Genomic DNA, 60,948 nt, shown 5'->3' with positions numbered 1-60,948 from the left:
CCACCCCTCCTCCCCCAGAGCCCACCCAGGGGCAGGGGAGGTTGGCCAGACTCCTAGGGCTGTGCTGGGGGGCTCCACCTGGATTCATGACTTCCTCCGCCCCATCCATCTCCTTTCTGTTATGAACCTAAGGCTGGCCTGCCCAGCTTGCCCACGCAGTCGGGGCAAAGCTGGAGGGAAGGAAGCTGGCAAGCCTCAGAACCTCTTTTGGACCGGGGGCGGGGGAGCAAAGACTCAGGCAAAAGACACACAAGCTTTATTTTTCCTTCCTTTAATCTTAAGCAAAAGAGACACAGGGGTTCAAAAATAAAAATTTCTTTTTTTCCCTCTCCCAAACATTTACCCCAGCTCCGCCACTGCAACCATCCCCTTCCTGCCCAGCAGGGCCTCGAGCAGGGAGGGTGCAGGCATCTCCAGCTGGGGAGGGGGAAGGTGGGGGTGGGGTGGGGTGTGCCGAGCTCGGTGCCGGTCTCTTTCCAAATATAAATACACATGTCAGAACTCCTGGAAGCTCCGCCCCGCCACCCATCACGCATGCGCTCTGCATGCTGGGCCCGCTCCGGAGAGGGGTGGAGGTGGGGGGTGCCGGGCACCGGCTGGCTGTGGCTTACTGCATCCGCTGGGTGTGCACCCCTCGAGCCCCCTGCTGCTCGTTGTAGAAGAGATGACACTCGGGGTCCCCCCGGATGGTGGGGGCTCCCTGGATCAGCTTCCCGGTGTTGGGGTTCACACACCAGCACTCCCCACGCTGCCCGTTCAGAGACATCTTGCACTGAGGAGAGAGGACATAAAGGACATCCCGATAAAAACGAGGGGGTCTCACTGACATGCAGACTCCTGTTCCAAGGTCTGGGTGTGCCTGCCAATCCCGCACGGTCATTCAAGCTCCAGTGTGGCGCGTGATGCTGGCCCAGGAACTGCGCTCTGGTTATTAGCAAGGCTGCTGGGGGCGGGGGGGGCTTCAATAGAATGGCTTGGCCCCCACACGTGCGGAGGTCCCATCCAGCAGACGACCCAGTGTACAGGATGGATGGATGTACACTTGTAAGGGGAGGTCAGCGGTAAAAGGTCCCGCTCTATGCTGGGTGTGGTGTAAGCAATCTCTATGCTGCTTGCTTACAGTTCCTATCTAACATACATTCATTTAATCCCCACAATCACCTTGCAGATTAGGTACCAATGTTTTACCACTTCACTTTATAGATGGTCAGAAGGCCAGTGTCACAGAGCTAGTGAGAGCCACAGCTGGAGCACCAACCAAGGCATTCCCCTCCCAGGGTGCCTGCTCTTACCCATGAGCCAATTCGTCTGGAAAATCCCGTTTATCCATAAGATTTGGAAGAAAAGATTGCTATTGCTTCTTTGGCGCTCCAAAGTAGCTGGCTTACATTTAGAGGGCAGGTGTACAAACTAATAGCTTTTAATGGCAGACTGATATTTCAAGGGACAAGATGCCTCGGCTAAGAAGATGGGGAAGTGAGATCCCCTAGGGGGTCAGCAGAGCCCCATACCCCACCTTCTGGCTCCACACACCCACCTTTCCCTTCAGTGTTTTTATTTGGTTGTGCCAGGTCTCAGGTGCAGCCTGTGAGATCTAGTTCGCTGATCAGGGATTGAACCTGGGCCCCCTGCACTGGGAGCACGGTCTTAGCCACTGAACCACCAGGCGAGTTCCCACACAGCCGGCTTTTAAGTCAGCTCCGATACCCACTAGGATCCCCAGGGGAGCCTTTGAAAAGCCAGTGCCCAGAAAGCACCCCAGACTCACAGAATATGGATGTCTGGGGGTGGGGCCCAGGCATTCATACTGTTTAAAGCTCCCTAGAGAAGCCCATTGTACACTTGGGCTCAGATCCTCCACTGGAAAACAGAATGGCTGGTGGAGCCCACCCTCTCTCAATCCTGCCTTACGTGAAATGCACATGGCCCTTTTCTCCCTACACAAGGGATGAGCTTGAGGAAGTGGGCAGTGGGGTAGGTTAAAAGGACAACCCACCAAGATTAAACAACTGGTAACAATCACCACTATAAACTCTATGTGGTTAGGTAAATACACATAGATCATTAAAAGGCATATGAACAGAGTGGAAGCGGGGAGGAAAAAGGGTTCTTTTCTTTTAAAAACTTAAACTTTCTTAATTTTCTCTACTGTACTCATGTTGTTGTTAACTGTTTAATCACTAAGTCATGTCTCACCCTTTTGACCCCATAGGACTCTACACCATCAGGCTTCTCTGTCCATGGGATTTCCCAGGCAAGAATACCGGAGTGGGTTGCCATTTCCTTCTCCCGGGGACTTTCCCAACCCAAGAATCGAATCTGAGTGTCCTGCGCTGGCAGGCAGATTCTTCACTGCTGAGCCTCTGATGGAAACCCTCTCCTATTACCTTTTTTAGTACTATTTCAAGTGGTGTTTCTCCATTCCTTGAGATACTGGAAAACCAGAGAGGCTACCTGGTTTTGAATGGTTCAAGTCAGTGATTCTGGAAGTGAGGTCCAGGGACCATCAGCATCCCTGAGAGCTGGTTAGACATGCAAACTCTCGGACCCCACTTAACCTTCTGAATGGCAATCTCTTACAGCCGGGTCCCCAGAATCACCAGCACGTGATTCTAATGCTCAGTAAAAGTCAAGAGGCACTGTTATGAGGCCCTATCTCTTCTCTAAGAGGCTCCCTCTCATGCTAACCACTGCTGGCAGGTAGCGGGGGAATCGAAGTCAGCCTTGGAAGGGACTGAAGCCAACAAGCCCCGCCCCACCCTCCCTGGCCTGGCAGCTGGCATCCCCATCCCCCTCGGCTGGCATCCCTGCCCTCCTCCTCGCAGAAGACTGGTCTTGGACTCAGCGCTGAGACCTCAGGGGCTTACTGGCGGCATGCGGGGCAGCAACAAGGCACACGCAGGCCAGGGACACCCTCACTCACCTGTTTGAGGTTGTACAGGCCATGCTTGTCACAGTTGGGGATGTGTAGGGAATAGAGGTGCTCCAGGGGACCCCGCTCATCCGGAAGGCGCATGGTGGAGATCCGTTCCAGGACCTGGTCCAGTTCCTGCTGGCAGGGGGTCTGCAGACATAGGCACACGGAGAGGACACTTAGAGAACGGGTTCATGCAACACCAGCCCCAGCACAGCTTCAGAAAGAAGCGCGTGTGCGGAATGCCACTCTCCCACGGCCACACAGCAAGCTGGTGGAACCGGGAACTTCTGACACCCAGCCCAGCAAGTTCATTGCCTTACCACCAGGCCCCGCCCCACTCCAAGAGAAAGTCACCCTGCAGGTGAGTCTTCCCTCCTCTCCTCCATTCCTTTCAGGGATCAAAATGGGATCTACTTGCAAACACTGAATTCAAGGATCTCTACCCCATCCAGTGGCCCAACCATCATTCCCTTTCATAAACCCATCCAAGGGCCAAGACAGCAGAGCTGAGCTGGAAAGAGGAAGAGGGGTGGCTCAGTGAGGGTAGTGTATTGCAGCAAGAGTGGGCAAGTTCAAGCGGTAGTGGTGGTGATGTAGTCGCTAAGTTGCGTCTGACTCTTTCGATTCCATGGACTGTAGCCTTTTCTGGGGGGGGCCTGTATCTCAAAGCCAGGCAGTGCTTCCGCAGTAGCTCAGCAGTAAAGAATCTGCCTGCCAATGCAGGAGATGCAGGTCACTTCCTGGTCAGGGAAGATCCCCTGGAGGAGGAAATGGCAACCCACTCCAGTATTCTTGCCTGGAGAACCCCATGGACAGAGCAGCGTGGCGGGCTACAGTCCATGGGGTCACAAAAGAGTCAGACACATCTTAGCAACTAAACAACAGCAATGAAGCCGAGCAGAAATGTGGAGGCTTTAGAAGGGAGGGACCTCAAGAGTCCCTATGTCCAGCCCATTTCACAACCAAAGATGCTGAGGCCCTCGAAAAAATACTGATGTGCTTGAAAAAACACTGAATGTTAGCAACGGAATCAGAAAGTACTTTGCCTGCAGGCACACAGGACATGGATCTCACAGCAGTGCTCCTGACCCCTCCTGCTGGGACACTCCCTTTGACCGTCCTCCCACCCCTCCAGCCAGACCCGACCCTCTCTGACCCTGGCAGGTGGCGGCCGCAGCTTCTTGGGCTCCTCCAGGCCAAGGTGATGTTTGCCACCCTTGCCCATCTGCCGGTGCTGCTCTGTGACCTTCTCCCGGAACACGGCCAGCTCCTTCATGCCGGACTTGAGGGGCTTCCGACCGGCACCACCTCCACCTCCCATCAAGTTCACGTTCCCGTCCACGTGGTTCTCGACCTGGCCTCCCTCAGAGTGCTCCTCGCCATTGTCTGTAGAGAGAGAGGATGAGACTGAGGGCTGCAGGTCTGGTTTCCCCAGATGCGGGCCCTCCAGGGACTGGCTGAACCCCTGACAGTGACAAGAAAGGGGATGACCAACGTCTAAGTAACAGCGCTAAGCAAGATGCGTAGATGATCAATTTCAGTTTCACAGCCACTAGGAGTACCAACATCCCCCAACTTCTACAGACGGAGAAGCTGAGGCTCACGGAGGTCAGCTTCTTGATCAAGATCACAATCCAGGATGTGAACGCAGACTCTGACTCCCGAAAGGAGCCTGGGCCACCTACTCTGCTCTGTCCATATCCCAGGAGGCCAGGCAGGGTTGGAGAATTGAGTGGGCAAGGCCCTCACAGGGAACGGGATTAAAGCCATCAACTCTTCCCTAGAAACACCTCTCAGATTCACCCACCACTAACCTCCCCTGTTTAAAGTCTTCATCATTTATGGTCTGAAAAGGCGCGGATTGGATGAGTTTTTGAAATTCAAGCCACAGGGAGCAATGGGCTGTGCAGTGTCTGGTGGTTAGTGCAATGGAGAGTCAGGTCGCCAGCAGAACTCAGCGTCCAACCCCGCCTCCGCCGTCATTCTTCATCAGCCCGCCTGCCCTCCTCTGTGCTGCCCGCACGGACACTCCGCTCCTTCAGCGCGACCCAGGGTCCCTGACTTGTCTCTCGGTCTGTCTATGCCTGCTGGCCCGCTCCCCCCAACAGGGCTTCCCTGGTGGCTCAGATGGTAAAGAATCTGGCTGCAATGCAGGGGACCCGGGGTTCAATCCCTGGGTGGGGAAGATCCCCTGGAAAAGGGAATGGCAGTATTCTTGCCTGGAGAAGCCCATGGACAGAGGAGTTTGGCAGGCTATAGTCCATGGGGTCACAAAGGGTCGGACACAACTGAGCGACTACCACTTTAACCCATGACATCGAGAGCTCCCAGACAGGAACAAGGACCACGCTGTAGTTTCATCTTATTGCAGGGCGTGTAGCCTCATATCCAAATGATTCTCCAAGGTCCACCCATTAAGTTTTTGAACTTTCTTAGACCCCCAGCCAGTCAGCCACAGGGAACAGCTCCTGCCACGTGCACAGCTCACGTGGCATGCCCCACACCCCCACCGTCTCACGTAGGCTTAGGTGTGTCCAGCCAGGGAACAGTGAATGGTCTGGAAGGGTCCTGACCAGGAGACCATTTCCGGAGAGCTCTAGGCAGGCCAGGTTGCACACAGCCCCTAACAGACACAGCAGGGGCCTCAGGGCCTCCGACAGCACTGCAGCCCCCTGCAGGCCCAGGGAACACTCAGGGCTATCTCCAAACAAACCATGCACATTTTCTCTTCCCCTTTAGTGCACCTCCAAAAACCTACAGTCTGGATAACAAACCCAAATGTCTTTTACGATAAATACTTCTACGCAAGGATTTCAAGCAAGGCGCTTAGTACGCGGTTAACTCAGGCACAGCGTGGTGGGCTGAGGGTCGCTGTCCCAGGTAGTGCTGTATGGAGAAAGAAGCTGACCCTTACCTGTAAAAGGAGGGCCGCGATAACCTCTCTGAGTTGTTGTGAGCTTTGGTGTTCACTCCCTCATCAGCTAAGGGGTGGGACCCTCCTCCGTGCCTTGGGGAGCCAGTATCTACATCCTCAGAGCATCTCCTTCCAGCAGACTCCAGGGGAGCAGGCACCAGCAGGGTCCCCACAAACAGAGGAGTTCAACAAAGGTTGGGTTCCATCCTTTCCCTTCACACTGGACCTGTTGCCTGTGTGTCAGCTCTCACTAGCCAGAGGAGAGGATTCCTTTAGAACCTGATACATTATTTCCAGACTGGTGAGCACTGGTTAGGAGGGCAGACTCGGGCTATATCCCAGCTCTACCATTTTTTATACCAGCCTGTATTTCTCCTGCATATATACTCACTCTGTGCCTCTGTTTCCTTAACTGCAAATTGTTGGATAATAATAGTTCCTACTTCGCAGAACAGTTGAGTGTATGTTAAAGGGAAAGCTGTTCTACAGGCGGGCGCAGAAACTACGTCCTGTTAGTGATGATTACTTTGATGATGACGAAAATGGTAATAGTGATGATGGGATGCTGATGACATCTGCCTCAGTGATCCGCTACGCTGGCCATGCAGAACTTGACCCAGAAACAGGAAGCAGAGGAAGATAAGTTTCACAAGCCTCAGAACAGCAGTCACCACGTCCAAGCATTGTAAAGCTGTGATGCTTTCCCAACAAGACAGGGAAAGTCAATGCATGAAGAACCCTGATGGTTCACAGGAGCACTGCTCGAGTAAGCCTGGTTTCTGCATGTTTGGTTTCCAAGGCCAGCACAGAATAAAATCAACAAAATTAAAAGGAATAAGAAGGCAGGCATGTTGTCGGTACAAGAAGTACCAAATGGCAGAGAGGATAGAAGACAGTTTAAAAAAACAGACAGAAGAACTCTGGGGATGTTCAGTGCCCCACAAACAACTCCACAGCCATTGATGACCCCTGAAAAAGTCCATGTTGTGTGGCCCAAAATAAGACTCATGTTGATAATATGACCTTGAGTGTGTTTTAGTTGCTCAGTCGAGTCTGACTCTCTGTGACCCCATGGACTGTAGCCTGCCAGACTCCTCTGTCCGTGGAGTTCTCCAGGCAAGAATACTGGAGCAGGTTGTCATGCCCTCGGGGCATGCAAAAAGGGAAGGGGTAAACATGTCAAGTATTCAGTATTTAAAAAAAAAAAAGTTCTATTCAAAATTGTTAAATTTAGGAAAATAAAAATTGAAGTCTTTAAATGAGGAAGCCTTCTGAAACCCAGAAAATGTTTCTCCAGAATGGCTATTTCCCCAGAGGCTCCGGGTAGCCCAAATTTTATCATAAATAGCCAAATGCAGGTGACTTCCTATTCCAGAAACCCCAGCACCACCCGCAGAGGAACTCGGGCCTGAAGCATCTGACACCAAGTCAGGTGGGTGTCCAGATCCACCATGGTCTACATCAACCTGCCCCAGACGCTCCTCACCCTGCGCCCCTCCCCTTTCTGTCCTTGAAGCCCAAACAGCAGAAACCCAGAGACCCTAAGAGAAGGCGCTCCTGGTTCCCCAGCTCAGCTACCAGCCACGTTCCCCTGAGTGGGGGGCTGGCTACAGCTTTCCTCTGGGAGTGTTCAGGCAGCTGAGGCCAACCACAAAGAAGATCCCCCCACTCCCTCCTCAGATATCAGAGGTGGAGGGCAGCAGGTTGCAGGGAAAGCTTGAGAAAGTCTGAGATAAACCCAGCAAAAAAACAGGATGGTCTGACAGGTAACCCTCCATCTCCTTCACGTTAACCTCGACGCATGCGGCAGATGTTGGCACAAGTGGAGGAGAAGACTCAACCCCAGCCTCACCGCCAGTTCTGCCATTTCCGTTTCTACAGGCTTCTTTGCCCCTGGACCTGTGGGGCAATTTCAGGCTCTCTGCCCCCATCCCTGCTGGCACGGCCCAGGGAACACAGGAGGAAAACAGCAAGATGATTACAAAAGTCCTGCTTCCACGCAGGAACCACGCAGGACCCCATGGGAAAGACAATGCAGGAACCTGCGGATTGCCCTCGCCTAGCCCCGGTTCACCCTGGGCACGACCCCGACCTCACCATGCCCTGCCCAGCCAGCTTCCTGCCCCAGCGTGGCAGAATTTCTGGAGACCTCAACACCACTTCCAGCACTCCAGACCATGCACTCTGCTGATCAGGGAACTAGACAAGGGCTCTGGGAATCTCCCACCATTTCTGGACCCATCCGCTCTGCTGTCTGAAGCTGTGACTCTCAGAAGCTCACTTGGCTCCTCTCTTTTCATGGGAAGCCACCCCAAGGCTTAGATGAACACAGCCTGTCTCCCCTGTGGCCGTAACCACACCACCTTGGGTTGGAAGAGGGCAGGTCGGCCTGCGTGTGTAGTCATCTCGAGGAGCTTCTGGAAAGGGCCTACTCACAGGAACCACTGTCTGGAACATTCTTGAGGTCAGGGTCTCCTGACCCCAGCACTACTGGCCTTGGCACCAGAAGATTCTTTGTTGGGAGCTGTCCTGTGTGAAGCGCCCAGCACCATCCCAGACTTCCACTCACCAAATGCCAGCAAATGCCCGCCCCAAGTTGTAATAATCAAAAATGCCTTTGAACATTACCCAATGGCCCCTGGGAGGTGAAAATGCCCCCAGGTGAAAGCCACTGTTCGGGAGTTAGGCTTTATCCAGAGGCCTGATGCTCTCCGTGGCTCAGTGCTCAAGACCCACAGCCCCTCACAAAGCAGATCTGAGCTACACTGTACCCCCCTCCCAGCCTCAGCTACGACCCCCTCCACCACGGCTCCATCCCCAGGCATGCCTCTGGTCTCCGAGCCCACCTTCTTGGCAATGGTGGTGGGGACCTCACACAACTGGCAGCCTGCTGACCCCTCTTCCCCAGCTCTCCCGGGCACTCGTACCACTGTGCCTAGAGGTGAGCCCACAGTTGACGCTCAGAACCAGGCCCTTGGAAAGCTCTGGAAACGGTGGGCAGAGGCGAAGGGTACAGAGAAGAATGCTGGGTCAGGGCCTCCAGCTCCTGGCAGGGCTGGCCTGCTCATCACGCACCGCGGTGGGCACGGTACCCAGAGCCCCGGGAAATGTTTTCATTTCTTTTTAAAATGAGAAGAAAAAAACAATAAACTTTTAGGTCACAGCAGACATCGTCATATAACACTGATCCGTGTGCAGTTATAAAAATAATGACTTTAAGACATTTTTGTGGGGGAAGGGGCCCATGGAGGCAAATATGTCTAGGGGCCCCAAGTCATATACAATAGCCCTACACTGGGTTCCGGAGGACAGGGCTCCAGGGAACAGTCTTATCCCAGGGGGACAGAGGCGGTTTCCTGTCCCGAGATGTCCCTGACCGGTCTGAGCTGAAGGTCAGTTTGTCTACCCTCATGGAGGCCGCCTGGGTTCCAGGGTATGTTCCTGGAACCCACTCCTTTATTGATTTCATCATTGCCGATGAAAGCGCTAATAAGATGAGGAAATCCACGGGCCTGGTTCGCTGACGCAGGTGCTGACCGCCCCCTACCCCCACCTTGAAGTGGAAGCCCAGAGCCAGGGAAATGCAATCGTTTCCCGGGATGGAGATGAGAAAAGCCGGTAGGCTGAGAGGAGCCTTGATTCCTTGACTGCTTCTATTACCAGCCAAAGAGGTTCAAGCACTCAGCCTGCAGAGCCTAATCGCTTGGCTGAATCCCAGCTTCACCACCGAGCTGTGCAGCCCTGGACAAGTTACCTAAACTTGCTGTGCCTTCACTTCTCATCTGTAAAATGGGCACAAACAGGATCCACCTCTCATGGGCGGCAGGCAGGATCCCAAGGGCTGCGTGTGTACACAGTGCCGAGCACACAGGGCTGGCCCTCCCTCGGGGACGAACCCGCATGGCACCCCCACCTCTGCAGGACAAGGACACCATCACATGTCACCAAGCTTTGCCCATCTGTTCTCTTATAGGTGACAGGGCAGTCCGCAGGAAAACATTCCACAGGAAGAACTCCAGCTAGAGATGGAATTTGCCCTCAGGAACAAAAATACCAAGTTGGATTTTTTTTTTTTTTTCCTGCCTAGGAGTTTGGTTCAGAATAATATTTATTAAGCAACCACTTATGTATGCAGCTCCATGGGCTGCAGCGCAAAGGTCACTCTAAGAAACGGTTCTTAGCAACCCGAATCACTGAACTGGAAAAGCCTGAAGGCTTGGAGATGACTGACAGGGAACTCCAAGACCCCTGACGAGACACTGCCTAAGGATTAGCAAGCAGCAACTGTTCTCCTCTCCCTAGTGACCCAGGAAATGGGTCAATGCTGTAGCAGGCAGTTTCCTAATGATATATAGAAGGTCAAGCTTTTCCAAGTGGGGAAGTGGGGAAGATGATTGGAGTAGAGTGCACCTGTGGGAGACTTGTAGGGCAGGGAGAAGGCTGGTCACGCAGTAGGGACACGGTCCCAACTTCACCCCTTACACACCTGGAGGAAAGCTGAGTGAGAAAGGCAGAAGAGAGGAAATGGATGAGGTGTCCCATTTTACAGACAGCAAACTAGAGGCCCCAAAGAACCAGTACCTGGGTCTCCAGGAGCAAACACAACCTCTCTGCTATTGTCAGAAGTGTTCCATAATTGGCCTCCACACTGCTCTGGGACCCAGCCTTCCTAACCTACCCAAGGAGGGTGACATTCCAGCTGCCTACTTCTATGCATAAATACTAAAACTTAATTTTGGGCACAGCCCTTTCCCCCTCAGTGTCTTCTTGTCTGATTGCAGCACTAACAACCTTATTTAACGAAGACCTTTGTGTCCAACAGACCTTTCCTCTCATGAAATGTTACCTTCTCATACTGGGATGCTCTGACTTCTGCTCCATTTGACAGTTGGCAGATTTGATTTTCTTGGGCTCCAAAATCACTGTGGACAGTGACTGCAGCCATGCAATTAAAAGACGCTTGCTCCTTTTTGGAAGAAAAGCTATGACAAACCTAGACAGCGTATTAAAAAGCAGAGACATCATGTCTGTATAGTCAAAGCTATGGTTTTTCCAGTAGTCATGTAGAGATGTGAGAGTCCGACCCAAAAAGCAGCTGGGTGCTGAAGAATTGATGTTTTTGAACTGTGGTATTGGAGAAGACTCCTGAGAGTCCCTTGGACAGCAAGGAGATTAAATCAATCAATCTTAAAGGAAATCAACCCTGAATATTCATTGGAAGGACTGATGTTGAAACTAAAGCTCCAATACTTTGGCCACCTGATGTGAAGAACCAGCTCATTGGAAAAGACCTTGATGCCGGGAAAGATTGAGAGCAGCAGGGGACGGGGGCAATAGAGGACGAGATGGTTGGATGTCATCATCAACTCAATGGACATGAGTTTGAGCAAACTGCAGGAAATAGTGAAGGACAGGCAAGCCTAGCATGCTGCAGTCCATGAGATCGCAAAGAGTTGGACACGACTTCGAGACTGAACAACAATTTCTGATTTAGAAAAAATCTTGGTACACTCTGAGGAAAACAAGCCTTAAGACTCTAACAGCAACCCCTTACCCCTTCCTGCTTATGCAGGACAGATGAGAAAAGAAGACCTTTTCCAAAAACCATCACACATCTTCATCATAGGTCAATACATCTCCTTTTTGATTCTAAAGAAATCCTAGCCATTTTCCAACCTTCTGTCTCACAGTTATTCGGAAATCTGAGGGCTGAGGGCACCATAGAGATGATCTAACCCAACCCTAAATCCATCACTCACTCTCTCGGTGAACTCACTTCCTTCAACAGGTACTAGCATCCCCAGGCCCTTCGAGACTACACCGCAAGTAACAGGCCAGGGGAATGTTGGCTCCTTCCCTGGTTCCATCCCGCTGGGTACAGAAGTCACATGGCTCTTTGTTGATTTTCCCCAAAATGCACTTAACCTTGACATATATGTTGCGCAAAAACTAAATACTAACTACAATCTTTCTCCTCCCTCCCAGATAACTTCTCCACTAATATCCATGGCCGCGGACAATTCATTCACAAACTCGAATGGGCAGGAGTCAAGAGCCCTGAATTCCAGTTCTGGCTTTGCCACTGACAGGTCACCTGTGATTTGGGCCAAACCCTTTAACCTTTCCGAGCTCTAATTTCTCAAAGCTGAAAAAAAAAAAAGAATAATCATTATACTTAAGTGAAGGCTGAAGCTGAAGCTCCAATACTTTGGCCACTTGATGTGAAGAGTCGACTCACTGGAAAAGACTCTGATGCTGGGAAAGACTGAAGGCAAAAGAACAGGGTGGCAGAGTATGAGATGGTTAGATGGCATCACCGGCTCAATGAATGTGAATTTGAGCAGACTCTGGGAGATGGTGGAGGACAGAGGAGCCTGGTGTGCTGCAGTCCGTGGGGTCACAGAGTCAGATATAATTTAGCAACTTAACAACAACAAAAGTGAAGGCTGCTACTTAAACAGTCTACAGCATTAGCAGACTCCCAGTGTGGGCAACCAGGCCTTGGAAGAAACACGCACATCATCTGGTTCTGGAATGAGTAAATGAAAGGTGCATTTGTCAGGCAGAGGGGAATGGTGGGTGATATCTGATCTGCAGAATGGCCAAATGCATGGAATTGGAGGTGGGGGTGGGGTGGGGACTAGCGAAAAGAGTATTGTGCAGAACCATCTATTCAAATATTTCTTCTGAAACAATTCTGTTGATAATATATATACTATGTTGCAAACATCAAAGCTCTCTGCCATCTGATGAAATCCTTGGGCAAGGGTGGATTTGCCAAAATTACTTTAACTCTGCTTACAGAAACTAAGGGAAGGAAGGATGGGAGGATGAGGGGAAGAAAGAAGGCAGAAAGGGAGAGAGGAAACACAAGAGTCTCATGCCTGCTGTGGATGCTCCCAGGTAAAGTTGCCAGCAAGCTTTCCGCTTTTGTTGGAGAGAATCTGAAGCCAGTCCCTCCCTTTGTATGGCTGACTGTGCTCACCAGACACGCCTAGCCTGTGGCCACTGTGTTCAGTAACACATGCCGCCCAGAGGCTGGGGTGGGTAATTCAAACCATGCTGGGAGGTGGGGGAGGTGGGGGCAGAAGTCAGAAATGAGTGGGGTAGAAAGGGGCTTCCCTGGTGGTAAAGAATAGATGGTAAAGAATCTATCATCAATGCAGAAGACCTGGGTTCAATCCCTGAGTGGGGAAGATCCCCTCAAGAAGGACATGGCAACCCACTCTAGTATTCTTGCCTGGGAGAATCCCATGGACAGAGAAGCCTGGCGGGCTACATACAGTTCATGGGGTCACATAAGAGTCAGACACAACTGAGCAACTAACATACACACAGGGTACAAAGGGGGCCTATTTGTTAGTCTTCAGCTAAAGTTAAACCTGAGGTCCATAGTCTCTCTGGGTGAGAGACATCACATGTCATCCTCTACTTTTTTTTAGATGGTCACGGGCGGCTGGCAACAGTGACCTCTCACATGGGAATCCTGAGTAGTGCACGCATGCATGGATGTCAGCAGTGGTGACATTCCAGCTCAGTTAATGACTCTCCTGATCAGGCCATCTACCCCCTGCTCATACCCAGATTCAATGCAAACACCCTTCCCGTTCTTTCTCCCACTCTGAGCCCCTGCTCCCCGCAAGGGCGACCACTAAGCAATCTGACATCTCTCAGCTGCCACCAGACCAGTAGCTCCTCTGCATGGTTTGCAAACCAAGCAAGTTGCAAACAAAAGAGGTTTCTGACCACCCTCTACGTAAGGAAACGGCTGCAAATAAGCAGCCTCTTCTGATGTTCTAGACTCACAGAAAGGAGGGAAAGCTAGCAGGGCTGTTGACCATCTGATATCAATTTCTCTGGCTCTTCAAGGACAGCCTGGCTCGCAGAGCCCCAGAGAACCGTGCTGAACTCGACCCATCATACTGGTGCAGGTACTGCCCTTTCTCACCTGAGGACCGTGGCCCTGCACCCCTACAGCTACCAGGGCCCGCCACCCAGCTAAGGGCTATAGAGCTGGGTGAAGTCTGTGGAGGGGGATGGCCAATGGGCACCCAGTGCCATCCTCAGGCTGGGAAGGAACCACTACCGGAGACAGCGACCGTGGACAACAGGAGGGCAGAGGGCAACCACCTGGCAAGCCTTTCTGAGCCCTTTTAGGATTTCCTTTGGAACAAGGGCTCTTGGGCTCAAAGCCTTGGCTAACCGGTTCCAGTGTGGTGGAAAGGGCAGTGCTGGCTGTGAAGTTAAAGTCCCCAGGTTCTAATCCTGACATGCCCTCCAGGCCTGGGATTCTGGCTGATGCCAGCTGGGTGTCTCAGATGTGCAGGCCCCTGTGTGCTCAGCTGTAAATTCAGGGAGTGAGACCAGGCGAATGGTTCCTAATCATAGCTGTTCATCAGACAGCATCTGAAGAGCTTGTGGAAAACCAAAGGCCTACACTCCAGCCCCAGGGGTCCCCCGGTGGCTCAGTGGTGAAGAACCTGCCTGCCAACACAGGACACACAGGTCCAATCCCTGGGTCAGGAAGACTCCCTAGGGAAAGAGATGGCAGCCCACTCCAGCATTATTGTCTGGAAAATCCCATGGACAGAGGAGCTTGGCAGGCAATAGCCCATGGAGTCACAAGAGTCAGACATGGCAACTAAACAGCAACACTCCAGCCCCAGAGCTTCAGTTCAGTTCAGTTCAGTTCAGTCGCTCAGTCGTGTCCGACTCTTTGCGACCCCATGAATCGCAGCACGCCAGGCCTCCCTGTCCATCACCAACTCCTGGAGTTCACTCAGACTCACGTCCATCGAGTCCGTGATGCCATCCAGCCATCTCATCCTCAGTCGTCCCCTTCTCCTCCTGCCCCCAATCCCTCCCACCATCAGGGTCTTTTCCAATGAGTCAACTCTTCACATGAGGTGGCCAAAGTACTGGAGCTTCAGCTTTAGCATCATTCCTTCCAAAGAAATCCCCAGGGTTGATCTCCTTCAGAATGGACTGGTTGGATCTCCTTGCAGTCCAAGGGACTCTCAAGAGTCTTCTCCAACACCACAGTTCAAAAGCATCAATTCTTCGGCGCTCAGCCTTCTTCACAGTCCAACTCTCACATCCATACATGACCACAGGAAAAACCATAGCCTTGACTAGATGGACCTTAGTCGGCAAAGTAATGTCTCTGCTTTTGAATATACTATCTAGGTTGGTCATAACTTTTCTTCCAAGGAGTAAGCGTCTTTTAATTTCATGGCTGCAGTCGGGAGACAGCAAGACCCGGGTGGGCGTCAGAGACTCTATACTTTTAATAACCCCCTTCTAGTCCAGGGCCCCATTCCTGCCTCGGTCTCCTGAAGAACTTCTTGGTGGTGGGAGAAGAGGCTTCTGCTCAAGAGATACGGCTTCACGTGTACACCTTGCAAAGACAAAGACTCATAAGCTCTTTGCACCTGCTGGCAGGCGGGTTCGTAAACGTGTCTACACTTGGATGCACACAGAGGGGCCGTCCTTGGCCAGGCACCATGGAGGTTTCCAGAGCAGCTCTCATCTCACCCCCTCCCCGCCAACCTGAGTGAGCAGAAACACAGCACAGGGCCTCTCTGCCTCTCCGATCTCCAAAGGGCTGCTACATAAACACCAGGGTCATTCCTGGAATCGCCAAGGCCTGGGGAGGGTCAGGGCGGAGGCAGACAGTTTGAGAAAACAAAAACACGCTGAAATTCAACACGGTCCTCTGGGGCTCTGCAAGCCAGGCTGTCCTTGAAGAGCCAGAGAAATTGATATCAAGAGTGTCAACAGCCCTACCAGCTTTCCCTCTTTTCCGGGGGTCCCAAGCGTTTCTCATCTGGTTCAACGCAAGTCATCTGAGAACCTGGCCAGGGGACCCACCTGCTGAAGGCCCAGGTGAGCAGAGAATGTGCTTTGGAGCAAACCTGGAACAGAGGCTAATAGGAAAGAGAAGAATGTGCATGACCCAGTAATTCTGCTTCTCTCTGATTTGTGCACAAAAACTTTCATTACAGCATCAATGTACTTGTGAAAACTATTTAGCAACTGGATCCAAAAGCCTTTCAACAGATGAATGGATAGATAAATCAATAAAGTAATACAATGAAATAATCAGAGCAGTTAAAAAGAATAGCTCTGACCTGTGTCTATCAACATGGGTAGATCTCAAAAACCTAAAGTGGATGGGAGAAAAAGTTGCCGAAAGAAACCTTTTATGTACGTTTTCCCGTTTATTCTCAGAGAACAACTCTGAAATGTTGGTCATCCAACTAGCAAATCTGTTTAGTTAAGGAAGAGACGCAGTGAATAACGCTAAGTGGTTGTCTAGAGAGCAGGGACAGAGAACGGGGGTGGCTGGTAGAGAGGGGAAGCTTTTTTAAAAAAAAAAGACTTGAAGTAAATATCCCAACAAATATCAACCATTCCCAGCTATGGGTGGTAGACTGGCATTATTACGTCATTTTTAGTACTTCTCCGCATTTTTAAAGTTTTCTTTTAAAAGAAACTCACTCCATCCACTCCTCAACCTCCTTGTCAAGCAGGGGCATCAGTAATTACAATGTGCTCCGTGAACCCCAATGGCTGAAAGAGGACAGCACCAGTGGCGTGGCCAGCTTCACCTACACTCTCAGAGGGCAGTGTCACCAGAGCTACCTGGTGCCAGCAGGGGCGAGACTGACGCCGGGCTCCTGGCGAGGTCTCTGCAGCATGAAGAACCGGGAAATGAATCAGGAAAGGCTTGAAGAGAGTAGAAGAGGGCCACAGGGTCAAGGAGGGGAAGATGCAGGAATCGCCACTCAAGGGCCACTCACGCCCAGTGAAGGGAGATGACTGTTCTGGCTTCTTAAGAAGCAGAGAGGTAGCAGCCTTAACCTGAAACGGGAGAGATCCAGCTTAGAAACCACTCAACAGTTTCAAGGGAAGAATGGAAACCAGCGACAAACTGCAGGTGGAAAAAAATTACACATCTTCTGTCATGAAGTTACACATCATCATTCAGGAGGAAGGACAATGCCCTCCAAGCATCCAACAGAAACTTGACTCAGTGGATGACGCGCATTCCTGGGCCAAGCACCCTTGTAATTGGACTCAGCTTCCTGCACAGCCCCGGAGCCTGAGTGTACTGGCACAAAGCCATGGGTCCATGCTTTTCCTTCCTCCCCCAAAGGAGGGAGTTTCTTGAAGACAAAAACTTGGACCTGGCTTCCATAGAGCCTTTTTTGTTTTTTTTAAAAAAAGTACTTATCATGAAAAGGGAGCAGGAAGGAAGACATATTGTGCGCTCAATTTTTTGGAAGAAAAAGGTTGTCCTTTCTTTCATAAGACTGGAGATACCCTTCCTTCTGAGACTTCATCCACCAGAAAAGAGCCCCATTATTTCACGAAAGATCTTCTCAAGAGCCTTGGTCAAAAGGCTAAAAGAGCCACTTGTATGACATTTAAATACATCTCTACTGACTTGATTTCCTCTTGGATAATAATCAACTTTTTCAAATGCCTGTCTTGCTCCCCTTTAGGATCAAAAAGCATGTGTTGTTGGGGAGGGATAGATTGGGAGTTTGGGACTGACATGTACACACTGCTATATTTAAAAATAGATAATCAACAAGCACCTACTGTATAGCACAGGGAACTCTTCTCAATACTCTGGTGGTGGTGGTGGTTTAGTTGCTAAGTCATGTCCGACTCTTGCGACCCCATGGACTGTAGCCCACAATACTCTATAGTAACCTAAATGGGAAAAGAACTTGAAAAAGAACAGATACATATATATGTATAAGCAGGGCTTCCCTGGTGGTTCGGCAGTAAAGAATCTGCCTGCAATGCAGGAGACATGGGTTCAGTCTGTGGGTTGGGAAGATCGTCTGGAGGGAATGGCAACCCACTCCAGTAATCTTGCCTGGAGAATCCCATGGACACAGGAGCCTGGCGGGATCCAGTCCCTAGGGTAGCAAAGAGTCACACATGACTGAAGCGACTGGGCATGCACACCCATATGTATAACTGAATCACTTTGCGGTCCACCTGAAACTAACACAACATTGTTAACCAGCTATACTCCACCATAAACAATTTCAGAAAGCATGTGCTATATAGGTGTTATGACTGTACCTGCAGAGTCAGTCTCATAGCTTGTACACGTGTTTAATCAGTGTTTAAACGTTAGGAAAACGGACTGTCTGAAACACATCCCACCACTCTGGCCTAGAGCATCCTATTACATTGCTTCTTCTTTTCATCTTTCTGGTCTCTCCCTCACCATCTAAGCCCCAGAGTAGCGAGAGTGGTTAGAAGAGAAAGGCAGTGAGCAAAGTGAAGCATGAGCTGGAGAGAGAAGTCACTTCCCTCAACTGAGACCCACATTCAAACAGCTGTCCCTACACTCAGCTCTGATGCCACCACACAGATCACCTCCCAGGGAGCCATAAACACTGGCTTCCACCCACTTCTCTCCTCCCACCCTCCCCTTCTGCCACCTCTTCTCCATCCCCAGGCCACTCCCAGATACCCCAGGCCTGACAAACTGAACCCACGGGATGCAAAAAGAAACTCAAAACCTGCAGAGATGTCCAGGATTGCCGGCCACACTCTCAAACCAGCACAAGAAGCGTCTTGAATATAAATAAGTGTCTTTAAATAGGTCACCATGCTTTCTCTTCCTTCAACTAAAAGTTCACTAATTTTGTCTGATATAATCCTGCAGCACATCAGTTGTCTTTCTTGGTTACACTCTCTTGGTTTAGAGGCAACAAAGGAATCAGAGATAACCAGCAGGGCCTCAGGTAAGAACCCTCCCTTCTGGGGAATGAAGGTGCCCTGGTAGAAACACACGCCATAACAATGGCACCAGAGGCTGCGACTGCCCTCTGGAACATCGCCCACAGCTGACTCCATTCTGGACTTTCCAAAGCAAAGGGCGGCGGTCCAGGTGACCCACACCCTGTGGAAGTTAACTGTGCAACTCAGACTGAGACCTGAACCCACAGGCCGGGACTTGAACCCACGGACTTTTAACTTGAGATCACATACCTGGTCTTAGGACTTGATGAAGCTCAGGTTCTTGATGTCTCATCACAGAAAGAATTCATTGAGAGACAAAGTGATAGGTAAGAAGCAGGTTTATTTAGAGAGAAACACACTCCACAGACAGAGTGTGGTCCATCTCAAAGGCAAGAGTGGCCTTGAAATACGGCATGCTTAGTTTTTATGGCCTGGTAATTTCAGGGGCTGGGCTTCCCTTGCAACGGGGGAGACCTGGGTTCGATCCCTGGGTTGGGAAGATCCCCTGGAGAAGGGAATGGCTACTTCAGCATTCTTGCCTGGAGAATTCCATGGACAGAGGAGCCTGGCAGGCTACAGCCCGTGGGGTCACAAAAAGTCAGACTGAGCAACTTTCACTTTCTTTCAATGAGTGGGAGGATTATTCCAACTATTTTGGGGAAAGGATGGGGATTTTCCAGGAACTGGGCCACTGCCCACTTTTTGGCCTTTGATGATCGGCCTCAGAACTATCATGGCACTGTTGGGTGTGTCATTTAGCATGCTGATGTATTAAGATATGCTGAGGCTCAAGGTCTAATAGAAGCCAACTCATCCACCATCTTGGACTTATTTGATTATAATCAGTTTATGTCACGTCCTCGGGTTATGTCATTCTTTTTAAAGTTTGTGCCCTTCCCTCCTTTCAGAAGCAGAAACACTTCCCTGAGATTCTCAAGTGCTTCTTCTGAGTTTTCAACCCGTGCTCAGTAGTTTGTGCATAGAACTTTGTTTTATCATCAAGCAATCACATGAGATTGATAATTTGTCTCCTCTCACACTTGACTAAGAAGCCACAGGATGTGGGGCCAATGGCACAAAATCAGATAGCAACGGCAGAGCCAAAACCGAAGCCCAGGAGGTTTACTTCCACAGCTCTTAACCAACCAGAATGGCCCTCGTTCATTGGCAAGGGACCATGTAACCTCAGGGCTTAACAGAGACCATGTAACCTCAGGGCTTCCTTTCTGTTCCCTATCACTTTGTCCCTTCCCACCTCCACAGGATCCTCTCTTGTCTTCCCAGAGAAGGAAGCCATCAGTCATAAATGGCCCCCTATCCAACCTCAAAAACATTTAGGATCCAGTAAACCAGTCCCTCCTAAAGAACACTTGGCTCAGATGGTAACAAATGCGCCTGCAAGCAATGCAAGAGAGCCAGGTCCCATCCCTTGGTGGAGAATATCCCCTGGAGAAGGGAATGGCAACCAACTAACATACAAGCACACATCCCTCCCCACCTTCCTTTATCTTGCCTGACACACCTCTTGCCATTGTTGCCATGGAAACCACCCAGTGTTATCAGGCAAATGCAAGGGCAGGGCCCAGGAAAATTGCCATTTTCGGTTTATCATGGCCTCAGGCACTTTAGAAAGTAAGTTCTCCATCCACAGGCATCTTGGCACCTCTATCCAGAAGCCAAGACAATAGACCTAAAAGAAACTCCCTGGGGAGGTGCATAAAGAACATTTTTGAGAAGTTATGCCTTAATTACTACCTCCCAGGGAAAAGGAGCTTTTCCGAGCAGCAGTATATAATTCACTGCTTCTCTGCATGTGTGAGTCTGATGGGATGGAGCTCTGGAATGAGAAGCTGGAGCCCCAGACTCCATCCTGGTCTGTACTTTCCTTGGCTTTGAACCTGAATGCAGCCTTGATTTCTTCACCCGTCAAGTGGGGACAATCCTGAGGCTAAAACAGTTGGGGGGTGGGGGCGGGGGGAACCCTACTGGCATTTAGGTGGCAGTGAACAAAGTCTAGAAAAAAAAGCAATTTAATTATGATTATTTTGCCATTTACCCTGTGAGGTAGACCCTTCGCTCTCTGCAGTCCTACAACTTGGATTACTCCCACTAGAAAGCACCGATCTCCCCAACCCCTATCAGGAGGGAACCCCTGAGCCTTCCCCCGCTCCCCGCCCCGCCTCTCTTCCCGGGCTCAGTGCCCCTGCTCGAAGGGCTTCCCAGAGCTCAATTCCTTGAATGAACACAGGCTGACACACCTATACCCCATTCACTAATTAGAAGCCTCCCCAGGCTCCGCTCGGGGCCAACTTAAGCAGAGCCTGTGGGCCAATTCCCCAGCCTGGCAGCTGGAGGTCTGCCAGCCCCTGCCCCCCTTTCTCCCCAACCTTCACTCCTGCCCTGCCTCCCTACAGCCAGGAAGAGACATGGGGCTGGCAGCCAGAAGGGGCCCCAAGGGCTGCCAAATGCCCCCCTCCTCCCTGCAGAGAAAAAAGGGGGGACGGGGGGAAGGAAACAATTCTTGACTACAGTCGGCTCTGTATTTCTTTCCGGGGGAGCCGGCTTTCTGAGCAAGGTCTCCCTCTGCGTCCTGACTGACACTCAGGAGCTGAGCCAGCCCAGATCTTCCCTGGCTTTGTTAAGGAACAGGAGTGGCCCAGGAGGGGGAGGGGAAGGGAGGGGAGGCCTCAGGAGCCAAGTGGGGGAGGGGCAGACAGAGATGGTCCATTTTCCAGTAGGGGAAAAAAAAATTTCCTGTGGCCCATCCACTCTATTCACAGTGGGGGTGAGGGTGAGGGAGGGGGCAGTTACTCTGGAATCTGAAAGCCAACACATTTCACTTCCCTAGACCTACCACCCCATCTGTAAGGAGAGCTTATCCTCTCCTCCCCTCCCCCACCACCAACACCAAGATGTCTAAGAAGAGCCTCCACCCCAGATTCCCTGGGAGAAATGCTGTGCTTTGTGCCTACTGGCGTGGGTTTCACCACAAGTACCTGCTGAGCCCTGAAGACTCAAGCACCCAGCTTCTTGGCTTCCTGGGGTCTCAGCTCCATCTGGGGCTTGACACTGAATCGCTGTGTCGTGTCACTAGCCACTCAGGCCATTCAGAGGGTTTTCCGGGACCACAGTGGAATCGGACATTAGGAAGAACCCCAGCGCCCAGAAAACACGCCCCCACATCTACTGGGAACCCTTCAGTCCCCACTCCACTCAGGAGTGAGGTCAATGCTGGAGACAGCGGAGTAAGGAAACATCACTTTTTTGGACGGAACATCCGGTTTCTTTGCCAGGATCATGTTCAATGTTCTGGCACCTGAGGCTCAGACATGGGCTCTGAAAACCCATGTTCCTGGAGCGGGGAAATGGCGCCCTGGAGTCTTCACTGGCTGCGTGGACAACACAACGGCTCATCCTGCACACACCCTATGTACCAAGCATGTTAGCACACGCCGCTTCTGATCCTCGTCTGCTGAAGCTGGGTCCTGGCAGGTGTCCTGTGGAGGCCATTCGTGGAGAACAGTGCTGCCCAGCCCCGAAATGTAGCCTCAAGGACTCCCCAGTCCTCTGAACGCCAGCAACTGGAGGGCTGGGTCCTAGAGTTCGGCTGGCAGATGAAGGCAGGACTCTGCTTCTGGGAACTGGGCTAAGTTCTTAATAATGTCCGACTATACCCATCCCGTTTCTGAGCAGCACCAAGTGTCCAGGGTCAAACTCTGGGGCCCCCTATGCCTCCACAGCCACTCCACGCACATTCTGAGCACAACAGTCTCATTAGAAAAGACCCTGATGCTGCCCAAGAATGAAGGCAGGAGAAGGGAACACGGAGAATGAGATGGTGGGATGGCATCACCCACTCAAGAGACATGAGTTTGAGCAAACTCCGGGAGATGGTGAAGGACAGGGAAGCCTGGCGTGCTGTAGTCCATGGAGTCTCAGAGAGTTGGACACAACTGAGCAACTGAACAACCACAAGAGTGAAGCTGCCAGAGGACGAAGGGTCAGCCCCAGACTGTAGTGCACAAGCCCTAAAGAGCACGCCTAATTCATCCATGGGCCTCCCTGATAGCTCAGTTGGTAAAGAATCCGCCTGCAATGCAGGAGACCTGGGTTCAATCCCTGGCTTGGGAAGATCCCCTGCAGAAGGGAAAGGCTACCCACCCCAGTATTCTGGCCTGGAGAATTCCATGGACTGTATAGTCCATGGGGTTGGAAACAGCTGGACACGACTGAGCGATTTTCAGAAACTCATCCATGAAACATGTAAGTCTTGGACCTCAGTCATCTGTTTACTGCCAACTGGGTTTATGCCACATGGAAAGCACAGTTTCATTACCTTTTCTCCAAACAGCCCCACTACAGTCTGCAAAAGCGGATCTGATGTGGATGCTTCCAATGTATAGACAGAAAGGTGGAAATCAAATGAATCATTCCAAAAAGAAACTACACCCAAGTGCTTAGGCTTTATATGTATTTTATCTTTACATACTTATATACACACATGCAGACCTGACCCTACGCAGTTGATGCTATCAATTCCTCCTTTACAGATAAGGAAACGGAGGCTCAGAGAAAATATATCTCTTGCCTTGGGTGGCAAGTATGTGGTAGAAAACTGGGGTTTGAACCAAAGCCATTTCATACCAGGATGAGGCCCCGCAACGCCGGGTACAACCTGCAGAGACAAGTGGCCTGTCTGACACAGCCAGTTTGGCCTTTGTTTTAAAGGCTGGCTGACTAAGCATCAGAGAGGAGACGTTGCTTGCCAAGATTAAGGCAGCTAAGAGAACCTACTATGTGCCAGGCATTCTGCATTATCACAGCTGACCTCACACACACCCCATTTGAGAAATACAATCATCCTCATTTCATCAAAGGACAAGACTCGCATCACTCAGGTTCTCAGAGACAGGCTTGCATCGGAATGCAGGTCAATCCCCTAGCCAAGGCCAGGCTGCTTCCACCATCATCCCCTGCCCACCAGCTCTCCAGAGGCCCTCCCCTGCCCCTCCAGAGGCCTTTGCTGGGGCCCTTCTGTGACTCCTGGCTGCTGCACGCTGGCCACTTCCATTTCTGAAATCCCCAAGCTCAAGTTGTGCCTCTCAAAAGAGCTGAAAAAATTACTGACAGTGGCCCAAGCATCGCCTGCACGTGGCAGGTATCTAGGAACAAACCTGGTTGATGGGGTCACAGGCCTTTGCTGCCAAAGGCCCCCACTCCCCTGCTTGGCCATGGAGGCAGAGGGGTTCAGAAGAAAGGGAGCCAGCTTAGTTTCTCACCTCGCTACTTACCTGCTAAGGTGGCCCCTCCACTGAGCCCCCGGGTCCACACCTGTGAAATGGAGGTAAAAGGCCTCCCTCACAGGGTTGCTGTTAAGACAGGAGATGAAGCAGGCAAAGAAGTTGGTTGCAAACAGGACGGAGACAGATGTGAGGCTGCCTGCCATCTCAGCGAACTAGCCAGAGATTGCAAGGAGAAGCAGAGGGGCTCTGAACATCTGCCAACCAGACCACCAGCGTCCTGGGGCATTAGAAGTATAACCTCACTGTGTCTTGGCGGTGGCAGAAGCAGCCTGAGCAGGAACCCCCTGGGAGGATAAGGCTTCCCCCCTCTACCCCCAGCCAAGCCCAGTTCCTGCACCGCCAGCTAACCGCCCTTCTCATTTAAGAATCAGGTTTGGTTCAAACATGCCAATCCCCAATTATCTATGTGGTCTCCATCTACTTCTGGATCTCTGAGGATGGCTGAGCCAATCTATTTCCCACGTCATTTTTTTTCAAGCTATGTTCTCCTGTTTAGCATCCAGCAAGGTGTTCTAGAGCCACAGGAGGAGAAGCACGGGAGAAGAGAACAGTTCACAGGCTGGAGAAAGCAGAGGTGGACAGAGAGGAGAAAGACCAAAACGAACTGTAGCCCCTGGATATGCAGTCTCCTTAAAAACAATAATAATGATGACCAAACTTTTTTTTCTTTTTTTTCCGGTAGTTTTGTAGTATGTGAGGAGGACCAACAACAAAACCAAACGTGGGCCCAAGCCTGTTCATTTTCTGCTTCTCCCTCATTCCCTTTAGCACTTCCTGCCCTGCCCTGCCCTCCCCTCCTGCCCACTACCACCACCACTCCCCCTCCACCCCCCCCAGCCCCCCACAATCCTGCATTTCATTAAACCAAGAATTTTGGAACTTGCTATCAAAACTAGCAATTGTGTGTCCCATTTTCTATGGCAGTGAATGGCTAATCTGAGAAACTAGAAGCTAACCTGATCAATGGGCTAGAGAACAGAGATGCTCTCAAAGTCACCCTCAGTGACTAACAGCTGATGACTCTAGCTGAGTAACAGCTACCCTGCAGGCATTTCTATAGGAATAATTTCCCCCCAAAGAAACTATGCGCATGAAAACTTATTTTAAAGCTGAGTGCTAAGGTAAGCTAACAGTGAGAAAATCTAAACCTCCCTTTTCCCTGTGCCTGCCAGGAAACTCAATGATCCAATCAGTGGTTGGAAAGATCCAACTGCAAGTCTTCCACTGCATAGGAAGACACTAATGTCCACAACAGACAAGTTCTTCTTTCCCCCTAGACTTCACCACCTATCCTAATTCAAAGGCTCCTTACCTCTGGTTTTGTTTCTCTAAGTTCTCTGACACTGTTATATAGGACTTTTTTTTTTTCCCTCAAAGCTCACTCGAATACCCCATCAAAGGAATAGATGGGGTCATTGTTTTTGTTTAGCCACTCAGTCATACCCAACTCTTCACAACCCCATGGACCGCAGCACGCCAGGCTTCCCTGTCCTTCGCCATCTCCTAGAATTTGCTCAAACTCATGTCCACTGAGTCAGTGATGCCATCCAACCATAGGTCATTATTTCTGCACAAAGGGAACAAGCTCAGTGAACTCTAGGCAGGAGTGGAAGGTGAGCAGGGAGCCTGCAGGCAAAGACTCCAACACAGCCTGCCTCTGCCAGGCTGGTTCAGAACCTGGGGAATCACACCCTCCAGAGGAGCCCTGCCTCCAAGGCCATAGCGCCCAGAGCCACACCCAGCTTGATCCTGTAGTCCAGGAACTATAAGTCTCCGGTCTCCCCAGAAGAACCCAGGAGCAGCAGCCCTCTAGTCCCCCATCTTCCCTTCCAACATACTCAGGCAGAGCAGCTTAGCAGAGCTAGTTCTGGGTGTTCTGTCCAGAAGGGGGTGGGGGTGGGGGGGCCGGAAGGTAGTGATGCTAGCAATCAGTGACAGTGGGTCCCACTCATTCCCCGAGACTATTTTACAAGTTTGAACTCAGTATGCAAATTTATGCAAGACAAGATGCAAAGCAGTGCTCTGAGCCAGAAGTCCCGTTGCTTTTCTCCCCCTTCTTTGAAGCTGCACTGAACCACTGTAAATCAGCCCTCGCCTCTGCCCCCCTTTATGCTGCCCCAGCAACTGCAGATGCAAAGCCTCCCCTGGCCCGCCCGCCGGCCCGCCGGCCCGCCTGCCCTGGGACTTTGAATGACTGCACATTTCTATAGCACCTTTATAAGTGCAGCGGGCCAGACGGCCACTTGGGCGGCTCCGCCCCTCGGCATAATCCCCGGCATTGTACGCGGCGGGGAAGGAGGCTGGGGAGATGCTAGAGGGAGCCAGTCCGGCCCGGCCGAGGACCTGAATTCTGAAAGGGCCCGGACCGGCCCAGGCCTGCTTCCTTTTCTTTCCCTAACATTTCTAGGCACTTCTGCACACTCCGCTACCGAACACACCCACACATTTCTCAGGTCCAGACTTCAGGCAGGTCTCAGGGTCCCCCTGATATTTTTCTTCCAGGCCCACCTACTCCACCCCCACCCCGCTCCGCACCAGCCCCCCGCCTCGCCTCCGTGTGACTTCTGGGTTTCTTTGAAACCAATTGGTCCCAGCCCATCACCCCCATGGGATGCAAGCTCAGCACCCGCTGATGTGCCCAGCCCCACCCCCAGCATCCCAGCCATCCCCAGGAAGCCAGCAGCACAGCCCCTGAGTCCTGGGAACAAAGACAAAAGAGCTAACAGCAAAGCCGGAACTGCTGGGGTTTGCTGCCTCGAAATAAGAAGGGTGTGTTTAAAATTCTCAAAAAGCAACCTGCTCACAGAGGAAAGCAGGCTGGGATGGCGGGGGGCGTTATTCTTCAGAGTGGGGGAGGAGAGATGGGTGATGGAGTGGAGGCAGTGGCGTTCAGTGCTAAGGTCTCATCTGGCCACCCCACCCAACTCGGACCTCCTCATTCTTCACTCAGCATCCCAATTCCTGCCCCAGCCCAGGACCCTCTCGTGCACAGGAGCCTCCAAACTCCCCCTCTCTCTTCCCTGCACCCCCAGCCCACCCAGCCTCCCCCCTACCCCTGCAAGCCCAGGCTTCTCCCAGCAGTGTCCCCTTCCCCCCAGCCCTCCTCACACTGCAGACACCCTGCTTTTGGCACTTCTTTCCAGGACACCCACTCAGCTTCCACCTCACATTCCCCGCCCCCCCAACCCTGGTGTCCCCTCTTCCCAGTGTGCAGCACAAGAGAAAAATGCGGAAGGCGGCTGTCTGGCCACTGGGAGCAGGCAGAGGAGGCAGCTGGGGCTAGCTGGCGGAAAGGAGTCCCACAGCCAGGCAGAAAATCCTGTGACATTCTTCCCGTGAACTCACTCCATTGTCCCCGAGTCCCCCTGACTGCAGGGAGGAGTGCATGGGAGAATTCCCCGCATCTGGTCCCTTCCGAAGAACCCTAACCTGCCTCGGGGGTTGGGAGGCAGGAGAGTTGGTTTTTCAGGCAGAAAGTAAGAAGAACGAAGAACGGAAAAAAAATACTAAAACGTTTAGGAAGGACGTGTACAACGGCACTTGGTTACAACAGTGAAAATCCAAAGGATTCTATGAACTTGGAGGCCTTTTGAACAAAAGTTCACCCTGCTGGGGGAGATGTTTAGTTTGTCAGAGTTCAGTTCAGAAAACCACAGTACCTCCCGGTGGACCACGGGGTGCTAGCGGGCGATGGAGGAGGGCCGCGGACGCAAGGCTGGGGGATGGGCGCCCGCGGTGAAAGGACTTCGCAGAGTCTTTTCCCTGGCATCAGCGCTTTCTAAGAGAAGCTGGAGGGAAGGGTTAACCTCCAGGCAGGCTGGGGAGGGAGGCAAGCCCCAGCCAGAAGAAAGGGACCGAGGGGTTCCGCTGGAGGAAGCCCTAACTTGCCGTGCACTCAAGGTCAAAATGCGACCGAAAAAAGATTTCAACTCTGACCCCTACTTGTCTTCTCAAGGAGAACAGGCAAAAAATAACAGCAGGCAGAAGGAACGGGGGTGGGGGGTGCGCAGGGGGGAGGGGGTCAAGACCACAGAAGCTAAGAAGGGAGCAAGAATTTTTCCCTTTTTCTTTCCTTCCTTTTCTTTTTGTAAATGTCTCTTAAGTTTGAGAAACTTGGTCAGACTCGCTTGCTTTTTAAACAACGGCAGCAGGCAGTGAACACATTTCACCACTGTCTCCAAGAGGAAAGAAAATAATTACAGCTTCCTCCAGACCACTGAAGCAGGAGGCTTTTGTAATTAAAAAGAAATATATCACGCAACAACAATAACAAAAAAACATGTGAGATATAGTCCGGTTGTGTCCAAAAAAAAAAAAAAACCACACACAAAAAAACTTGTGGGCGGGGGGCGGGGGCCTAGAGCTCCTTACAAAGAATCTCGGAGTCCCCATTCTATGGGACAGGAAGAGCTCCGTCAATTAGGATGGGACGGCGGGGGGCGACACCTCGCTCCGGTAAGGGTAGTTGCGTCCCGGCTGGGGCATCCTCCCGCCCAGACGCCCGGGGGCCCAGATGCTAAAATGAGCGGCAAGACAGCCCGCGCCCCAGACTGCAAGCAGCCGGCGACCTGGCTTGAGTTTCAGTGACTCAACGATTGGGGTCTCCTTTTCGCCTCCCAAATGCTCCTCTTTTATCATTCCACCCAACACAAAAGCGAGCGCCTTCTTCGTCCTCTGTAAAATAGCAGCGTTCCGGTTTTTTTTTTTTTTTAACTCCTAGGCAGCCCACCCTACAAAAAGTATGCACAAGTCTTTTCTTCTCACCTCGCAATCCCAGAAGGAAGGGACCTCAATGCGCCCCCTTCTCACTAGAGGTCCCTGGTGTCACCGGTACCCGCCAGCCTCCGCCCCCGCACCCCCCAGCCCCACCCCGGGCAGCGTCCTCCACCAGGACCTCTCCGGGAACCTTCGGCCGGCGACCACCAGCTCAAGTGGTGCCCCAGATAAGCCTCAAGCTCCTACCCCCACCGATCTGACCAGCACCCTCCTCCCGGGCAAATCCCCCCTCCAAAACATAAGTCGAGTACCTTCCATCAGGAAAGCCTCTGGTAATAGGGATGCCGTCTCTCTCCGTATTATTCCCCACTGAATTAGCAGCCGGGGATCTCCAACTCCAGTCCCTCTCCCCGGACCTGACTTTCGGGTCTGCCGCCCTCCCAACAACCCCCCAACCCCCACCCAGAGCCGGCCCAGGACCCTGCTCTTCATCCGTTAAAACGGTCTCCGAGGTCCCGCCGCACACTCCTTCCCTCCAGAAGGGCCGCTAGCCGGGCTCCCCCCTGCCCACTAAGTTTCTCCCAACTAGTTGTCCCAGCCCCGCGTTACCTGCAACCTGCTCGGGGCTGGCGCTGTACTCGGCATCGCCGTGCTTCTCGCAAGTGCCCTCGCCGTGGACCAGCGCCCTCAGGGGCAGCTCGGAGCCCGGGTTGGGATAGCAGCGCAGCCCCTGGCCGCAGCGCGGGGTGTACACGCCGCACCGCTCGCCCTCCAGCCGGGCGCACACGGAGCAGCAGCCGCAGCCCGGCTCGCGGACCAGCTCGCAGGGCACGCGGGCGTCGCCGGCCGGCCCGGCCGCGGCGCCGGGCGGGGGCTTGCAGGCGGCCAGGCTCTCGGGCGTGCAGGGCGGGCAGCGGAACAGCACCTCGGCGCGCGCCCCGCAGTCGCCGCCGCCCGCGCCCAGCAGCAGCAGCAGCAGCAGCGGCGGCAGCAGCAGCAGCGCGGGGCCGCCCAGTCTCGGCTGCATGTTGGCGGCGGTGAGCGCGACGGCGGCGAGCGAGCGGGCAGGTGGCACGGCCCTGCGAGCGCGGGAGCCGCCTCCTCCGCTTCTTTCTCCACCCCCGCCGCCGCAGCCGGGTCCTAAAGGGCCCTGCTTCTCCCCGCCCCCTTGCCTTCTCCCCTCCTCCTTTTGGAGACCACCCCCTTCCCCCCGACACTCCCGCGCGCGGGCCTCTGCGTGCGCGCACGCCCACTCGCCCATCCCCACCTCCTCACAGGCAACGTGGGTCCTCTATACCCTCTGGCCTCCGTCCCTTCACGCACTTCCACCCCGGGCTCCCTGACTCCAGGAAAAAGAATAACTTGGGGGTTTGGGTTAAGATCGACGCGGGAGTGGGCAGGAGTGGGTGCTTTTGTCTCCTGTTTTCGGTTCAATTCGGAAGGACTTTGTGCGCTTCCCATGTGGCCGGCGCTGGGCTCACTGCTGGAGGGAATGCAGAGGACGTCAGGCATGACCTTCAAGTAGATTTCGGTCTACTCCCAGCAGTTCCCTCCATCCTCGAGGTTTCCCCCACCGCTGACGTGCTGCTTGGGACAGTGACTTAGGAGTCAGGAGGCTGTTCACGTCCTCTAGATCAGCCTACCCCCCAACTGCCCCTCTTAGGGACCATTGCAATTTCCCAACCCTGCAGGCATCTGGTAACGTGTAAGTATCTGAAATGCAATTTCTGGACACTAAGGAATCTCCCCTCTTCCGGGCTTACTCCACACCCCCTCCCTCCGCAAAGAATCCCTTGGGGACCTGCCCCACCGCACCCACTCCAGGTCTGAAGGCATTTGCCACAGGACAGAACACCTTGCTTCAGGGGTCTTAGGTCAGATCAGTTTTCCAGGTGTGGGAGAATGCCCTGCGGTAAGGTCATTTAGAGCTCACTCCAATAAATGCAGGTGAACAAGAATGGCCTCCCTTCATCGTTCAGCTTGATTTACTGATTTATCCATCCAAGCTGTCCCCAACTCAGAAATTCCAGACTGGACCCCACTTTAATTATCACACATCTCTTGTGACCCTAACAAAGATTCTTGTCAGATTCTCTTGGTAGGGATAGGACCATTGAACTGCCTCCAGCCTGCGTCTAATTTCTCAATACCTCCATGCCACCCACCTGGCCTTGAAAGTTAGCACCATGCCCCAGGAAGGCAAGTGCTTGATCTTAAGGAACCAACAATGTTATGGGGGTGAGTTTGGTGAGATGAACAAATAACTGGTTGTCAGAGGCTTTGAGGAGGAGAAATGTCTAAATGGCAAGGTGATGGGGATTGCAGGGGTGGATCAGAATTTAAATTGAAGCTTGGAATTCTACCAGGGGACATACAGGCATAGCAAGGGCATCTTGAGCAGAGGGACCAGCTAAAGCAAGGACCTGGAAATAGGAAAGCAAGGATGGAGAAAGGAAGGCTTAGAGGCAGGGGGAGGACTGGCAGGAAATCCAGTTGGCTTGGGTAGAGGTTTGGCTTCATATAAAGGGCAGGGAGGTGCAGCATCCGTATTTGAGCAGAGGAGTGAAAGAGACAGAGCTGGACTTCTGGAAATCACAGCGCTGTATCTGATGGGCTTCTGGAAATCACAGTGCAGATCTGATGGAACTCAGAAGAGACAGGCATGGGAAGCTGCTGGTCACTCTTTGGTGTGCCCTGGCGTTCTGTGCCAACCTTGTAACATTTGTTTCTATTGGTCTCATCCATTAGAGTCTGAGCATCTTCAGAGTAGACACACTCTGGCATGATGCTGTCCAATAAAAATCTATTGTAAACCACAAACGTGAACCACATGTGCAATTTTCAATCTTCTAGTAGTCATGTTAAAATATAGTAAAAAGAAATAGATGAAACCCATTTTAGCATATACTTTATTAGTTTCTTCAAAATATCATTTCAAGGTGTAGTCTATATTAAAAGTTATTAGAGATTTAACACTTCTTTTTTCATACTAAATCCTCAAACTCTGAGGTGTATCTTATGCTTATGTGTCTGTGTGTGCTCAATTGTGTCCGACTCTTGGCAACCCAAGACTGTATACTTGGGCTACAGCTACAAGGACTGTAGCCTGCCAGGCTCCCCTGTCCATGGGATTTCCCAGGCAAGAATACTGGAATGGATTGCCATTCCCTTCTCTAGGGGATCTTCTCTGGTTGAGGGATCGAATCCACATCTCTTGCATTGCAGGCAGATTCATTACTACTAAGCCACCTGGGAAGTGCCAGTTTTATGCTTATAGCACATTTCAATTTGAACTAGCCAAAATTCAATACTTTCTAGCCATATGTGGCAAGTAGCTGCCAGATTGGACAGGAAACAGGTCTAAAATATCGTGCCTGGCACTTTGTAGGCACTCAGTAAATGTACTGAATGAATGAAAAGTGTGGTTTCTGGAAATACTCCTCTCAGGGCCGTGATAATCAGTTGCCATTGCAGTGACCAGTAGCTAGAGATGAAAGGTAAGGCTCAGTCATGACGCTGTTGAGAGGATAGGAGAGACATTCATTCATTCATTCAGCTCCTCACTTATCTTTTGAGACGCATTCTTCTTCCATCTCCTTTAAAGTTCTTGCTCTCTTAGCCCAGAACCATGGAGATGAGCGGGCAATGTAAGGCTAATTTGACACATGCCAAGAGCTCAGCAAAAGTTTTCTTTCTGATGAGTCTGAAGATCCTCCACCGGTTCCCTTTGTTCCCTGATTAAGGGTAATCCTCCTCTCTGTATATGCACATTCACTCGCTACCAGCAGCCCCATCTTTTTGAAGTCCTTTCCTAACCACCCTGAAGTCCACAGTCCTACTCCAGAAAGACCAGCTTCTGCTGAGGCTTCAATCACAGAACATCCTCAGTGGACTGAAGTCTCAGGAAGAGGAGCAAGGGCTTGACCAAGACCCCACGCAGGTTACTAGCTGGCCTGGGACTCCCCCGTTTTGTTCACCACTGCCGTCCCAGGGCCTAGAATGGCGCCTGCTACGCACAGAGTGAATAAATCCTGAGTGAACCCAGGTACTCAGCTCCTAGCCCCCTAGAGCATATCTACCTTTCCATTTCTCATGAGTTCCTCTGTGATGTCCTTAGGCCTGTCCTGAGAGCCTGTCTGTGCTAAGGATGAGGCAGTAAGGACTCCCTGAGAGATGGGGACAGGCTGCAACTGGTTTACTCCCCTCCCCCTAATCCCTGCCTTTTTTCCATTTGAAAAGTGCTTCACAAACCCCACCCTCACAAGGTTTACCGTAACTAAGTACCACCTGTACTATTATTTACATAATATTTTCTTAATGAAAGTCAATCCCCCCTTTTTTTTTCCTTTTTTTTTTAATGCAACTTTATATCACTACCATAAATGGAAAAGCAGTATTGATGGATGGCCATATATAGATAGCAACCATAAAAATAAACACAATGACAACAAAACAATGTTACTCAGTTCAAGTTGCATACCTCTTGCTTACTGCAGCCTCTGAGGCTGGCATACTCCTCTGGTTAACAAAAGATGAGCCGAGTCTAAAGAGCAGTAATAAAGGCAAGCCTGACCCAAGCTGAAATTTTTCTCCATTATGTCATCGGAAGGAGAGGAATATTTTTAAAAACATTTTATTGAAATGTAACATACATGCAAAAAAGTACAGGTATCATAAACTTGAGCAAGGTTTGAGGAATCCCATATAACCAGATGAAGGGCATTGACAGCACGCAGAAGACCCCTGCCTGCTGCCTTCTAGTGGTTACGGCCCCACCAAGGGAAACCATTATCTTGACCTCTACTAGCATGGATGAGTTTTGCCCCTTTTTACATTTCATATAAATGAAAACATACAACATATAGTCCTTTTGTCTCTGACTTCCCCTGCTCAGCCCTACACTCATGAGATTTGTCCATAATCTTGCATGTACTTGTTCATCCCTTCTCCTGTTAGGCACACATTTTTGTGGCCTCCCTACCTGGATGTGGAATTTCTGGATCATGAAGTGTACCAATGCTCAGCTCTAGGAGATCTAGCCAGAAAGTCTTGCCAAATAAATGTATGACTCTAACTTCCTATCAACAGTTTTATGAGGGTTCCACTTTCTCCCCATCCTTACCAACACTTGACATTTTCCATCGTTTCTCAATGTGTCCGTTCTGATGGTTTTATTTTGGAGTTCCCTGATGACTGAAGAAGCTGAGCACCTTTCTAATGATAGAAAGGAGGAATTTTCAAAGGGAATTGTGTCATATAATGTGATGTAATGTCATGTCCATGTATCATGATTATACATCTTGAGTAGCACCTAAAATCATCTTGCATGTAGGAGTTGCCACCTTTTTTATTATGGTGGTTTTAATTGTAGTTGTTTCAAGAGGAAGGGAAAAGAGAAAGGTTAAGACTATTGCTTGAGCAGAGGAAGTGTCCTCTACTCTCTATCCATCCAGTGAACCAGTGAAGTTGCTCAGCCATGTCCGACTCTTTGCAATCCCGTGGACTGTAGCCCACCAGGCTCCTCCATCCATAGAATTTTCCAGGCAAGAATACTGGAGTGGGTTGCCATTTTCTTCTCCAGGGGATCTTCCCCACCCAGGGATCAAACCAGGTCTCCTGCATTGCAGGCAGATGCTTTACCCTCTGAGCCTCCAGGGAAGCCCTTACTCTGGACCAGCACTATCCACCTCCTCTTTGATGCATCCTGAAACAACAAGAGGACCTTCTGATCCAGTGGTTGGAAACCCCAATAACCAATATGAAAACTGAAAAATGTGCTCTCAGAGGCAAGGCTGCATGCTTTGTGAGGGTTTCCCAAATGAGCTTCGGGTACCAGGGCAACAATGTGATCAGATCACCACCATCATCTTTCTCTTCAGAACATCTTTATCACATACCTCTCCCCAGGTGCTGGCTTGGGCTTTTGTGCAACCCTTTCTCTTAGAAGTTACTGAATCGAGTTGGATGGCTCTAAAGTGACCAAAAGGAGAGGACACAAAGGGAAAGAATCGGATGACAATGTGAGCACCGGAGGCTGGCGGAAGAGTTCAGAGAAGGCGCTGCAGCCGGACTGTCTGGATTCATGTCCAACTCCTCCCCTCCCTGGCTCCGTCATTTGGGACAAGCTTACTTCCCTTCTCTGAGCCTCAGTTTCCTCATCTGTCATAAGGAGGTGATAATAACAGTACCCATTTGAGAGAGTTGCTGCAAGGAGTGAATGAAATGATCCAAGTGAGTCCTTCACACTCTACCTGGCACACAGCCCTCAACAACAGACAGCTGTGCTGCTATTATTACCTGATGCTCGGGAGACTGAGAGTTCCTCGGTGTGGGGTCAGGAAAGTCTCACATCCCTTCCTCTAACACAGCTGGTAAGATGTCTGCAGAGGGAGGAATCGAGCTTGACGGGAAGGGGGAGTGGCTCCCTAGGCTCTAGTGAGGTAGGGCGGGGATAACTGCATGCCCTGAAGAGTGACAAGGAAGAGAAGACCTCAGAGCATAGATGCTGCAGAGGCCTGGCAGAAGGCGCACATTCAGAGCCTTCTCCCTCCCGTAAGCAGAAGGTCCAGCGGACCCACACAGCCAACGCGACAGACAGTGAAGTGCCCTGATGACAGGGAGAAAAGAGCTAGGAGCAGTAATTCCACGCAAATACTTCCACAAGTATTGCTTCATCTCTCATAAATGTCAGCAGAGGCCCGGAGAGGTTAGGTGACCTATCTGTGGTCACCCAAATAGTATTACCTTTCTACAGTCCCAGAGAGGCAAGGAAACCAGCACTCAGTTCAAAGTCAGCTGCTGACTTCAAGGTGTATGACCCTAGTCTTCCCGCCTGCACCTCACGGCCCCCATTGCCTTTGTCCTGGCCTGGTTGTTTCTCACTGTGGACCCATCAGCCCAAAGCTTAAGTCTTAAAACAAACATGTGTATCATCAATCATGGTTCTATGGACTGGTTAGGCTCTTCTGGGTCATCATCACATGGGTTCCTCCATGTGGCTATAGTAGATGGAGTCTGGGACCTGGGTCAGCCTAACTAAGCTTAGCATTCAAGAGCACTGTCCTGGCCAGTAGTTGAGCCAGGTGATTAAATGAATCAATGCTTTTCCTTGCACTGGGTTCTCTACCTCCCAGCCTCCAGGGCTCACAGTCTTACATCTAGCACAGCAAAGTTCCACATGGTAGAAAAGAGGTGCTACCCATTAAACAAGTCACATATTTTCCCTCCTTTTTTGGGAGGTTGTTGAGGTCAACGTGTTGTGGAAATTCCTGATGGGTTTGGGACCTTGATTCAGTTCAGTTCAGTTCAGTCGCTCAGTCGTGTCTGACTCATTGCAGCCCCAAAGTCTGCAGCATACCAGGCCTCCCTGTCCATCACCAACTCCCGGAGTACCCATTGCCTGTGAAAGAGAGGCGTTGAGCAGAGCATCCCCCAGCCTGCATATCAGGGTCCAGAAGGCATTTTTAGTTTTAAAAAATCAACCAAACAAAAAATAACCCTTCGGTAAGTATTTTAGGCATTGCTGGCCTCATACGGTTGCTGTCACAACTGCTCCTCTCTGCCATCCCAGCCCCAAAGCAGCCAAGGATTATAGTCAAACAAAGGAGTGTAGCTATGTTCCAATTATGTTTCATTTATTAGAACAGATGATGGCTAGAATTCACCCAGGGACAACAGGATGCTGACGTCTACACTAGGGCCTCCTTGATGCTAGACAGCAGGTTTCAAAGATGCTCAAACCCAGGAGATAATATAGACCCTGGAGTGCTACTCCTCAGTCTGCATCCAACTGACCGCCCATTAGAAAGTACCTACGTGCAACCACAAGGGAGCAACAGGATGCCTGTTGAAAAAACCAGCTTTGTCCCCTCTCCAGGGATCCTCGTTCCTTCCCAGAATCCCACAGTGAGCTGTCTAGATCCCCAGTGTCACCAGAAAACGATCTCAATCCGGCATCTGGCCAGGCCCAAGGAGACCCCCACTCTTACCCCCACCAGCCGACCCCAGTCATATAAGACAAGATTCAGAGTTCAATAGGATGCTCCCTGAGACTTCCCGGAGGAGGAAGGCAGGACAAGCAGCACCAGGAGGCAAGGCAGATGCCATGGACCCGAGCAAGAGAGCACTGGCTTCCCTGAAAAGGTTTTGAGCAGGGTGCAGCATCTGTGAAAAATTCGAGCAGGGCCACTGCTCCCATTAGATGGGCCTGCCCCCCTCCTCCAGGCTGCAGCTTTTCTTTCGAGGAACAAGACTACATCTGTTTGGCGATACTCTATCTGGAATCGTTAAATAAACCTTTCAGGCCCTGGCAAACAAAAGCCCATCTTATTCCGATGGGGGAGCTCCTGAAACGCACCAGACTTATTAATCCTAAATCTGTCTGCACGCACCCCCCTCAACTCCCCTCCGGGCAGGTCCGCACCGCCCCCACTCCCAGCCCTCCACTGGGGGAAAGGCTGCTCACCCTCGCCACCTTTGGCCCCTCTCGATGGGAACAGATTCTTGGCTTTGAGTTTACTTTTAGTATTGTCTACTTGGGTTTTTTTTTACTCCCTCCCCCACTCTTCCCAGGGGGTCTCTCTCCCTCACTGACTTGTTCAGTGGATCACAGTCACACAATACTGTCTGAGCAAACTTGCTCAGGGCCCCACAATTATCTCATCTTCCCATTACCCCCACCCTCACCCCCTTTGGGCCACTGAGAAGCAGGCAAAGCTAAACAAATAAAGGATGGGAGGAGGGATGCAGCCAGCTTTTCCAAGGCCCTGGCCATGTGGAATTGCAGGCTCACAGGCTCAGTTCAGCTTGCCTTCTGCTCCCCAAGGGCACCAGCAGTACACACACACACACACCCTGAGCCCCTCCTACAGCTGAAACCCAAGTCCACCACAAAAGCCTATTGCAATGCAGGCTGAGGGATCTGTGTGTCCAGCTGTGCACACAGACCTCTGCACACACACCCCCTTCCCCCTACCTCCAGTCGTCTCTGGCTTCCTACACGGTGGCACACACTTCATCGCCCTGACTCCCCTCTCCAGGAAATCTGTTGCCTCCTCTGAGAGTCAGGGAAGGCGTGAAGTTGCCGTGGGCATGTTTGGGCTCTTACATAGTTGCTGCCGGATGCTGGTGACACATGGGTTTGAATGTGCCCTTCTGCCCCCCCCTCCCCCGCCGCTTCCCCTTTCCCACCCAGGAAAGGACTGCATGGGGACACGCTAGGATCCAACACGCACTCCTCTGCTCTGCAATTAAAGCCCAGCCTCGCCCCTCCAATCAGAAGCCCGCTGGTGAGAGGGCCACTGCTCATCGGAGGTTGAGGGGGAAGGGAGGGAGATTTGAGCAGGGGAGGAAATGATGAAATCAGCCAGCCGGTCTGGAAGCTCAGTCACTGAGGGGGTTGGAGGTAGCAAACAGTCATTCCCTCGGGGAAGAAGAGGACCCCCCCCCCAATTTAGAGACTCTAAACAGGCCCGTGTGAGGATGAGGGAAGTTTCCTGGGAGGCAGGAGGCGGGGCAGGGGGAGCAGTGAAGACTCTCTTCTAATAACATTCTTGCTTCACTCCTTGTGGAGCACCCTGGGCAGGGCGGTGAGGCCAACCCCGTGTGATCCCGCCCATGGTGCCGAACACCTGAACCCTGGCGTTCAGGAGTGGAGCTCTGTGGCAGCTATTCTAAGATCCGAGTTTATGCCACTTTGTGTTTTTGCGTTTCCCACCCCTCTCCCCATGCACTGTGAGTGTACACACCTCTTCTGCCTGGCTTTGCCCGCAGTAGATGGAGATTATCCCACCCTGCCTAGGTGCTGACACGTGGGCAGGCTCAGCGAGTCCTCTTTGCACACATGGAAGAGCTGCGGCTTGAGGAAACCGAGCTCCTCCTGGTTCAAGGTCAGGGGGCCAATCTGCAGTTTCACTCCCAATGGCCGCTCCATCTGGCACTCCTGTCTCCTTATCTTGGCTGTGGGCAGGCCATAAATTGCAATGACCGGGCCGTTGCGGTCAGAGCAAATGCCTAGCAATGTTTCCCAAATATCAGTCCTTTGGAGACCTAGCTTTGAGTGACTTCAATTATTTCTTTAATATTTACCTTTAAATCAACTCACATATTTTATAATAAAACACTGCAGTAGTAATATTTCTGAAAACAAGTTTCATATATTATGTTTCCTTTGCACATGAGGAAAAAAAAAAAGCATAACTTAAAAGATGTTCTTCGAAATACACCTAAAATTACCTTGTGTACCATACTCTGGTACACAGTATAGAAGGTATTTTAACCTTTGGGCCAGGTGAAGTATTTCCAGCAAGCCTCTGAGGTCAGTCCTCTCATCCATAAAATGGGAATGAAAGTAACTTATTCTGCCTTCCTGAGGGTGGGGGCTATACAGAGTTATCAAGTAGAAAGGGGATTTTTAACAGAAACCGTAGCCAGGCGAATGTCCCCAAATTTAATAAGCATGGGAATTGTGAAAAGTATAAGTTGCTAAAAGGGGAAGGAGTAGAGAATGCTGTACATACTCAAAAGAACAGGAGCCCTGCACAGATCCTGCGAAGGAGCTCTAACAGAAATAGTAGAGAAATGTACAGGCTATTAAAAGAAACAATACACTCCCACATGAAAAACACAAATAAAAGAACCTATAGAGATTTCTGACCCCAATTAGAATCTCTTGAGCCACGAATGTGAAGCGAGGGGATGATGAGGCATTGGGTGACTCAGGGGGAGCCCCACAGCCTAAACAGTGGCCTGGGAAGCCTTCCTGGAGGTGGTGTCACCCTTCCCCACATCTCAGCTCCAAAACCCCTTTGGGCTTGTGTCGTGGACAGCAGGTGCGTGTTGGAATCGACTTTTCTGGAGGCTGGTAGCGGTTGGCAGGACATCGGGGCTGCTAAAGGCAGCAATGCTGTGTTTCTGGGGTGTCACCCGGCGCTCAGCACCCTCTGCTGCTTCTCCACAGCCCCCTACGCACCCCCTCACCCACAGCCTCCTGAGTGCATGTTCTTCCCACTGGAAATCTTTCTGATTGCTGCCTCCAGGGAAACTTGTCTTCCTCATTTTCCGTAGTGTCTCTCTCTCTTCTGTGCAACTGCCAGAGTGCAACTATTTCTATCTCCTCTGCTGTTGCTTCTCTCTGCTACTCTGTAGCTTATCTTGGTCTTTTTCTCTGTGTTCTCTGCCTCCTTTCTCCATCCTGGTTATCTTCTTTAATGATATCCTTTTCATATCCTTTTCATCCCACGCTGACCCCCAACTCGAGGCCTCTTTCTATATCCCATCCTTTCATTCTGTAGAGAAGAGTCCCAGGGACTCTGCTCTATTGTAATGATTATCAGTGGCTATGGGACTCTAAGGTATTGTCCTCTGGGATCTGGGCAGAAAGGAAGGTTTAGAGTCACAGTGAATACTCTAACACCATTACACACAACACACAAAACACACACACAGTGCGGCATTGGGCATTTTGCCAATACTTTCCAAATTGTGCCTCCTGTCCACGGTCAGAATGAAGAATCGATAGTTATTTCCATCCACATCTTTACGAAATAGCTACAACCCAGAAGCTCAGCCAAATGACCTCAGTTTCTGCTTTTGGTCCAGAATCCTGATCTCTGGACCCTCAGTGTGTAAAGGGGCATTTGAGTTGTAACACTAAAGACTTCATAGCTTGAAACAACCAGGACAAACCCACATACTTTAGAGGCGGCTCTGTGGGGTCCCAGTGCCAATTCTGCCCAGGATGACTTTATACGTCACCAAACAGCTTGGAGCCTCAGTTTAACCATCTGCCAAATAGGCAAAAGAACATGTAGCTCAAGGGCTTCTGTAAGGATTGAGTGGAATCATCCATGACAGCCTCTGGCAGGATGTCTATTTCAAAAATCATGTTCAACCTACTGTCTGCTCAACCCAAGGGGGTTCTTGCTGTGAGGATCTTGCTTCTTAGAACAGTCATTCCCTGTCTGTGAAAACTTTGATCCAGGACATGAGGTGCCTGGTATCGTTCAAGGCCACCTGTCGGCACCTGAGCCTCATCCCATCTTCCCTCCAGGCTGGAGCGATGCTGAAGACTCCACCCCCTGGCACTACCCTCTCTGGAGACCTTCACCTTGTAAGTGTGCCACCTGCTGCTGCTTGTCCGCTCTGCTTGGTCCTAGCCATCTGGAACAGGTCCTTCTCTCTGGGGAAAATATTATTGTTTTTTTGGCCACTTGTTTGATCCTCCAAAGTCAATATTTGTGGAGATAAGCACCGTGTCCTGTAGCAGTGCAGTTGTTTATGATTCTGTCCACATCCCATTTGATTCCAGTTCCTTCTGGGCCACAGTGGGAGGTAAGGGCGCATTTCAACCACAGTGGGTCCCATTACTCACCCAAACTGTCTCATCCAATGAGGAGGAAGGGCTGGGTTCAGTCTTGTCCAGATCCTGGACGTGTGCTCCTAGCCTGCCCTGACAGAAGCTGGACAGGAATTTAATGTGACCTTCCAGGAATCGAACCCGAGTCTCTTGTGTCTCCTGCATTGCAGGAGGCTTCTTTACCTGCTGAGCCATGGGGGAAGCTCTCCAGAAAGCTGGCAGTCTGGACTCCTCTGCGTCCAGGCCTTCCCTGTTAACACATCCCAGGCCTACCCCAACCTCCTCCACTAGATGATGAGGTCCCAGACTGGTCCTTTCTATAAAAATGAGATTTTCTGTTTCCACTTCACATAAAAATGCCTGGTGAGATTTTTCCACCCAGACTGGAGAGCTTATTTCAAAGGATTTGACTTAAAATATAGGTTGTGAGGGGTATGCAAAATTCCCTTTGAAGTGGCCTACAGGGAAGGGCATTCCCCAGAGAGTGGGGTGGGCAGCCATTCTCTTCTGCAGCTACACAAGAGATGCCATGGCAGGCTGGGATGACATCCGATTTAGGACAGACACACTACATATATTAAGCCGTTGAGAGCAGAGAAAGCAAATGTGGTTTCAAGTGAAGCCCCAGAGCAATAGGCATGAGGACATGCAAGGTTGCAACTGAGCTGTTTCTTAGGTGGGCAACTCTGTATAATTCTAAGGGAATAGAAGCAGGAATTATGAATTAACCATGATCAGTGGCTTTCTGGGGCCTTCCCAGGTGGCACTAGTGGTAAAGAACTTGCCTGCCAGTGCAGAAGACATAAGAGATGCCAGTTCGATCCCTGGGTCAGGAAGATCCCCTGGAGGAGGACCTGCAACCCACTCCAGTATTCTCGCCTGGAGAATCCCATGGACAGGGGAGCCTGGTGGGCTACAGTCCATGGGGTCGCAGAGTCAGACATGACTGAAGCAACTCAGCACACATGCACACAATGGCTTTCTGGAGAGACACCAGGGAGGCTAGCTAGTGAATAACAGTAGTAACAACAGCAACAGGAGAGAAGGAAGAACAGGAAAGGGAAAGGAGAAAGAAGGAGGGAGAAAGGAGGTGGAGAGGAGGGGGAGAGGGGGAGGGGAGGGGGGAGGGGGGGAAAGGGGGGAGGGGGGGAGGGGGGAGGGGAGGGGAAGAGGGCAGTGGAATAGCTGAGTGGTCTGCTCTGTACCAGTCTCTTAGCAAAAAGACTTGCAAAAATAACCTCACTGAGTTACTTAATTCTCAGAACAAACCCACAAAGCAGTTCTTATCATCCCCATTTTTCAGATAAGGAAAGTGATACCCTGAGAGGTTAAAGTGACCTGTCCAAGGCATACAGCTTGCAGAAAGCAGGTGCCAAATGAGATTTGGCTAGATCAAGCAAACTCCCAAAGATTCATTTTTGCAGAACTCATCATTCTGTACTGAAGACAGGCCCTTATTATCTTGTCTTAGTCATTTCCTTGATTATTCTTCTTTCTCCCTTTGAGACAATGGGATCCTTTGAATCCTTGGCCTGAGCCCATGGTAGGCTCCAGGACAAATTATTCAAATGAGTCAAGATGACCCATGCCTGTCTTAGCCACTCATGGATCTGAGATTGCCATAACCCTCCCTGAAGCACCTGGAAAGTTTGGAGACCTTCAGGAATTTGGGGCAACTGCTATGCACCGGGAATGGTTTTCTTTGTTTGGGATAAATTGGTGACCAAAGCGGACAATGCTCCCTTTCCTGGTGGAACTTATGTGGGAGGAGGGCAGGGGACACAGAGGCGGTGGGGAGAACAGGAATGACTGGCAGACATGGAAGGGGGTTTCGCCTTGTGGGCTTCCTTTTAAGAAAGCTCGACCCAGCTCCAGTCTGCTCTCCATGCTGCAGCCAGAGAGGATTCTGTTCCAAACTCAGCTATGAGCAACTCAAATTCCTGTTCAAAAAGCGGTCTTCCTTTGCTCTTAGGATAAAGACCCAAAGCCTCAGATCTGCCATCAAGGGCTTAGGTGGGGTCCCCATCCATCTCGAGTCTCACTGCACACCGAACACCTCCCTTTTCTAACTGGTGCTTCCAGTCCCTTCCCTTTGTACCAGCCAGCATCTCCTTCAACCATCTCCTCCGTCATCTCAACCTTCTGGAAGGCCTTCTCCCACATTGGTTAAACCGTCCTTACAGACTCCCCAAGCACCCTAGACCTCTCTGTGACACTTCACAGCCTTATGGCTTCACTCTGAGTTAGGCATGTAGCTGATGACTGTGTCCCACATCAGACTATAAGCTCCTTACAGTCTGACCACGTGGAGGTAAGCTCCACACTGGACTGACCGTTGCACTCACCACCGTGTGCCTAGAACTTAGCCAGGACCTGGTCCAACACAGTCTGCTGAATGAATGATGTTTCCCTGTACCCCGTACCTCTAATGACCTTCTCATCTGAGGGGTGCAAACCTCCCTTTCCTAAAAAGTGAACAGCCATGGGGGTTAAGAGCTGAGGGCAGGGTGCCCATGACACTTCAACCTCCAACCAGGATCTGTGGTCTCAGAGTATAGGTGCATATATTAGGACAAAGACAGAATGTGTGACCGCCCACAGTCCAGGTCATATGGTCACAGCACCTGTGATGGAAAACATTCCACTGCAATGCAAAATCCCGGAGAAATAACAGTGTGAAATGAGTCACTAGCCAAATCCATCTCTATAAAAATGCTGAGCAGAAACCCTCCAGCCTCACGAAGATTAGAGTTGCAAACCCAAGAACTCTGTTGCATAGCACCTACTCCCTCTTTCATTGGAAAAGCACAGGCCTAGGCTGCAAAAGTGAAAGTGAAGTCGCTCAGTCGTGTCCGACTCTTCGCAACCCCGTGGACTGTAGCCCACCAGGTTCCTCCGTCCATGGGATTCTCCAGGCAAGAATACTGGAGTGGATTGCCATTTCCTTCTCCAGGGAATCTTCTCGACCCAGGGATTGAACCCAGGTCTCCCACGTTGCAGGCAGACGCTTTGACCTCTGAGCCACCAGGGAAGCTCCCAAGGCTGCAAAAGCTACCTTTTAATTGGAGAAATAAGAGGCATCCCTTCACATTAAGCCCCTACTGTGCTTTTGCTGTTGTTCAGAAACAAAGTCATGTCTGACTCTTTTGAGACCCCATGGTCTGTAGCCCGCCAGGTTCCTCTATTCATGGGATTTCCCAGGCAAGAATACTGGAGTGGGTTGCCATTTCCTTCTCCAGGGGTTCTTCCTGACCCAGGGATCGAACTCACATCTCCTGCACTGGCAAGTGGATTCTTTACCACTGAGCCACCAGAGAAGCCCTCCTGTGCTTTAGGGATATAAAAATAAACTAGACCATGAACTCAGAGTCTTGCCAAATGAACAGAGCACGTAGGCTGGGAGGAACAAGGGGTAGGGGCAATGAGACAGATACCTACCTCAGCACAGGAAGGGCCTCTTGGAGATGATAAGACCCAGGAAGAGTCTAGAGACAGATAAGAGTTGGGTTGGGTTGCAAAAGGCTTTCCAAGCCATTGGAATGGCACAGACAAAGGTATGGCAGTAGACAGAGCCTGGGTTGTGGTGGGAACTGCTGGAGGTTTGACATTGCTGGGAAGTTAAGGGTAAGACAGAATGGAGGGAAGGGAGCTGGAGCAGGAGGGGGGAAACAGGCCTTAGAGCAACTTTTAAGTCCTGTGAAGAATTGTGAAAACATTTATGTCCAAACAAAGGAGGAGCATTGAGCACTTTAAGCAGGAGAATAGCAGGGATTAAAATTGCATTTTAGGTGGCTCCTAATATGGGGATAAAAGATTTGTAGGAGACCAAGAACGGCCATGCCAAAGAATGTTCAAACCAACGCACAGTTACACTCATCTCACATGCTAGCAAAGTAATGCTCAAAATTCTCCAAGCAAGGCTTCAACAGTACTTGAACCGAGAACTTCCAGATGTTCAAGCTGGATTTAGAAAAGGCAGAGGAACCAGAAATTAAATTGCTAACATCCATTGGATCATAGAAAATGCAAGAGAATTCCAGAAAAACATCTACTTCTGCTTCATTGACTAGGCCAAAGGCTTTGACTATGTGGATCACAACAAACTGTGGAAAATTCTTCAAGAGACAGGAATACCAGACCACCTTAGAAATCTGTATGCAGGTCAAGAAGCAACAGTTAGAACCAGACATTGAACAAAGGACTGGTTCCAAATTGAGAAACGAATACATCAAGGCTGTATATTGTCACCCTGTTTATTTAACTTATATGCAGAGTACATCATGTGAAATGTTGGGCTGGATGAAGCACAAGCTGGAATCAAGATTGCTGGGAGAAATATCAAAAACCTCAGATTTTCAGATGACATCATCCTCATGGGAGAAAGCAAAGAGGTACTAAAGAGCCTCTTGATGAAGGTGAAAGAGGAGAGGGAAAAAGCTGGCTTAAAACTCAACATTCAAAAAACTAAGATCATGGCATCTGGTCCCATCACATCATAGCAAATAGATGGGGAAACAATGGAAACAGTGACAGACTTAATTTTGGGGGGCTCCAAAATCACTGCAGATGGTGACTGCAGCCATGAAATTAAAAGACGCTTGCTCCTTGGAAGAAAAGCTATGACAAACCTGGACAGTATATTAAAAAGCAGAGACATCACTTTGCCAACAAAGGTCCATATAGTCAAAGCTATGGTTTTTCCAGTAGTCATGTATGGATGTGAGAATTGGACCATAAAGAAAGTTAAGTGCCAAAGAACTGATGCTTTTGAACAGTAGCACTGAAGACTCTTGAGAGTCCCTTGGACTGTACGGAGATCAAACAAGTCCATCCTAAAGGAAATCCACCCTGAATATTCATTGGAAGGACTGATGCTGAAGCTGAAGCTCCAATACTTTGGCCACCTGATGCGAAAAACTGACTCATTTGAAAAGACCCTGATGCTGGGAAAGATTGAAGGCAGGAGGAGAAGGGGACGACAGAGGATGAGATGGTTGGATGGCATCACTGACTCAGTGGACATGAGTCTGAGCAAATTCTGGGAAATAGTGAAAGACAGGGAAACCTGGCATGCTGTAGTCCATGGCGTTGAAAAGAGTCAGACTCAACTGAGTGACTGCACTGAACTGAAGGGGACCAAGGAGAGGAGAGAAGCCAGTTAGAAAGTTGTGGCCATGTCCCCAGATAAGAGACAAGAGCATAGTATTGAGTTATAGGAGAGGCATAGGGGGAGGGGTTCAACAAGGGTTTAGAAATCTATACTCAGAACAACTAGAGTATAATAAAAGCAATAACCCACACTTTACAATTCTGAGTTCTTTCTATGCTGGCCACTCGGGAAAACTTTATGTACATCATTATAAGTTTTAACATTTATCCAAGTAGGTGGGGGATCCAGGATGAGAAAGGCCTGGAGGCTCTGGGACCCTCTATGTAGGGTCTAAATATCTTTAAAGTGCTCTACAGATGCTAATGTCAACTGAGCTTAGATTAGGGGAGAGGAATGAAGTAGGTGATGGAGTGTAGAGTAGAAATGAAAAAGAGCAGGTCCCCATGAATCATGAAAAGAAGACTTTCATTAGGGACTTTGGGAGAAAGTAAGTTTGGACAAAAGTTTGCAAAGTCAAATGTTTCTGTGTGTCAGAAAGTGAACGCAAGTTCCACAGGCAAAAGGCCAGGCAGTTAGGAGCGGTGGGGACCGCGGCAAATGGAGAGTCCACGTGCCATCAAAAGGGTCAGCCGCTGCCCAGTTCTAGTGACAGTAGCCTTTCGAGAAAGAGGGTCCGAGGTAATCAAACTAGCTGATGTTCAAAGCAAAACCAGTTCTCCAGACTTTTGCCTGAATTCTCCCAAGCTGAAAATATTTGAAAATTTGGAAAAGAAAAGAAAAACCTTGTACAAAGCACCCCAACCTGCCTCCAAGTTGGACACCAGTCTAGGATTGGCAATGTGAGTGCTCTGCTGTTGCCTGTCCATCCAGCAACTGAGTACCTCAAGGAGAGGGAGACTCTGGACGGGGCACACAAGTGCAACCAGGATGAAAGGAGTGGCTCAGGGTCCTGGAGACTTGCCAGCTTCCTGCCCAAATGCCATTTGAAGAAGGAGAGATCAGACGTGGTAATGTCTCATCCCCACCAAGTGACAGGATCTGCAGAGACATGCCTTCCTAGGATGAGTGAGATCTGTCACGCTGTCAACAAGGGTTGTCAGACACCAAGAATATCTTCAAGATCTAGAAGCTCAAGCAGCAAGTTACATGCTCAGTATCTGAAAGGCAGCTGCAAGCGGGCTAGACTGCCTGTTGGAATTCTGCCACCATCTCCCATCCCTGTCTCCTGGGGCCATCCTCCGCTGTCCTTGCAGAGTCCCTATTTCACTTCCTATCCTGTGACTCAGGTCCAATGACCCTCACCCCCATCCCTCCCTCTAGATGTCTTCTCTTCAGACCCCATTGACTGGCTCCCCTCTCCTGGTCTACCCCTGACTTCCCTGACTGTCCCAGTCGTGAACCCACTGCTCTGGGCTGACCTCGTGACCCAGGTGTCATTGTGTGGTCTTGTGATTTAAGGCAGCAAGTGGGGAGTCTAGGGAGAGAACCTGAATCAGTACTCACTGAAATAGCAAAGAGTGAGAATAGAGCTCTGTCCTCAGAAAGCTCCAGAAAGAGGGTCAGTGGAGAATGATCCTGGAGGTTCAATCAACTCAAATCAAGGAGCCTCGGCTAGCACCCGTGCCCCTCACTCTGTGCCCGCAGTCCTGGTGCTCCTCTGCTGGACGTGGAGAATCTGAATGCTCCCAACAATCCCACTTTATTATCCCATGTTGCAGAGGAGAAACTGAAGTCCCGGTGGAGAGGTTAAGCAGTCACACACCAGAGGACCTGTAGCCTCTTCCCCAGCCCAGACGCTTCAGAGTCTGCTCTTAACAGCGCTTTTCCAGTTACCTCTGATGGAAGCCCAGTTTCCCTCCAATTCCTCAGGGACTTGACTCTTGTAAAATACAGTAATAGATGAATTAACAGAAAAAGGGTCATGCGCTTGGATGGCATGTGCAACTGGCAAATTGCTCTGAATGCTTCTGGACGGTTCAGTTTCTACACCTATCACATAGGGGGCTGGAGCCACAGGAACTGAGAAACGCTAATCCACCTAACTGTATCCTCGCTCAGCTACTGAGCATGGGAAGGCATGAGCTGGGCGCTGGGGCTGGGGGGTGGACAAACACTTGTATATATTCCCAAGGCTGAACTGTTCACCTCTCTCCAGTGGTGCGCACTCCAGTACTCAGGATGCGCCAGAGCGTCCCGCCCCGCGTTCCCAGTTCGGGTGACTTAGGGCAGGGGTGTCCCGTTATTGTCCAGGGGTGAGAATCGCTAGCTCCAAAGAGCCCTTCCAAACCCAAAACGCTGGGATTCGGCCTCCTTTTGCAACCCTCCAGCTCAGCAGAAATGTTTGCAAGGGCCAGCTGTTTTTGCTCCCGCATTCATTAATAAAAGTAGTGAATGCAGCCAGGGCCACCCTTTTCTTTCCTTTGTCCTGTCCTGAAAAGGGGCAGGGAGGGAACAGGAGAGCCTGCAGACGCAGGGGACGTGCCAGACGTGCAACAGGAAGGGCTCGGAGATGAGGACTGAGAGGAAGGAAGGCAGGTGGGCGGATGGGGAGGCGGGGGAGCGGCGCAGGGCAGGGGGAGGGGCCGTGTGACAAAGGCGCAGAGACACGTGGGACGAATTCCCCGGGGCACCTGGGGATTGAAAACCACCTGGCAGTTTCTGGAAACAGGAGGATTAAAAGCTGCTGAGAAAAATGGGGCCGACGGCAGAGCAGGGCTGGCTGGGGTGGGGGCACCCTCTGGGAACTGCACATCGAACTCTGAGACCTTCTTTTTGATCCCTTAGTGATTGGGGAGAGGTTAACAGTGCATCCGTCGGCGGGTAGCGGCGGGTGGGACACTGTAGGTCTTTTATTCAGTCTTTAAAGCAGGGAATTGGTTACAGAAGTGATAGAAAGTCTCCTTGGGCCAGAGGGCGCACAGAGGAGTTGAAGGAGCAAGGATTTCTCTAGCAGGAGTTCCCACATAGAACACCAGACGCTGGTTAAATTTCAGAGAAAGTATTCTTACTAAAAGCACTTTTGTTAAAAAAAAATTTAGTATATAATGTATTAAATACCACAAATGCCAGAGAATTGTACATTTTAAAATGATTTAAAATGGTGAACTCTATGCTATGCACATTTTACCATCATAAAAATAGAATGTAACATTTTATTTTGTTTATCTGAAATTCAAATTTAACCAGTGCCCTGTGTCTTATTGTTAAATCTGGCCACCCTACACACAGCAAGAGCTAAGACGATGCCAGGGGGCTTCCCACATGGAGCTGGAGCCACAGAGACCCAGCTGCTGCTGCAGGGGATGGAGAGAGACAGGAAGTCCAGGGAAAGGAGGGAAAATGGTCCTGCTTCTCCTCTCCAGTGACCCCCAGTTCCTCCCTGCCGTCAACCAAAGTCCCAGAAGCCCAAGGGCAAAGGAGTCTTAGAAATGCAAGTGCAGGGAAAGATATAAGAGCGAACTTGCTATTGCTTTTCATGACCCAGGAAGGCCACCAGTGACCACAATTTTATTTTATCTGTGTCAACCAAAATAATAATAATAATGACATGATGAGGATGCAAAAGGCCACAAATAAGAAAAGAACTTGTTTATGGTTTTAAGATTGCAGTCTGGAAAACACAAACCTGGGGTAACTGCAAAAGAGTGTTCCAGAGAAAAGAAAGAGTCAGGGGCTTATAAGGACAAAAAGCCATGAGGTCCCTGGGTCCAGAATATCCTCTGGAGAAGGAAATGGCAACCCACTCCAGGATTCTTGCCTGAAAAATCCCATAGACAAAGGAAACAGGCAGACCACAGTCTAACAGGTCACAAAGAGTTGGACATGACTAAGTGACTAAGTACACACCTTAAGAGTTGCCTGGCAAGAACTGTGATTGATTCTGACTCGAGTCAGAAAATATTTGTCCTTAAGGATTCATGAGTTGTTTTAGGGTAAGGGTCCGATAACTGTAGACAGGCTGTCATGAGTTTCTGGCAGATGTTTGGGATGACTTAACATCAGGGCAAAAGGTCAGATTCCATCCAGGCTGAGACATGCGTAAGTCACACTTTCTTAATGGCTCTAAAATGAGAGCTCTGAGCAATACCAATTTCACTTTGATTTTCTTTTCACATTTCTCCCTTTTGATTGATTTCTTCCTTTAAAAAGCATCAGTGGTCAACCACTTGGGTTTTGGGCATCAGTATGAACTCCATCAGGACTGGGAAGGCTGATTCCCAGAGAGTTGTGTCTCACCGAGAGGGGAGTGGGGTGATTTGTGGGAGAGGTCTGCTTTTAGAGAGTGTATCCCATATTTGAGCAACAAGGAGCCATCAAGGAAGAGAGTCTTAGGCAGTGTTCCAAATGGGCATGGATCTTTATCAAGAGAAATCTTATAGGAGTGAGCAATCACCTCCAGATGCCAATCTGTCATTATTTCTGAACTGATGCTTTCCAGCTCTGAAGGTGGAGAAAACTCTTGAGTCCCTTGGACAGCAAGGAAATCAAACCCACCAATCCTAAAGAAAATCCACTCTGAATATTCATTGGAAGGACTGTTGCTGAAGCTGAAGCTCCAATACTTTGGCCACCTGATTCAAAGAGCTGACTCATCAGAAAAGACCCTGAAGCTGGGGAAGATTGAGGGCAGGAAGAGAAGGGGATGACAGAGGATGAGATGGTTGGATGGCATCACCGACTCAATGGACATGAGTTTGAGCAAATTCTGGGAAACAGTGAAAGACAGAGAAGCCTGGCAAGCTGCAGTCCATGGGGTTACAAAGAATCAGACGCGAATGAGCAACTGAACAACAGCGTCAAGAAACACAAAATCCAACAGTTTAAAAACAACAAAGAGAGAACTGTTAGAACAATGATCAGTAAAACTGGTTGCAGTTCAGATTGCACTAAGCCACCAAGACCAGAGGGGAGTCAGCTGAAGAAGACTACTAGATGTCAAGGTTGAAGCATCTTTTGGAGTTTGAGATGTCTCTGATGATTAGGTAAAGGCAGTTTTAGTTGTCAAGGATTCCAAGGATGGAAGAAAAAAAACTGAAAATGTTTGGAGAGCCATAGATACTGGAGGAGTGAGAATTCAGGATCTAATCTAGTGCTAAGTCACCCCAGTCATGTCCAACTCTGTGTGACCGTATGGAACGTAGCCTGCCAAGTTCCCCTGCCCATGAGATTCTCCAGGCAAGAATACTGCAGTGGGTTGCCATTTCCTTCTTGAGGGGATCTTCCCAAGCCAGGGATTGAACTCGAGTCTCAAATCTCCTGCACTGGCAGAAGGGTTCTTTATCACTAGCACCAGCTAGGAAGCCCCAGGATCTAATCCAGTTTACAGGTAAATACTGAAACCCCAAAGAAAATTAATAGTGCTAGAACCTAATATCCGTGAAGGTGTGATATTGAAACATACTTTTTCTCTCTAAAATCACCATTATTCCCATCAAATATAATCAAAATGAGACTAATTTGTGTAAGAAACCCCGCGGGAAGAAAGAGCCACCCCTATGGACCGTTGATCAGGGCCTTTTATTGGGCGGTCGCTCTCGGGCAGAACTCCCCGGGGCAGGTGAGCAAGGAAGCGAAGGGGGTCTGCGAAGCAAAGGGAGTCTGCGAGGTATGAGGGGTGGGGAAGGGTTTTATAGCCCGGGCTGGGCTCCCATATAAGGAAGAAAACGCGGGCTCAGCGGTGATTGGTGTCCAAGGGCTCTGTGTCGGCTCCTGATTGGACGGCTTGGTTGTCGGCCCGCCTCCGGGGCTTGTCTGCGGCTCTCTGCCGGGACATGTCCCAACATGCCCGGGCATGCCCAGGCATTCCTCAACACGCCCGACCTTGCCCTGACCTTTCAATTTGTTTGCAAAATCAGTACGGTTTCAATAATGCGGCCTGATTACATAAATATAAATAACAATAATACTGTTGATCTGGACTTCCCTGGTTGGTGGTCAAGTGGTAAAGATTCTGCCTGCCGATGCAGGGACACAGGTTTGATCCCTGGTCCAGGATGATCTCATATGCTGCAGAGCAACAAATCCCCTGTGCTCTAACTACTGAGCCCTGAGCCTGGAGTCGAAGTGCTGCAACTACTGAAGTCCCAGTGACGTAGAGCCTGGGCTCTGCAGTAAAAGAAGCCATGGCAATTAGAAGCCCACACACTGCAAATAGAGAGTAACCCCTACTCGCAACAACTAGAGAGGAGTCCACGTGCAGCAACTAAGACACAGTGAAGCCAAAAATAAATAAATAAAAGCATTTTTTTCTTAAAAAAAAATAGCAATTGATCTTACAGGTTCTTTTCTTTCTTATTTTAAATTAATTCAATATTTATCTGACTGTGCCAGAGCTGGTAGGATCTACTTCCCTGACCGAGAATTGAACTCAGGCTCCCTGTGCTTTGGAAGTGTGGCATCTTAGCCACTGAACCACCAGGGAAGTTCATTAAAGGCTCTTTTAAATTTCTTTGCTGGAACTTTTCATAAGAATCTAAGATTGAACACTTAAAGGCCTCTTGGGGCTAGGAAAGCAATACCTATGTGAATTCGTCTCTTCTTGAGGTCCCCAAAATATCTTCAGGTTCCTACACTGGGAAGGAAGGGCCCTTCCTTACTCCCTGGTAAGGCTTCTGGGTACCTTGTAAGTAAGGTATCAGGCTGTTTGTCCAGGGGTCTTTATTGGCTGCATAAAATCAGTCTTAGCTTTCTAAAGCTGTCTGGTCATATCTGAGTCTATGCATGTTTCTCTCAAATATAACATTTTAGTCAAAATCTTGGTAACATAACTAAAGTTCCCAATTGTATTCTGTTATAAGAAGAACAGATTCTTATTGAACTTATACTAATAACTATGTTACCATCAAAATAAGAATACTCACTAGGAGTTTCCAAATTCTGGAGGGAACAGAAAAAGAGGAATCAGAAAAACGATAAATGTTTTTTCTTTGTTGACAAGGGTGTGCTTTATCAAACTGCTGCAAGTCAAAGATAGCTTGGGAGAAAAGGTTTCCTTAAATCTGAAAAAGCAAAACATAAAAGAATCAACAATGTTTAAAACAAAATGTCATACAAATTATAATTATCCCCATCCCTTCATTCAGTCCCATGGAATTAATTCTTGATTTGATCTTTTGTTAGCAGCTTTATGAAGCCATCAGTTTCTTCGTTAGTGTTCTGTAAATTTTTACCCAGTTCAAGGGCATGATCTGAAAGTCTTTCAGAAACCTCTACTCTAGAGTGTTGATGTCCTTCCCATAAATCTCTCTGAAGATGAAACATATTTGCAAAAGCGTGAAGAGTAAAACAATGTTGTTGTTAGTCACTCAGCTGTGTCCAACTCTTTGGTGACCGCTTGGACTGCTGTCTGCCAGGCTCCTCTGTCCATGGGATTTCCCAGACAAGAATGAGTTGCCATTTCCTTCTCCAGGGGGTCATCCCGACCCAGGGATGGAACCTGCGTCTTCTGCATTGTCAGACCAGTTCTTTACACTGAGCCACCAAGGAAGCCCAGGAAAACAGTAACAGTCTGTAAATGACAGACGACTTTAAAAACCCCACTTTTGAAGATCTGAGAGTTCATTATAATGGAATCGAAAAGGAAATTTGGTTATTTTTGTGACACAGAACAATTTGAGATAATAACTAGAATTATGCCTGATAACATTATACTAGGACATATCAGATATCCAGAAATTTCACATAGTTACTGGAACACTTACATACTTACACAGACACAATGTAAGGAAGGTTTTGTGTTATTTATTCAGCAATCCTTCCCATGTAATTTAACATCTAAGCCTAATTAGTTTAACAACTCTCCTTTCATAAAGAGAGAAAATAAATCTTTGGATTTTCCAGGCAAGAATACTGGAGTGGGTTGCCATTTCTTTCTCTAGGAGATCTTCCTGACCCAGGGATCGAACCCAGATCTCTCACATTGTAGGCAGACGCTTTACCGTTTGAGCCACCAGAAAGTCCTGAGATAGTTCAGGGGCCTTGGGGTCACACAGAGTCGGACACAACTGAAGTGACTTAGCAGTAGCAGCAGCAGCAGCAGCAGAAGCATCTCATACCTCAAATTAGTTCTAAATTAAAAAAAACAACAACAACAAACTTCACTTTGAATTTGATTTGGAGAAATTTGTCAGAAGAATCAAAAGCTATAAAAAAAAAATTTGGTCAAATAGAATCATAGGTCACTGTGAAACAATGCTTAATTACCTATTTAACCAAAATAACAATTAAAGACTTCATGGGCAGATTTTCCTGGTGGCTCAGAGGTAAAGAATCCTCCTGCCAATGCAGGAGACACAGGTTCGATCCCTGATCCTAGAAAGTCCCACGTGCCACAGGGCGACTAAGCTGATGTACAACAACTATGAGCCTGTGCTCAAGAACCTGGGGGCCGCAGCTGCAGAGGCCCACGTGCCCCAGAGCCGGTGCTCCACCACAAGAAGCCCAAGCAATAAGAAGCCCACACACCACACGGCAGAGCAGACCCCGCTCCTTGCAGCTAGAGAAGAGCAGCAAAGATCCAGCCCAGCCAAAAATTAATAGATAGAAACATAAGATTATTTTTTAAATGTATTAAAGGCTTCATGGATAAATATAAAAGGCTGTATACTTGTCAAAAGCCTTGTGCTGTGCTTAGTTGCTCAGTCCTGTCTGACTCTTTGTGACCCCATGGACTGTAGCCCGCCAGGCTCCTCTGTCCCTGGGGATTTTCCAGGCAAGAATACTGGAGTGGGTTGCCATGCCCTCCTCCAGGGAATCTTCCCAACCCAGGGATCGAACCCAGGTCTCCCTCATTGCAAGTGGATTCTTTACTAGCTGAGCTACCAGTAAGTTCAGTCGCTCAGTTGTGTCCGACTCTTTGAAGCCCATAAAAAGCCTTTGCTATAAAATATGGAATCTTTGCTTGTCCAGTCAGATTACATTAAAGATAAAGAAAACATCATTTCTCATTAAGATTAGATCAATTAAAAAAGATTAGATCAACAATCCAAAAAAACTTTGTGGTTTTAACATAGAGAAAAAGCAAAGATTGATTTTGTACCAGTTTACTTTTACTATTAAAACTCATTTACTTAATTAAATTCATTTCAATCTTAGCCAGTCCTGACCACACATAAAATCCTTTCCAAAGATTCCTTTTTTAGTTTTACCTCCGCAAACCTTCTACAACTTTTTATATCCATTTTAGTTTGTCCTTTTTTTATTCCCATTTAGAAATAACTAGCTTGAGAAGAAAATCACTCCCTCTTCCCTTAAAAAATGCATTTTCACTTCTTACATCTTTTCTTAAAGATTTATTTATAACAAAGATGCTTTTCTTATTAATTTTAGTCATTTTAATTACATATATTAATTAGAATTTTTAACCCTTAGAAGCCTTAATTTCTTTTGAAAAGAGGTAGCAATTATGAACTGCTTTTTATATTAGCATTCTATAGATTGGCAAACTTATAAATATCTTTTATAATCTCTAAAAGCCTGTGCATTTTTTATAGAAAATCTCTCAGCATGGCACTAAATGCATTTACTAATCGTCCCAAATATCTTTTGTTTTCCTGTGAAAGGAAGCCTAGGTTTGGTCATTAATGTTTCAGCGTCTTATTTTATTGGGGAATGATCTAGATATTTAATAACTTTCCATCATTTAACTTAACCTAGCAAAAAGTCTAAAGTTTCAAGTTACCAAAAAGATTTGAGGAAACTGTTTTAAGTAGACATATCATAAAACATAATTATTCTTAAACAGTTCACCTAAGAACTCTTATCCTATTTACATGTACTTAATTGATTGATACTTATGAAAATATCATATCAGTTTATTTTTCTTGATGACAAATTCTATAACAAAGATAACACATGAACTTATTTGACTTTTAGTAAACCAAGGCAATGGCACCCCACTCCAGTACTCTTGCCTGGAAAATCCCATGGATGGAGGAGCCTGGTAGGCTGCAGTCCAGGGGGTCGCTAAGAGTCAGACATGACTGAGCGACCTCACTTCACTTTTCACTTTCACGCATTGGAGAAGGAAATGGCAACCCACTCCAGTGTTCTTGCCTGGAGAATCCCAAGGACGGTGGAGCCTGGTGGGCTGCCATCTATGGGGTCGCATAGAGTCGGACACGACTGAAGCGACTTAGCAGCAGTCGAAGGTACAATAAAAATATTATGCTTAATGCTGGTGACTCTAAAGATAAGTCTGTATTGATTAAACCAAAAATCTTAAACTAGCTTTAATAGTGAACATTAGCTTAATACCAAATATTTCCCAGATTCTGTGAACCTATAATTCATTTGGATTAGTTTCTATTATATTTCTGAAAATTTACATAAGTGCTTGTTTTCTTTAATCCAATTAAATAGAACTCCTTTACAAATTAATTTTGGCAATATCATCTACTATCTGTAGAAATAGATACTATAGATATAGATAGATGCTATATCTGTATACATAGACACACATACATACAGATAGACACAGACAGAGGTCTTATAGTTTTCATTTTAAAACTTTAATCATGAATCAAATATAACACAAAATTTACTAGTTTATAAATAATAGCTAGAATAAAGTAAGTCTACTCACTCAAATGGCCTGCTAAGTTGCTTCAGTCGTGTCCGACTCTGTTCAACCCCATAGATGGCAGCCCACCAGGCTCCCCCGTCCCTGGGATTCTCCAGGCAAGAACACTGGAGTGGGTTGCCGTTTCCTTCTCCAATGCATGAAAGTGGAAAGTGAAAATTGAAAGTGAAGTCGCTCAGTCGTGTCTGACTCTTCACGACCCCATGGATTGCAGCCTTCCAGGCTCCTCCGTCCATGGGATTTTCCAGGCAAGAGTTCTGGAGTGGGTTGCCATTGCCTTCTCCATCAAATGGCCTAAGTCTTTCACTGTTTTTGCAGAGAAGAATTTTAAAATCTGTATTTGCCCTTGACAAGCAATGTTAAGGAGACTGGGCAAGAGAGTCCTTTTTACCGTTTGAATTTTAAAAGGCCTCTTTTCTTTTTCTTTTTCTTCTTTCTTTTTTTTTTTTCCTGTTGTTCAGTCATAAATTAGAGATGGTCTAAATAGTTCCCTGAGATGACCAGGTAGAATATTTACATCTCAAAGGCACAAGGAGAGAAAAGCAATTTCCTCTAAGAAGGGCTTTTGTTCCTTTAAGGTCAAAACTTAAAAAAAAAAAATGCTTTTTCCAAATTGCCATAATAATGATAGACATTTTTCTTAGGCCATTGGATTCATAACTGCCTTCTGCAGGTGCTCACGCTCACCATCATAAAACAGAAGTTCAGAGAGAAATGGATGACAAGGAGGAGAACATAGTGGTAGACATTCTGAGGTCCACGAAGGAGCAGAGGGATCCAGAGGGAGAGAGAGTGAGCTTTCAGAAGCCCCAGAGGATTTTTCCAATCCTTTGAGATAATTGTCAGTTTCTCTAAGGGAAGCAACAGTGTATACCTTATTATGTTTTTGGAGGCCTCAACATACCAATTGAAATATGCTTCCATTCTTGTCTTACATTCCTTTTCTAATTGACCATACAGACAAACTAATTTCAGAATTTCGAAGGAGTCCAGGTTGGTCAATTTAATTGCAAATCATCCTGGGTAATCATAGTCCAGCAAGGCAAATACTTGCAGGACGAGGGCCCATAACTCTTATACACAAAAACAGCAGAAGTTCCAGAAGGAGGCTGCTCTGAAGTCTTGCCCTTAGAAAGTGAACTCCCTGTACTACAAGAGAAATTACGCAGCAGAACAAAAACAGGGAATGAAATCCTGAGAACAGAAGCAGGCAACCCAAACAATATGGGAAGCAAAATCCTGAAGGCCGTTCAAACAAAACAAACAAAATAGGAAGTGAAATCTCAAGGTCACTTAAACAAAACAAGAGTAAAACACCAGAGTTCACTTAAACAAAACAAACACAAAATGGGGAGTGAAATCCTAAAGGTCACTCAAACAAAACAGGAAGCAAAATCCTGGAGGCCCTATATGTAAAACAAACAAAAGTGGAAAAGTGAAAGTGTTAGTCACTCAATTGTGTCTGACTCTTTGAAACCCCATGGACTGCAGCCTACCAGGCTCCTCTGTCCATGGAATTCTCCAGGCAAGAATACTATAGTGGGTAGTCATTCCCTTCTCCAGGGGATCTTCCCAACCCAGGGATCAAACCCAGGTCTCCTGCATTGCAGGAAGATTCTTTACCATCTGAGCTACCAGGGAAGCCAAAACAAGCAAAATGGGAAGCAAAATCCCAAAGGACAGAGCTGGTCCCAGAGGGCAGCCAAATAAGCTAGAACCTCTACCAAGGTGGAAGGAAGCCTCTACCACCACAATCTGGGAACACTGAGAAAATGATAGCATCCAGTTGCCTCTTGTGTGGATGTGTGCATGCTAGGTCACTTTAGTCGTGTCTGACTCTGTGCAATCCTACAAACTGCAGCCTACCAGGCTTCTCTCTCCATGGGATTCTCCAGGCAAGGATACCTAAGTATGTTGCTGTGCCATCTTCTGGGGGATCTTCCTAATCTAGGGTTTGAACCTGTGTCTCTTACATCTACCTGCATTGGTGGGTGTGGTCTTTACCTGGGAAGCCCCAGTTTTTTGTCTCTTACCTTACACAAATCCAAGACAGTACTGGAGAGTGGGTAGGCTGGTCTGTATCCCACTTCTGACACCATAAAACATCAACCAAAAAATAATGCAGGAGGTTGCAATTAAGAAAAGTGTTTATTTGGAACTTTAAGCATTGCAATGCAAGAAACACAAATTCCGGTAGCTCCAAGAGAGTGTTTTGGGAAACAGAATGAATCAAAAATGAGAAAGGAGCCATGAATTGCCTGGCCTGGCAAGAATTATTGAAAATTTTAAAGAGTTGCCTGGTGAGAATTGTGACTGACTCTGACATGGATTAGAAAATATTTTTCCTTAAAGAATCACAGTTGTTTTAGAATAAAGGCCTGATAAGTAGACAGGCTGTCATGAGTTTCTGGCAGATGTTCTGGATGACTTTATAAGATCAAAAGGTCAGATTTCATCCAGGCTGAGATGTGCGAAAGTCACACTTCCTTAATAGCATTCCAGCTCCATTTTTAGAGAGCTCTCCTAGCAATATCAACTCCATTTTTATTTTCCTTTCACATCTGCAGGCTGAAATGAAGTCCCGAGTCTCAATCAGGTCATTCTCTGAAGTCCTTGACCTAGCTCACTCTCACGATCAAGCCACAAGCAAGTAGTTACTGCTTGCTGCTAAGACAACAGAGAAGAGCACATTTGTGAGCATCCTCAAACTAAGAATCAAAGAGAAGTGCTTTGTTTAGAAAGTGGAGGATATGTTTCCTTTCTTGAAGCTGGGACCCCCAATGTCTATTCATTCTTTTATTCAATGTCTACTTATGAGATAGGCACTGTCCTTGGCAATTCAGTGTATGTCAGTAAATTAAACAGATGCATTCCACATTCTTAAGGTGCTTACAACTCTAGTTGGTTGAGGGAGTATAAAATGCATGAAACTTTGCTAAAATATAAGATGTAAATGACAAATGCAAGAAAAGACAGAGAAACTTACAATGAATAGGAAATAGATGACTCAGGTGATATCTATAATAGGTATACAGTGCGCCCAGCTTGATGCTAGGTCCTGGGGGCAGCAGAACAGAAATGGACACATGACCCTTCTCCAGGAACTCATGATGTTGTTTACAAGAATCAGCAACAGATATTTATCCACTTGTCCTGACTCCTTAAAACCTCATAGAAAGCCATTAAACAAAGAAAGCAGATTTACAGATTTAGTTGCTCAAAGGTCTTGGGTTCCCCCCACGCTTTGCCTCTAGCTCTGTGAATCCTGGGGCCTCTATTCCCCATGGTGGAGGGAACTCTCGCCTTGCTGATCTCTGCCGCCTCCTGTTCTTTTGTATTGGTTACTTCTCCATTTCAAGGCCCTGGTTACCTCTGGCAGCCCCCTGAGAAGGGACAGGAGCTGAGTCACATCACTGGTAACCCTGCAGCAACAGCCTCAAAGCTATGAACAAATGACTTGCATATTTACGGCCACCCTGTGCAGGAGTAGCAGAAAGTAGGAGCAGGGCTCTGGTGTCAGGCTGCTGGGGTTGAATCCTGGCTCTGCAGATGACCAGCCTGAACAAAGTTATGTAAACTCTCAGTGTGTCAGATTCCTCATTTGTAAATAGGAATAATAATAGTGCTCCATCCATTTGCAAGGCTGAATAAGATAGTGCCTGTGAAAGTGTGTAGAACGCTGCTTGTTAACTGTCATTATTTCTAATCACCCTTCAAAGATTTTATACGTTCACTTCTTCACTTTCAACTGCCTACCTCCAGGTCATGGCTTCGGCTTGCAGAATCCTAGTTCTCAATTGTTGATCAAACCCAGGCCCTCATTAGTGGAAGTGTGGAATCCTAAACTCTGGACTGCCAGGGAACTCCCCAGGTCATTTCTTTTCAATCTATGGGCTATAAACCACTGAAATTGAACATTGCTCAGTCATGTCCGACTCTTTGCAACCCCATGGACTGTAGCCTGCCAGGTTCCTCTGTCCATGGAATTCTCCAAGCAGGAATACTGGAGTGGGTAGCCATCACCTTCTCCAGGGGAATCCTCCCAACCCAGGAATCAAACCCAGGTCTCCCACACTGCAAGCGGATTCTTTACCATCTGAGTAAAATCACTTTAATAGGTATTAAATTATGTATTAAAATAAATATTATAGCTATATACCAAAACACAGGTATGTAACAAAAAAGGAGAAAGATCATAGAATGTCATCTATTATTAATATTATTTTATTATTAATAAAACAAAATATTAGTGTATAACATGCAGTAAGGGTAAGTGTTCTGTT

At 49.0% G+C, this 60,948-nt stretch overlaps 1 protein-coding gene across 1 annotated transcript; it reads right to left on the bottom strand.

The window, feature by feature from the left end:
• Positions 1-255: 255 nt before the first annotated feature.
• Positions 256-30,073, bottom strand: IGFBP2 (insulin like growth factor binding protein 2). Its single transcript, XM_069574528.1, has 4 exons — positions 29,231-30,073; positions 4,074-4,303; positions 2,924-3,064; positions 256-772 (listed from the first exon to the last, which is right to left on the bottom strand). The coding sequence occupies exons 1-4, from the start codon at positions 29,880-29,882 to the stop codon at positions 608-610; spliced, it is 1,188 nt and encodes a 395-aa protein (XP_069430629.1). The 5' UTR covers positions 29,883-30,073; the 3' UTR covers positions 256-607.
• Between the last annotated feature and the right edge of the window lie 30,875 nt (positions 30,074-60,948).

The sequence above is a fragment of the Ovis canadensis genome, chromosome 2, assembly GCF_042477335.2.
Source record: "Ovis canadensis isolate MfBH-ARS-UI-01 breed Bighorn chromosome 2, ARS-UI_OviCan_v2, whole genome shotgun sequence".
NCBI classification, from domain to species: Eukaryota; Metazoa; Chordata; class Mammalia; order Artiodactyla; family Bovidae; genus Ovis; species Ovis canadensis.
This window is presented reverse-complemented; position numbering and strand designations above follow the sequence as displayed.

What these genes read in the sequence shown, in the direction of transcription:
- IGFBP2 (XM_069574528.1), bottom strand. Translation starts at nt 29,882, where the DNA reads ATGGGCGAGTGGGCGTGCGCGCACGCAGAGGCCCGCGCGCGGGAGTGT. An exon ending in TGCGGCCGCCACCTGCCAGG is followed by an intron (nt 3,065 to 4,073) that starts GTCAGAGAGGGT and finishes CTATGTCTGCAG; the next exon opens with ACCCCCTGCCAGCAGGAACT. An exon ending in GCCTGTACAACCTCAAACAG is followed by an intron (nt 773 to 2,923) that starts GTGAGTGAGGGT and finishes CTCTCTCCTCAG; the next exon opens with TGCAAGATGTCTCTGAACGG.